Source organism: Chlorocebus sabaeus, chromosome 4, assembly GCF_047675955.1.
Source record: "Chlorocebus sabaeus isolate Y175 chromosome 4, mChlSab1.0.hap1, whole genome shotgun sequence".
NCBI lineage: Eukaryota > Metazoa > Chordata > Mammalia > Primates > Cercopithecidae > Chlorocebus > Chlorocebus sabaeus.
Genome location: NC_132907.1, coordinates 64,692,691 through 64,764,779, shown reverse-complemented (window position 1 = coordinate 64,764,779; position 72,089 = coordinate 64,692,691).

Sequence of the window (72,089 nt, the reverse complement as noted above, 5' to 3'; positions counted from 1 at the left end):
TACAGGTGCTATGTAGGATATATAGTTCGCAAATATTTTCTTCCAGCCAGTGTACAAACATGTCTTTACTTCCTCTTTATAGGATATTTTCAGAACAAAAATTCCAGTTTTTGTTTGTGTCTTAATTTTGAGGAGGAGCAGTTTATAAAATTTTAAATTATTGTTATTATTTTTTAAGCTTGTGAGCACAAAATGTGAGTTTTATTTAACTGCAAGTGATGCAACCTATGTAACACATTCTTTTCTCAGTCATGTTCTTCAACTGCTAACATTACAGACACAAACATTATAAAATGTGTCTGATTGGTAATTTATTAACTCTATCTGTCAAATGGTAATATTCTGTAGGCAGCCTTTGAAATGATTTTTTGAGAATTTATTTACAACCAGTGAACATAGATGGCTTTGTAAAACTGGCAAATAATTACAGGCTTCTTAAACTCACAACATACATATATTTTAATATTTAAATGGCTCATTTTCTTCAAAAGTAATTTTCTACTGCTTTTTCATAAAAATATAGAAAAGACAACATTTACAGTTTTGAAAACCTATATTTAACCCAAATCAAAAATTTTCTACAAACGATACCTCTTTTCAAAAGTTAAAAAGACATCACAGAATAATGTGAGGTTAAACCAAAGAGTCTTGCCACAATAAAAGCATTTTACTTTTAAGAAAGATGGTGTAGTATTTCCTCTTTAACCTTTCATTCTAGATTTCAGCTATGTATATCCTATGTAAAAGCATCAGATTAATCCTAGTCCTTCATATTTATGCAGAAGACTGTCATATATATGACCAGTTAACATATAAACTATAATACCATAATTGCAAAACTAGCAAAAGGCAATCTTTATGAGAGCTTATAAAAAGCTTTTAACAAAAGTCAACCAACATTGCCCTAATTTTCAGCAAAAATTACCTCTTCCTCCTACCTTTCCCCCTGATGTGAATGGTGCCTTTTATTGCAAGTTAATACACAAAGATATTTCTAGCACTTCTACTTAAGTTAGCCTCTTACATGGCTGCTTTCTTTCCTGATACACTGAGTTTATCAGAAGGCACCGAGGTTATACTCCTAAGTAGTTTCAGATTTTGTGTCCCTTTTTAGGTTCCTCTAGAATAATTTTCCTCAGAAAAGGGTAACTCGAGAAACTCAAGGAACCAGAAGAGAATGATGCAACAAAAACTTGAAACTTGTAGCATTCATTAACTGTAGATATAGTAACAGTCTCCTTGAACATATCACTTAGGACACTCAGAATAACTTTCTGATCATAAATGGAAAAATAGAGCACATTTATTAACTGTAGCGAAACTCCTAAACTTATAGTAACAACATATTAAATCTCACATCATAACGTACAGCCAAAAGCATTAGAAATTCACTGCCAGATATTCTGATGCATCATCCTGAAAATATGTCTGAAACATACTACTAACATATATAACAAAGTAACAAAGTATGGCATTTATTTCACAGAAAGAAAAGATAGATTCAGCACACAAACAGATTTGCAGATTTCAGCTTTAAGTTCTAGAGATACATATTTTTATTTTTCTATTTTTTATTTTTATTATACTTTAAGTTCTAGGGTACATGTGCACAATGTGCAGGCTTGTCACACATGTATACATGTGCCATGTTGGTGCGCTGCACCCATCAACTCGTCATTTACATTAGGCATATCTCCCAATGCCATCCCTCCCCCTTATCCCCTCCCCATAATAGGACCCAGTGTGTGACGCTTCCCTTCCTATGTCCAAGTGATTTCATTGTTCAATTCCCACCTATGAGTGAGAACATGTGGTATATGGTTTTCTGTTCTTACGATAGTTTGCTAAGAATGATGGTTTCCAGCTGCATCCATGTCCCTACAAAGGACACAAACTCATCCTTTTTTATGGCTGCACAGTATTCCATGGTGTATATGTGCCACATTTTCTTAATCCAGTCTGTCACTGATGGACATTTGGGTTGATTCCAAGTCTTTCTATTGTGAATATGCCGCAATAAACATACATGTGCATGTGTCTTTATAGCAGCATGATTTATAACCCTTTTGTCATATACCCAGTAATGGAATGGCTGGGTCAAATGGTATTTCTAGTTCTAGATTCTTGAGGAATCGCCACACTGTCTTCCACAATGGCTGAACTACTTTACAGTCCCACCAACTGTGTAAAAGTGTTCCTATTTCTCCACATCCTCTCCAGCACCTGTCATTTCCTGACTTTTTAATGATGGCTATTCTAACTGGTGTGAGATGGTATCTCATTGTGGTTTTGATTTGCATTTCTCTGATGGCCAGTGATGATGAGCATTTTTTCATGTGTCTGTTGGCTGCATAAATGTCTTCTTTTGAGAAGCATCTGTTCATATCCTTTGCCCACTTTTTGATGGTTTTTTTTTTTTAATTGTAAATGTGTTTGAGTTCTTTGTAGGTTCTGGATATTAGCCCTTTGTCAGATGAGTAGATTGCAAAAATTTTCTCCCATTCTGTAGGTTCCCTGTTCTCACTGATGGTAGTTTCTTTTGCTGTGCAGAAGCTCTTTAGTTTACTTATATCCCATTTGTCAATTTTGGCTTTTGTTGCCATTATTTTTGGTGTTTTAGTCATGAAGTCCTTGCCCATGCCTATGTCCTCAATGGTATTGCCTGGGTTTTCTTCTAGGGTTTTTATGGTTTTAGGTCTAACATTTGTCTCTAATCCATCTTGAATTAATTTTTGTAGAAGGTGTAAGGAAGGGATCCAGTTTCAGCTTTCTACTTATGGCTAGCCAGTTTTCCCAGCACCATTTATTAAATAGGGAATCCTTTCCCCATTTCTTGTTTTTCTCAGGTTTGTCAAATATCAGATGGTTGTAGATGTGTGGTATTATTTCTGAGGGCTCTATTCTGTTCCATTGGTCTATATATCTGTTTTGGTACCAGTGCCATATTGTTTTGGTTACTGTAGCCTTGTAGTATAGTTTGAAGTCAGGCAGCGTGATGCCTCCAGCCTTGTTTTTTTGGCCTAGGATTGTCTTGGCAATGCGGGCCTATTTTTGGTTCCATATGAACCTTAAAGTAGTTTTTTCCAATTCTGTGAAGAAAGTCATTGTTAGCTTAATGGATATGGCATTGAATCTACAAATTATCTTGGTCAGTAAGGCCATTTTCATGATATTGATTCTTCCTGTCCATGAGCAAGGAATGTTATTCCATCTGTTTGTGTACTCTTTTATTTCATTGAGCAGTGGTTTGTAGTTCTCCTTGAAGAGGTCCTTCACATCCCTTTTAAATTGGATTCCTAGGTATTTTATTCTCTTTGTTACAATTGCGAATGGGAGTTCACTCATGATTTGGCTCTCTGTTTGTCTGTTATTGTTGTATAGGAATGCTTGTCATTTTTGCACATTGATTTTGTATCCTGAGACTTTGCTTAAGTTGCTTATCAGCTTAAGGAGACTTTGGGCTGAGATGATGGGGTTTTCTAAATATACAATCATGTCATCTGCAAACAGGAACAATTTGACTTCCTCTTTTCCTAATTGAATACCCTTTATTTCTTTCTCTTCCCTGATTGTCCTGGCCAGAACTTCCAACATTATGTAGAATAGGAGTGGTGAGAGAGGGCATCCCTGTCTTCTGCCAGTTTTCAAGGCTAATGTTTGCAGTTTTTGCCCATTCAGTATGATATTGGCAGTGGGTTTGTCATAAATAGCTCTTATTATTCTGAGATATGTTTCATCAATGCCGAATTTATTGAGAGTTTTTAGCATGAAAGGCTGTTGAGGTTTTTCAAAGGCCTTTTCTTCATCTATTGAGATAATCATGTGGCTTTTGTCTTTGGTTCTGTTTATATGCTGGATTATGTTTATTGATTTGCATATGTTGAACCAGCCTTGCATCCCAGGGATGAAGCCCACTTGATCATGGTGGATAAGCTTTTTGATGTGCTGCTAGATTTGGTTTGCCAGTATTTTACTGAGGATTTTTGCATCAATGTTCATCATGGACATTGGTCTAAAATTCTCTTTTTTGTTGTTGTGTCTTTGCCAGACTTTGGTATCAGGATGATGTTGCCTCATAAAATGAGTTAGGGAGGATTCCCTCATTTTCTATTCATTGGAATAATTTCAGAAGGAATGGTACCAGCTCCTCCTTGCACCTCTGGTAGAATTTGGTTGTGAATCCGACTGTTCCTGGACTTTTTTTGCTTGATAGGCTATTAATTTTGGCTCAATTTCAGAGCCTGTTATTGGTCTATTCAGGGATTCAACTTCTTCCTGGGTTAGTCTTGGGAGAGTATCTTTATATTTTAAAGATAAAAAAGAAAGCCAAGAGTCACCCTTCAAATAAGTTAGTCTCTCTATATAATCCATTATTAATAGTATTTATGATCTTACAATGTAAAACATTTAGAAACTTTTGAATTCTAGAAATTTTCACCAGTTAACCTAGTCGGCCTTAACATATTCTAAATTCCCTTTTGAGAATCACATTAATGTTTTTAGTCCATCGGTACAATATGGATGGAGCAACTCTTTCTTTTTCTTCTTCTTTGTTGGTTCATCCTTGGAGCTGCTATCTGTGCTGGTGCTGCTGCTACTGGAAGAGCTGGAATCTGAGTCTGAATCAGAGGAGGAGGAAGAGGTTGTGGAGGAGACTGAGGATGAGGAACTAGAAGAGCTTTCATCAGTGTCACTGTCCTCTGACAAGGATGAGGTAGACGTTTCTTCACTCTCTGATGAAGAATCACTAGCTGAACTGTCACTGCTACTGCTACTGGAACTGATTACCCTTTTAGACCTTTTTTTTCTCAGTCTTTCTTTCTACATTGGTTGCTCCAATGCCAATAACACGAAGGGGAAGAAAGCTCCTTCATTGTAATAATAATCTGTTTTATTTTTCTTTTAGAAAGTTTTCTTTAGTTCTACTGTCCTTGAGGGCCTGTGTACATATTTTCTTTTTCATGTGAATTCATAAGTCCAGTGTCCAAATTCCAAGCATTTCTGACATCTTACATGTTGCTTATTTGCTTTATTATGCTTGTCTCTGGGCTATGAACTGATGCATGGGAGTCACCATCTTAGCAACAAAAAAAAAATAAAAAAATAAAAAAAAAATTTAATAATGCTTTTGCTGTCAACTCAGAACTTTTAACCTTTACTTGGATCTTAAGGAGGAGATTTTCTGATAAAATGTCAAGATTTCAGCTGAAACTTTAGAAGAGAATCACTCTAGAAATAAAAGCATCTAGAAACAGAAAAGCCACATAAAATCTGGACCATCTCAATCTAGGACTACATTAAAATGATGGATGTATATTCTAAGTGTGTGTGAGGAAATAATATCACAAAAGTCTGTAAGTTCTTTATACATGATGTCTGTCATCCATATAACAGGACAGGATGACTTAAGCAAAATGAAATAGAAGGAAAATAAAAACGGTATCACAAATGATACCGATATTGAGTGAGAAGAAATAAATGTTAAAATAACTATCATTGATTAATAAAATCAGTAAAAATAATAATAAAGGAGTATTTTCCCTACAGTACTAGAGTCTATAAAAAAGTAGAAATGGGCATAGACTTCTGGAAAGGTGCTGAACATCATTAATCATTAGAAAAATGCAAATGACTGAAATGGTAGAGTTCCCTTATTCCCCTTGCAAGGCATACAACAGGTGTGTGGCTTGCTTCTTTGGTGCCCTACTGCTCAAACCCCTATGGGGGCATGCAGGTGGACAGGTGCAGAGGCCATGGAGACTGTTTCTGGGCTCTGACCCCATGGCAGCATCTAGGACTACCGATGCACACTTTTAGCTATGCTGTCTGCAGATGGCTTGTGTTAATCAGCTCAATAGACCTTCTGCCTTATTTCAAGGATGGGGGGCCAGTGTGACAGCCTGAGTTTTTGCCCAGAATACCAGAAGAATCAGATCACAAGTGGGCCTGAAGGTTGAGTCAAAGTTTTATTGATTGGTGGAGGTGGCTCTCATTGAGATGGATGGGGAGTCGGAAGGGGGTATGGAGTGGGAAAATGGTCTTTCCCTGGAGTCAGACTGCCCAGTGGCCAGACTCTTCTCCAACCACCACCAGCCAAACTCCCCCTTGGCGTCCACATCATTTCACCATCACTGATCTGCTGGTGTCTGCCGATATGTTCCTCTTGACGTCCAGCCACTTGTGTCTGTGTCTGCTTAAGGTCTCAGGTTCATGTGAGCACAGGATCAGGGGTGTGGTGGCGAGATTGATGTTGGAAAATGTAACATTTTGGCATGAAAACAGGAGTGCCTGTTCTCATTTAGGTCCGTGGGCACAGGCCCAAGGGTGAAGCCCTTGCCAGTGACCCTGGCATGAGATTAATAGTTCTTTTGAGTCTTCTTTTTGATTTATTCAAGAATTATGATGATGAGGTAGAAAGGGAGTGTCAACTAGATTCACAGCAATTGTAGATAGGATATCTAAAGTGTAATTTAAATGGTCAAAGACTATTACTAATCTATAAAATACAATAGAGATGGTTGTACATGAAAAATGCCAATTCAAATTTTGCCAGATTTTGTTTATACTTCCTAATGCATAACTTCAGGAACCTCTATAAAGTTGTTGTTGTTCCAAGTATATTTAGAAGTTCTCATAAACTTCTCTCAAAGGATTAGACATAATTTTGTTCTACCAGGATGAAAACACTAGTTATACAGAGTTCAACCGAACAGCCTGCAGTGGCAGAGGGGATTGAGGAATTCTCAAAAAAAAAAAAAAAATGCTCAAGCTGCTGCATGTAGTAATAATAATATCAGTAAACAGTAATAATAGCTACAACAATATAATAGCAATAGCAAGAAGGAGAAGAAAAGAGGGGAGAAAGATATAGAAATGCATCTTCTGTATGAAGCATTCTGCTAAGCCTTTACATTCATTATCTCTTGCTATTCTATATAATAAACTTATGGGAGGAGAAATATTCACCTCTGTTGTTAATGGATCAAAATTGGAGACTTAGGAACATTTAGTTATTTGCTTGGGGTCCTACATGTAGTCAATTTCAGACTTGACATTTGAACTAGTGCTTATTTGCTATCATAACCCACTTATTTTGAACAGTTTTCCTTATTTTGTATCATGCACAATGAAGAAATTCCTAAAGTGTAGCTGTTTATTCACGCACTTTTAATGCCAATATTCATAGAGTTTTAGGGATAATAACTTTTTATGGCATGAAAACTACTACTGCTCCAACAATTAGTTTTCATCTGAAGCTACTTTTTAAACCATTTTTGTAAGTTCTACAAACTGTTGAGACCTCGTGACTCATAACAGAGATAGTCGATGTTTCTCTAATATTCTCTCTTTCATTATCATGCTTTTAGAATCATTCATTTAAGTTAGTTTTCTGGGAAGCAGATAGGAAGATGGAATTATTCATGCAAAAAATATTGAGGGGAAGAGCCTGTGAAGAATGAAGTGGAGAAAGATCATAGAACACTGAGAGAGGCTTCAACTGGGGATTCCGTATGACATTTAGGAAATGAGAAAGGGAGGGAAGGAAGAGCTTCAGAGTGCAATTCAGCAGTAAGAAAAACCTACCAGCATGATCAAAGACGTCTGTTAGAGGCCAGGTGCTGTGGCTCATGCCTGTAATCCCAGAACTTGGGAATGCCAAGGCAGGTGGATTACTTGAGGCTAAGAGTTCAAGACCAGCTTGGCCAACATGTTGAAACCCTGTCTTTACTAGAAATACAAAAAAAAAAAAAAACTAGGTATGGTGGCACACACCTGTAATCCCAACTACTCAGGAGGCTGAGGCAGGAGAATCACTTGAACTCAGGAGATGGAGGTTGGAGTGAGCTGAAATCTCACCACTGCCCTCCAGCCTGGGTGACAGGATGAGATGCCATCTCGAAAACAAACAAACAACAACAACAAAAAGACGTCTGATAGAGAAATTGGCAGGAATGCTGGGCAGGAATGACTGCCTAAAGTTGGTTTAACTACCCAGTTGTCTGTGAATCTAGGTATGCTTATACATTACTGAGATTAAGCTAATGAGATATGTTGTGAAATGATGTGCTCAATACTTATCCTTACCCTTTAACTTCCTCCTCCATTTTTACCTTGCACCACATTTACAGTAGCAAGCCACCTTGAGTGATGCTTGGGAGAGTGAATAAAGAGGATAGAAAGAGCCAGAGTCCCTGGATAACTTCCAGAAGTGTCATCACACCATTCCAGTTGGAGGCAAAAAAGAAATGTCTAAACTCATTTTTAAATGTTATTACAGGACTCTTTACACACACAGCTGTATTTCAAATTTAACTGATAAACCTAATCATATTTAGAGATGAACTATAATTTTGCTGAGCAGCAATGCTTAGGGTAGACCAGAAAAAGATATTTTTAAAAAGAAGTTAGTCTGTAAAAAAATACTGTGACAGTGCAAACATGTTTTAACATTGGCCCTGATGTTGCTCTTTTAATGGAAAGAAAAAGAAAGTTAAATACTTTGTCAAAATAAAACCAATAGGATTTGCTGACATGATGAAAGAGAAGGAAAATTAATGAAGGGTCTAAGATCTTGAAATTGTTGATTTGGTGACTGATGATACCATTAAACCAAACAGGAAGCATGGAGATGGATCAGGACTATTGGGAAGAAAATGATGAGTTTCGTTTTTGTCGAATTAGATTGAAATGCTGATGAAACATTTAAACTTGGTTGCCCCATGTAAGGGGGAGATTGAATCTGCTCAGCAAGTGAAACAGATTCTTTATGAGCATAATATCTTTTCCTATAAAACTTTCCTAAACCATTAGAGAAAGTTGTGCATATAAAATAAAGTCGTAATGTAGTATTTAGGCTTCCCATTTGTAATGGATGATGGTTTTTGGTTTGTTTTGTTTTTGTTTTACATTTACCACATATGGAAAATATCTTTGGGTAGTAAAATGACATTTTGTGTATTCTGTACATTTTCTGGTTTATCTATTATAAATCAAGTGTTCGAGTAAATGCATGACATTCTTTTTTCATATTATGTCTGTATCCAGAGATGCCTAATGCCTTTACACCTTCTTCTCATCTGCTTACATGTTAGAAATGTAGGAAAAATTTTAGGTAAGGCAAAAATTCTCTCTTTTCTCTTATTTATTCTTACTTTTAAAATAATCTATTATAAAACTTTTTAAAAATTAAAAGTAATTAATTTTCATCAAATACTATGAATGCCTTTGGTTTAAAAGTCAATTTGTATTTTATGTTACAAAAATAGCATTTACTCTTTTTTAATCTTGATTTTATATGACAGCTATGAGATGTGTGATGGTAAATCAGAGTTGTATGATGGTAAATCTCAATATGATTTCAGTTTACATTTATAAATTTAAAATTTTCCACTAGTTAAAGATGATGCTGAGCACCTGTACTCATTATTTAACCTCCTTCATTTTAGTTATTGTTATTTTTTAATCTTTGTAGTTTTCACTGTTGTGATTTTTACCCCAGGAGGAATTAAACAGAAGTAGATCCAGTCATATCTTTTGGTGATTGATCTAGGGATTTCCTGACAGCTCAGAACATATTTAGTAATTATGCCATTCAGACTTGAAAATTGCATTATCTCAAACAGCCTGGAATGAAAACAATTTATCCAACTTGCTGCAAGAAGTTCAACTTCACCATAAAGTGATCACTTTTCTTCCTAAATTGCATTATATACTAGTAAAAGTCCAGGGGCTCTTCATCTACAGTCTTTTTCTATTCTGTTCATTTTTATTATCTTTGGCCATTTAATAGCTGAAGGAGAAGGTAGACAATGTTTTGGGCCTGCATTGTTTATCTTGCTGTCAGTGCAATAGAGATTTAGATTGTGTAACTTGATACAAAAGTGCAAGACAAGTTAAACAATAGGATTTCAGAATGTCTTGACCAAAGTTATACCTTGCCTACACAATTAAGTTCTCCAAGATACATTTAATTATGAAGGAAAGGCTATGAAAAAAAAATACTACAATCCAAAGAAATTAGTTTCCAATCCTATTCTACTGAATCTTCAATAACCAAATCGACTTTATATATTTCCTCAGATCTTGGTAAAAGAGGAAACCAAACATTACAAATTGACATTGTTTTTCCATTTTTAATACTTATATGAGGTTAATTTGTGAGGATTCTATTTACATCTCACTGAATAAGTAAAAATAAAACAAATTAGGGCTAATAAAATATACACATTAGAGGCACATATTATTCTTTGTACTAGAGAAGACATTAAATGTTTAAAAGCAAATTCAGTTTAAAAAGTTTAAAGAACTTTTGAGAAACTTTATTTTAGTGCTTATCTAGGAATCTAAATAATGTAAATTTTTATGTAGGTGAATAAGATTAAGACATAACAAATTTAATATGTTGATACATTTTAACTTACCCAATTGCCTTAGATTATAAAAATTAAAGAGATTTCCATAATGTATTTATATTGTAATGAATTAATACTTCATTAAATGTTTCCTCTTTAAATTGTCAATAGAAACTTAGCAGCTTTTATTTTTTACATATATTATATATTCTCAAGCTGTCATTACTATTATCAAATTTGTTTGTGCTTGGGAGTGTAATATATGATACAAATAAGAGCTTTACCTAAGTTTAAAAATAATATGATTAACTATAAAAATATATTGACTAGTATCCATTAAAACAGGATATAAATCTAAAATGTGATATATATTTCATGAATAATAATATAAGCATAAAACAGACATTGCATAATAATATATAATGTTCAATAAACCTTTTGACTTCATGAATTCCAAATTTTTAAATATTTCTTGTATCTTCTCCTTCAGTCATGATTTATCTACAGCATATTTTTATATCCATAATGCCAAGGCACACAGATATCCCCTAGAGGACGCAAAGGAAAGGAAGTGGATTCTCTACTATAGCCTCCAGAAAGAAATACCAACTTGCTGATACTTTAAGTTTTGTCCAATGAGATCCATGTTAGACTTCTGACTCCCAGAATTGTAGGTTGATAAATATATGTTGTTCTAAGCACATTTTACAGTACATTACATTAGTTATATATGATAAAATGGAGACTGAAGGATAAAATAGGAGAAAATTTCAGGCAGAGGAATGAAGATATAAAGGGCCTCAATATATAAAAAGACTTGAACTGGATCAAATGTTTTCCAAATCTGCAACTATTTTAAAATATAAAATTTACTTTTAAAATTTCCAATGACAAAACAAGTTTTTGTGAATCTTTTAGGGTTTTTACTATGAAGACTCCCTGATACTTTATTCTCTTTTAAGGGTTCATTTATGTATTTACTCATTTATTCAAGAATGTAGGTATGCTACAAAAAAAGACATAGATATCACAAATTTGACTGATAAATGTTTCTTGTGTATCCTCCGCTAGACAATATTTTCAAAAACAGGTATTTCTATCCTTTCCTTTAAGATACATGCATTTGCGACTTCTCTATTTCTTTTTTTCTTTGTGATTTTTTTAATTGTTATTATTGCACTTTAAGTTCTGGAATATATGTGCAGAACGTGCAGGTTTGTTACATAGGTTTACACGTGCCATAGTGGTTTGCTGCACACATCAACTCATCATCTACATTAGGTATTTCTCTTAATGCTATCCCTCCCTTACCCCCGCATCCCCTGACAGGTGCCAGTGTATGATGTTCCCCTCCCCGTGCCCGTGTGTTCTCATTGTTCAACTCCCACTTTTGAGTGAGAACATGCAGTGTTTGGTTTTCTGTTCCTGTGTTAGCTTGCTGAGAATGATGGTTTCCAGCTTCATCCATGTCCCTGAAAAAAACATGAACTCATCCATTTTTTGACTGCATAGTATTCCATGGTATATATGTGGCACATTTTCTTTATCCCATTTTATCACTGATGGGCATTTGGATTGGTTCCAAGTCTTTGCTATTGTGAACAGTGCTGCAATGAACATACGTGTGCATGTGTCTTTATAGTACAATGATTTATAATTCTTTGAGTATATACCCAGTAATGGGATTGCTGGGTCAAATGGAATTTCTGGTTCTAGATCCTTGAGGAATTGCCACACTGTCTTCCATAATAGTTGAACGAGTTTACACTCCCACCAACAGTGCAAAAGTGTTCCAGTTTTTCCACATCCTCTCCAGCATCTGTTGTTTCTGACATTTTAATGATTGCCATTCTAACTGGTGTGAGATGGTATCTCATTGTGGTTTTTATTTGCGATTTCTCTAATGACCAGTGATGATGAGCTTTCTTCCATATGTTTGTTGACCACATAAACGTCTTCTTCTGAGAAGTCTCTGTTCATATCCTTCACCCACTTTTTTATTTTATTTTTTCAATTTGTTTCAGTTCCTTGTAGATTCTGAATATTAGCCCTTCTCAGATGGATAGATTGCAAACATTTTCTCCCATTATTAAGGTTGCCTGTTCACTCTGATGATAGTTTCTTTTGCTTTGCAGAAGCTCTTTAGTTTAATTAGATCCTGTCGGTCAATTTTGGCTTTTGTGGCCATTGCTTTTGGTGTTTTAGGTTTACGTCTTTAATCCATCTTGAGTTAATTTTTGTATAAGGTGTAAGAAAAGGGTCCAGTTACAGTTTTCTGCATATGGTTACCCAGTTTTCCAAACAACATTAATTAAATAAGGAATCGTTTTCCCTGTGCTTGTTATTGTCAGGTTTGTCAAAGATCAGATGGTTGTTGATGTGTGGCATTATTTCTGAGGCCTCTGTTTTGTTTCACTGGTCTATATTTTTGTTTTGGTACCAGTACCATGCTGTTTTAGTATAGTATAGTTTGAAGTCAGGTATGGTGATACCTCCAGCTTTGTTTATTGTTTGTTTGTTTGTTTGTTTTTGTCTAGGATTGTCTTGGCTATGTGGGCTCTTTTTTGGTTCCATATTAAATTTAAAGTAGTTCTTTCCTAATTCTGTGAAGAAAGTCAATGGTAGCTTGACAGTGATAGTATTGAATCTATAAATTACTTTGGGTAATATGGCCAGTTTCACAATGGTAATTCTTCCTATCCATGAACATGGAATGTTTTTCCATTTACTTGTATCCTCTCTTATTTCCTTGAGCAGTGGTTTGGAGTTCTCCTTGAAGAGGTCCTTCACATCCCTTGTAAGTTGTATTCCTAGGTATTTTATTCTCTTTGTAGCAATTGTGAATGGGAGTTCACACATGATTGGGCTCTCTGTTTGGCTATTATTGTTATATAGGAATGTTTGTGATTTTTGCACAATGATTTTGTATCCTGAGATTCTGCTAAAGTTGCTTATCAGCTTGAGGAGATTTTCAGCTGAGACAATGGGGTTTTCTAAATATACAATCATGTCATTTGCAAACAGAGACAATTTGACTTCCTCTCTTCCTATTTGAATACAACTTATTTCTTTTTCTTGCCTGATTGCCCTGGCCAGAACTTCCAATACTATGTTGAATAGGAGCGGTAAGAGACGGCATCCTTGTCTTGTACTGGTTTTCAAAAGTAATGCTTTCAGCTTTTGCCCATTCCATATGATATTGGCTGCAAAAGAAAGCGGGAAAGATCTAAAATCAACACTCTAACATCACAATTAAACTACAGAAGCAAGAGCAAAAAAATTTCAAAAGCTAGCAGAAGACAAGAAATAACAGATCAGAGCAGAACTGAAGGAGATAAAAGATGTGAAAAATGCTTCAAAATATCAATGAATCCAGGAGCCGGTTTTTTGAAAAGATTAACAAAATAGAAAGGCCGCTAGCCTGACTAATAAAGAAGAAAAGTGAGAAGAATCAAATAGACACAATAAAAAATGATAAAGGGGATATCACCACTGATCCCACGGAAATACAAGCTACCATCAGAGAATACTGTAAGCACTTCTATGCAAATAAACTAGAAAATCTAGAAGAAATGGATAAATTCATGGACACATATACCCTCCCAATACCAAACCAGGAAGAAGTTAAATCCTGGAATAGACCAATGACAAGTTCTGAAATTGAGGCAGCAATTAATGGCCTACCAACCAAAAATGCCCAGAACCAGACAGAATCACAACCGAATTCTACCAGAGGAACAAAAGGGAGCTGGTACCGTTCCTTCTGAAACTATTCCAATCGTTTTATGAGGCCAGCATCATCCTGATACTAAAATCTAGCAGAGAAACAACAAAAAAATGGAAATTTCAGGCCAATATCCCTGATGAACATGGATGCAAAAGTCCTCAATAAAATACTGTCAAACTGAATCCAGCAGCACATCAAAAAGCTTATCCACCACCATCAAGTCAGCTTCATCACTGGGATGCAAGGCTGGTTCATCATACGCAAATCAACAAGCATAATCCATCACATAAGCATAACCAATGATAAAAACCACGTGATTATCTCAATAGATGCAGAAAAGGCCTTCAGTAACATTCATCACCCCTTCGTGCTAAAATCTCTCAATAAATCAGGTATTGATGGAATGTATCTCAAAATAATAAGAGCTATTTATGACAAACTCATAGTAACTTATCTTTGATTCATAAAGTGGCAATTCCAAATATCTCTTTTAAAGTGTAGAATAAAGATGTCTTCCATGATGTGTCTGTGTAACCTAAATGTTACATCCCTGGGATAAATGACTTTACTTCTTCTGTTAGTTCCAAGATAATTGACAATGCTGTTAATTGTCAAAGTCATGCACAAATAAGTTTACTCTTCATTTTTGGGACATTGAGAGATGGAAAAGAAAAGACTAAGGCCTTGGAATATCATGAGATGGAAAGATAAACAGTAGTTTATAAAGGCCCTCCATCTCAAGATCAAGGAATCATTGTTACATGACAAATGACCTAAAGTTTGGTTTTATATGGCAAGGATTTTCAAGAACATCTCAAAACAGATATCTTGAGGTAACTCAGAAGCCTTTTAACATTGAGAAGCTGTGAAGAGGAATTGAAGGCAGTGGAGGACACTGAAGTGTTATATAATATTGGGATGAAAAGTTGAGAGTATGCTATCAGAAGATACAACATAAAAAGCTGAAACTGGAATATGGGATGGAAACATAGCACATAAGACTGATCTTTTACATTTTATACAGTGCAATAATAATGCCTAATTTCAAAATTATGTGAATGTATGACTTTCATTTACAAATTATTTTTAAAATTTTACTTTTAAGTATTTACATTTCTAGCTATTTTTATCTCTTGAAACTGAAACTTCAGAGGAAGGATATCATCAATATTGTCCAAAAGAAAATATACGAAAATATAATATTTTTCGTGTTTGATATATGTAAAGTTGATTTAAAATAACTGGTGTGGCTTTTTGTACACATATACTAACATATATTGATTGGACGGCATCGTCTTTAAAATAATTTCCTGACAACACCATTTTTCTATGTGACGGCGAAGATCATTTATGGCTTTTTCTTTCTCTCTACTTTTCCTTGGTGTCACACTTTGTTCTTGCTTCCCATTTCTTGTCCTTACATTGCATGAATTGGTTTCTGTTTATTCTTATATTCTCACTGATATATCAATAATGATATGGTCTTACCAAATAAACTTGACATAGACACAAAACAAAACAAAATATAACCGGCTGTTGTCATCATGTCTCTCTGCTGTGCACTTTTTAAGCTGAACTGCCTAGAAAAATTACTTGTAAACTTCCCCAACTGCTTTACAATAAAACAATTATCCTTATATAATAGAGAGAGAGCAAAGTTTCACACAGCACAAAATGTTGTTAGAGTTCATATCAAAACAGTGAATAATTAAGGTGCATATCTAATGTAAATTGTAAAATATACTTATACTATCAGTATCTTCATGTATCAATCTGTTTTTATACTGCTGATAAAGACATACCTGACACTAGGTTATTTATAAAGAAAAAAAAGTTTAATGGACTCACAGTTCCATGTGGTTGGGAATGCCTCACCCTCATGGTGGAAAGTAAAACTCACATTTTACATGGTGACAAACAAGAGAATGAGAACCAAGAGAAAGGGGTTTCCCCTTAAAAAAAAAAAAAAAAAAAAAACAAAAAAAACAAAAAAAAAAACCTTCTGTCTTGTGAGCCTTATTTACTACCAGGAGAACAGTATAAGGAAACTTCCCCCAAGGCTAAGTTATCTTACTGGGTTCCTCTCACAATATGTGGGTATTATGGGAGCTACTATTCAAGATGAAATTTGGATGAGGACACAGCCAAACCATATCACTCCATAACATCAGGAATACAGAATCAATTCAATTGAAATTAAACATGCCTAGTTTTCTATTTGTTTTTCAGAAGACTGTTAAAACCCAGATCTACTGTAGGGTTCTTGGAGGCAGTTAATGGCAAGTGAAGAAAAGCTCCCCTGACTGTAATTCAGTGTCACTAGTTTGTCTAATCTGGCAGTTGGACTCGGGAGCATGGTGTTTCACAGCAGGTGGGATTTTGAATGCTCAGTCAGCTAGTGACGGTGGGTAGAGCAGCAAAAGCAGCCCCTTGGAGGTACATTTAATGTGACACAAGATGTGGTTGCGAGACCTGTAATTGTTGTAGATGAAGGCTATAAAAGTCAATTCACAGAGTGAAACCAAAATGAGTCGGAATAATGGGCTGAAGCAGTCACATTGAAATGTATTTTCACTTTTCCAATTTTGTTTGTGTTTCTGAAATTATAATCCTACTCTCTCTATTACACATGTACTTTTATCTACCACTTTTCTTCCAAGGAGTTTAGAATGCCGTGTCATCAATCATCAAAATAGACTTAGAAGACACAAAAAGTTATTGCTATTCCTCTTTTTCAGATTAAAAAAAGAAAATTGAAGGGGCAGCTGAACACTTTTTTCCCCTAGATAACTCTAAGAAGTCACTGGCAAAATCAAGAGGGATTTCAAGGTCTTTTGTGACCCATATCCACAAGTATAAGATGAAAGTGTGAGATAATAACACAAACAGAATTCAAATAAGCTGTCAATGAAGTTCGAATTTCTCTTGCTCTTCTGCTGGGAATAAACAAAAAACAGATTTTGTTTATCAACATGTGTTCATTTTGTGTTTATATGAATAATGTTCTTAAAATAGAAGGTACTATAAATAAGTATATATGTTCATATATATACCTATATGTTTTTGCCATAATTATACTTTTAACTGTTTTTTTCTCATATATGCTGTTTTCTTCCACATATTTCCATTCTAAATCCTTTTTTGAATATTTGCTATACTATGTTCACAATTCAGTTGTAAAATTCTGTTATATCTCATATTCTATTTTACTGATTATAAAATTACAGGACAATTTTACAATATTTGGAAATATACAAAGGCTCAGTATGTGAGTCTACAGATACCACTGCCTTTGAAATGAAGTGACCCTTTTTCCTATTTATCTATGTATTTTCTCACAAAATGAAATTATTGGACTTCAGGATTCAGAGGAAAGGTATAAAGCTCTCATGAGTGTTACTGTCAGGTTTACTAAGAAAAGTGCTTCTTATTGCAAATTATAAATTACCTTTTCTCTTGAAGACATGAGAAAACTGGCATTATAAGGCAAACAACTAATCCTAAATCTGAAGAGAGACAGGCATTCGCTGGGAGAAAAAAGATTTCGTCATTTGCTTTCTTCAGGCAAATGCTGGAGAACCCCATATAAGCAGTAAAATGATTCAGCTAGAAGTGTTTAACAAACTGCCATAGGCCAAGTGTGGAATAGTGAACCAATGTGAAGACCCTCGTTTCTGCAGACATATGGGAGTTACACGTCTGCAGAAGCCAGGATCTTCACGCTGGTACACTGTTCAACACTTGTTATATTATTACACTCTAAACTTTTTTGCAGGTTTTCCCAGTATGAGTACCACCAGGTGCTCCCAGATTAGACAAGGAGCCATTCATTAGCCAGAAAGAAAACAATTTTGTTTAAACTTGTATATCTTGAAAGAGATAATGTGCTTTAGAAATGAAATGAATGAAGATGAAATATAATATTTTAATTTTACTTCTAGTTTCTCTAAAATAAAATATTTTTTTCATAAAAAGTTGTAGAAATATAGCATGTTCATAACATAAGAAAAATTGAAAGTTTTGACTGTAATGACACAAAGAAGAGGATGGATTTATTGGGAATATTATGTTACAAGTCTATTATTCTATAAATAAAACCATATAATATTATTTAAGGATAGATTCAGATTATTTCAAAATATGAGTTGAAAACCCAAGATGATCATTTAAAGAATTTTTTTAAAAAAGATGGATATATTGTCTTAGTTAAAGAGGGTAACAGCATGATGGTCAGTTTTCAAGAAGCCATAATAATCTTAATTATGTATGTAATATACACTAACACACCAAAACATATGAGGTAAAAATAAACAGATCTGAAGAGGGAAATATCCACAATTATAATTGGAAACTTTAATACTACTGTCCCAGAAATTGATAGGCCCATTAGGCAGAATATCAATACAGATATAGGTAACCTGAAAAACACTCTCAGCCAACTTGACATGATTGACATTTGCAGAACATTTTACCCAACAACAACTGCATATACATTCTTCTTCTGTGCACTTGTAGCATTTATAAAGAAAGATAATCTTATGGCTGCAACAAGCTTAAAATAATGCAAATCATATTGTGCATATTTTTAAAAGATAATATAATTAAACCTTGTTGACCCAAGTGACAGACCAAAGCAGGAGTATTAATCAAAGGAGGTTATTATGCTAAGCTTGAGGATGTGCACCCAGGAATAACATGAGCTTTCCGGATATGTGTCCTCAAGCTCAGCGTAATAAATTTCATTTGATGTAGATACCTGCCATGGTTTCCTATTTGGATTGACATTGTTGTCATCCCAGATGAGACCCCTGAGTGGCGTCTAGCTTTCCTGAAACACAGTAAATCTCTGCTCAGTGCTCAGTACCAACTGAGAAACTTTCTTTTTATTTATTTGTTTGTTTATTTATTTATTTATTTATTATACTTTATGTTCTGGAGTACATGTGCACAACATGCAGGTTTGTTACATGTGTATACATGTGCCATGTTGGTGTGCTGCACCCATTAACTCGTCATTTACATTAGGTATATCTCCTAATGCTATCCCTCTCCCCTCCACACACCCCACAACAGGCCCTGGTGTGTGATGTTCCCCTTCCTGTGTCTAAGTATTCTCATTGTTCAATTCCCACCTATGAGTAAGAATATGTGGTATTTGGTTTTCTGTTCTTGCGATAGTTTGCTGAGAATGATGGTTTCCAACTGCATCAATTCCAACTGCAAGCCCTACAAAGGACATGAACTCATCCTTTTTTATGGCTGCATAGTATTCCATGGTATATATGCGACACATAGACAGGGATGCCCTCTCTCACCACTCCTATTCAACATAGTGTTGGAAGTTCTGTCCAAGGCAATCAGGCAGGAGAGAGAGAAATAAAGAGTATTCAATTAGGAAAAGAGGAAGTCAAATTGTCCCTGTTTGCAGATGACATGATGGTATATTTAGGAAACCCCATCGTTTCAGCCCAAAATATCCTTAAGCTGATAAGCAACTTCAGCAAAGTCTCAGGATACAAAACCAACTGAAAGACTTTCTTCATTTGATCATGCTGTGTAACCTACCAAGGATCAAGGGCTTCTCCTTGCTAAGGTCTCCATCTCCCAATCTTTGGTTTAGATCTCAAATTTGATTGCCAAGAACACCCCATGGAAATTTGTTGGTTTCCAATAAAGAGAGAGAGAGTCCCCTATTTCTTTGAGGACAGTGAGCAATCTTCAGCTCATTAACTTCATCTCCAAGTAAGGAGGTGGGTTGGAGTATCATCCTAAATTTGTTTGCTGAAATCTTTTGCCAGTCCTAACTTCTTTTACTTCTGCAATTGCTTTTTCTTGTTTGGCTGTTTGGTTTTGGTTTTCCTTCTTCTGGATTTGATCAACTTTTAATGTCCTATAGTGTATGAATGTGGAATTTCCACTCCAAAGACAAGATGAACTTACTTCCAGGGCATTCTCAGGCAGTGGAGAATCTCATGAGGGTGTCTCAGAGAGGAAGCTCCTGCAATGTGTAGTAGCCCTAGCCAAGTTCCTTTCTTGGAAGAACAGATGAGTCTGTTTTCCATTATTTTATTCACTTTGCTAAAACATTATGACAATATTGTAGAATGTCAGCAGATAACTATTAGAAAAACAAAAATCACACATTATTAAATTCAAATTTCCAAAATGATTTGTGTGATAAATTAGGCATTCCTGTCAAATATCATATGACTAACTGAGCTATGACCAAAACTAGTGACCTGGACAACTTAGCTGACCAGTTGTCTTGTATAATGGTATGAAAGGGAAAACAAAAGACTGCTGAAGTTATGCACTTACAGTTGCAACAGCTGACCTCTCAAAACTTCAAGACTAATAAGACAATTAGGTCCAATGGCCCTGGGAGTTTTCTCCTGCAAGAAACCAGGGTATTTTGAAATAAATTGCAACAAACTGATATGGAAACAGGTTGATAAGCTCAAATTAAACTAGGGCTTCTCTGAGGAAATAAGTGGTTTTCATGTCTCCTAATACTCTGCTTTAACCACTTTGGAGAAATTAACAAAATAACAAATAATAGTTCTCGTCAGCCCTTATAGTCAAGGGAACTATTCTCTCAGGTATAAATCCCACCTTATCTGAAAAGCCTGTTCCTCAGAATAATGAAAGGTTAATACGGTGGGTCTACCTAATAAACCTATCGTTTGTTTTAAATCTAAACCTTTGCCCTACTGGTCCATTGAGTTTGGCCTTCCTCCTACAGGCTATGAATGTGATACCCTCAGCCAATCTGGTGTATTCCTGGTACGTCCCGAAGCCCCAGTTAACCTTCTGGGTCAATATTTCCTCATTATCCATAATACTCACATCTATTTTTCCCCAAAGGGGAAAATATTTTTAGAATTCAAACAATGGGATTGGGGGAAGCAAAGAAAAAAATATCACCCTGATAATATGTCACATGTTGGCATTAGTGGCATAAGGATGCCCTCATATGATTGGGAAAATAAATGGAAAAACAATAATGCAATAAAGAGAAGGAGACTATAAGAATCCTTTTAACTCTCTATTTTTTTCTGTTAACCCCAAATATTGAGCAGTTAGTTGAAGCTGCTCCTTCCTAGGCATGATCTACCCCAACTGTGAAGATAACCCACTCTGCCATTTTAATTCCTTCAAATGAAAAGAAAGCTACCAGGAAGTTATCAGGATACATGGTGGCAGACAATCCTAAGGATAATTGTTCTCAGATATGGGGAATATGCTAATAGAAATATGATAAAAAATCTGTCAGCCACAATAGGATAGGTCACTTAATATACTCCAAAGAGCACTGCAGTACAACAAAAGTCTCTGAATTCCTTGGATCAAACAGCGCTGAATAAAAGAGTTGCTGTAGACTTTCTCCTAACCAAACCAGGAAGTATCTGTGCAGTCGATCACACCATCAGCTTCACTCTCATCACCATTTCAGGTGAACTAGAGACTCATATTGACATAATTACCAAGTGAGTTAAGTGGTTACAAGAGGTACAAAATATTCAACTTCTTAATGTGCTACACTCTTGTCTTTCTATGGAAGTAGAATATTTCTTTTAGTCTGCAACTCAAACCTTTGTTATAATCATAGCCACTGTCCCACTTATTATCAATGAAATCGCTTATGTTATAAATAACCAACTGCTATATGTCATCTGCTAAGATCAAAATTATGGTCGCACAGTGTACAGAACAGAAAGATAGACTGAACCCATTAGCCTAGATACAGTTCCATTTTATACTTCTAGAAAGCCCAATTTGGCTCAGGCCTAGACTAATCTCATTATCATTCACCTTTTTGCCTCCAACATGAGACATGACTTTCCGGGAATGAGCCTTCTCAGAACCAAGGGCCAAAGAGGACTTTTAAGTGTGATCATCTATGTTTTTTAAAGAGAAATCTCAATCTGAAGGAGAAAATGTGAAAATAAGTGAACAGAAAAGCTGATCAGCACAGGCCCCTTCTAAATTCCTCTTCTGACCCAGGAATATATGTTCATGCTAAAACCCACAGAATATATAACACCAAAAGCAAACCCAAATGCAAGCTATGAACTTAAGATAATAATGACATGTCAGTGTAGGTTCACTGACTATAAAAATGTACTACTCAGGTGCACGATGTTGACAGTGGGAGAGGCTCTACATGTATGGAGGCAAGGAGTATATGGTAACTTTCTGTATTTTTTCATAAAATTTGTGTAAACATAAAATACTCTAAAAAATAAAAGTATTATATATAATATGTATAAAATAATATATACAATGAATACAAATATATAATATAACACACACATGCATGTGTGTGTTAGTGTGCATGTGTGTGTGTGGATCTGTGTGTATACACCATTTTATATATCCATTTATGTATGCATGGACACTTAGGCGGATCCCATATTTTGGCTATTGTGAATAATGGTGCAGTGAACATGGAAATACAGATATATTTTCAGCATACTGATTTTATTTCCTCTGGATATATAGCCAATAGTAGAATTCCTGGATTATATGGTAGCTATATTTTTAAGTTTTTGAGGAACACCCATATTATTTTTCATAATGACTGTATTAATTTACATGCCCATGAATAGTGCTCAAGTTTTCCCTTTTCTCCACATCCTCACCAAGACATGTTTCCTTTCATCTTTTTGATGATAGCCATTCTAACAGGTGTGAGATGATATCTCACTGTGGTTTTAATTTGCATTTTTCTGATACGTTGTTTGAAGCATTGGTTTATATACCCATTGGCTATTTGTATGTCTTCTTTAGAGTAATTTCTATTCAGATGCTTTGCAAATTTTGTAATGGGGTTTTTTGTTTTCTTTGCATCGAGTTGCTTGAGTTCCTTATATATTTTGGATATTAACCCCTTATCAGATATGTGGTTTGCAAATATTTTTTCTCATTCCATAGGGTGTATCTTCACTTTGTTAATTGTCAAAAAAAGACAATTCTGTAATTTGCGAAAACATGAATGAACTCGAAAGATATTATGTTAAGTGAAATCAACCAGGCACAGAAAGACAACTACTGCATGGTCTTATTTATATGTGGAATATTAAAAGGTGAACTCATAGACATAGAAAGTAAAATGGTGGTTACCAGGAGCTGGGACAAAGGGAGGAGTGGTGAGACGTTGGTTAAAGAATACGAGATTTTACTTAGAGTAATAAGTTCAAGAGATCTATTTACAACATGGCAACTACAGCTAATAACAATGTATTGCATTCTCAAAAGTTACTAATTGAGTAGATTTTAAGTATTTTCACCATTAAAAAAATGTTTGAGGTAAAGAATATGTTAATCAATTCTAGTCATTTCACAACATATACATATTTTGAGATATGTATTACACAATCAATATGTGTAATTTTTGTCTATTAAGATTTAATTAAAAATAAATTCTATTGACAGACATAAAGCCAGTAAAACAATATATTTATTATAGTACTTCAAAAATAGAATATTTAGATATAAATCTACAAATATTTGTGCAGAATCTGTATGTTGAGAACTACAAAACACTAAGGCAAAATATCAATGAAAGTCTAAGTAAATGGAGAGACATAGCATACTTGTAGGTAGGAAGATTCCATATTTTTAAGATGCTCAAGCTTCACTTCTCAACTGCACCTATAAATTCCATGCAATACAAATAAAAACTCCAGCAAGCTTTTTTTGTATCATCATTTACAACAAGTGGATTCTAATATATATACGGAAAGGCAAAGAAATTAGAATTTCCAAGACATTCCGAAAAAGTTTACCATAAAGTTGCATTAGACAGGTTGTTGCATTAGCTAAGGAATAGATATATTAGTTCATAGGATCAATATAGCCCAGAAAAAAAACACAGGAATACACTGAACTAATACTTGAAAAAAAAAGTATGAAGAAAATTGAAGGAAAACAAATATATTTGCAATAAATGTACTAGAACAACTGGATATCCATGTGGTGGAAACAAAAATAACTTGACTATATACCTCATACTTTACACAAAAATCAGCTGAAATGAATCATAGTTCTCAATGTATAAACTAAGACTATAAAACTTCTAGAACAAAACATTGAAAAAAATCTGTATGGGTTTGGCAACATATGACACTAACATCATACTTCCTAGAAGAAAAATTTGATAAATTGCATTTTATTAGAATAAAAACCTTTGTTATTTAAATAACATTAAGGAAGTAAAAAGGCAAGCCACAAAACAGAAGAAAATATGTGTTTTTCATATATTTGGAAAAATACATATCTAGGGTATACCAACAGTACTAAAAACTCAACAAAATTTAGCTGCTTATTTTAACTCTGTTTAAAATGAGCAGAATAGGCTGGATATGGTGATTCATGCCTGTAATCTCAGCACTTTGGGAGGTCAAGGCAGGATGTTTGCTTGAAGCCGAGAGTTTGAGACCAGCCTGGGTAATACAGAAAGACCCTGTGTTGTTTTGTTTTGTTTGTTTTGTTTAAAAAAAAAAAAAAACACACACACATGTAAGAAATAGTCAAGCATGGTAGTACATACCTGTAGTCCTAGCTTCTCAAGAGGCTGAGGCAAGAGAATTGCTTGAGCCCAGGAGTGCGAGGCTGCAGTGAGCTATGATCATGCCACTTTGCTCCAACTTGGGTGGCAGACGGAGATCTTGTCTGGAGGGAAAAAACGTAGAACACAATATGAACAGATGAGTCAATTCACCACATGAGATATTCAAATGACAAATAATCATGTCAAAATATGCTCAACACATTAGCCATTGGGGAAATGCGAAATAGATATAGAAAGAAAAGCTACTGCATACCTATTAGAGTGACCATAAAAAATTGGTTTATTGGTCAGAATTCTTCAGAGAAAAAGAACCAACAGGATGGGCAGATGAATGATAGATAGCTAGGTGATAGACAGATAGATAGATAGATAGATAGATAGATAGATAGATAGACAGATAGATACATAGATAGATAATAGATATGTAGATAGATACACAAGAGGGGATATATTAAGAGATTTGGTTCACGCAACTATGGCAGCTTTGAAGTCCCACAACAGATCATCTGAAATCTAGAGGCCCTGTGATGTCAGTAGCATGATTCAGTCCAAGCCTGAAGGCATCAGAACCAGAGAAGTTGAAGATGTAACTCTAAGACTGAGGCCCAGTGCTGCTAATATAAGTCCTGAAGTCAAAGAGGTGGAGAGCATGGAGTTCTACTGTCTAAGGGTGTGAGTAAAAGTATGTTCTCGCTCCAGGAAGGAGAAAGACAATTGCTTTTCTTCTGCCTTTTTTGTTCTCTAAGGACTGGTAGCTGATTGGGTGATTCCCTTCCACATTGAGAGCAGATCTCCTCACTCCCTCCACCCACTCACACCAATCTCCTCCGGAAACACCCTCACAGACAAATGCAGAATTGATTCTTTACTAGTTCTCTGGATATTTCTTAATCCAGTCAGGTTGATACCTAAAATGAGTCACATAGATGACAATATGAAATGAATTGCAGAGTAAAAGAAACTCTCACCCATTTCTTATGGAAATTAAGTTTCCACTTTGGAAAACAGTGTGTTACTTTCCTACAAAGGTAAACAGAAAACTGCCACACTTTAAAATACTTACCAAAATCAGTTGAAAACATATTTACAACCAAACCTATAATAAATATGTATGACAGTTTTATTCACAATAACCCAAAAGAGAGTATAACAAAGAGGCACATTCTCATGACTACAGCATAGCCAGAACATATCTCTATACAACAATTTTAAAATATTAGTAGAGTATGTTGGTCCATGTCTGTAGTTCCAGCTATTTCGGAGGTTGAAACAGTGAAGCAGGAGGATTCCTTGAGCGCAGGAGCTTGAGGCTGCATTGGGCTATAATTGCACCACTACACTCCAGCCTGAGTGAAAGAGCTACATGCTGTCTAAAATTTAAAAAAAAGTTTAAAAAATTAATTAGTTAATTAATTATTTAATCAGAATATCAGCAGATCCCGGAATGGATTGCAGATGGTGACAACTAATTACACCTCTCTTAGAAATGCATGATATCAACCTCATGGAAAGAGGTGGGGAAAAGAAAATGATTGTAGTAACTTTGTAAACAGTGTTTTGACTGGATTGTTAAAGGCTAAAGCCAGAGGGACAGTATACAAACATTGTCATGTAGATGAAAATGTGTTTCTCACTGTGGTATGGTATAGCTATTCTAAAACTTCTGTATGTGTACACTAGGCTTGAACAAAACAGCAAACATTGTCTACATTGCAGATAATGAGAGTCAGAGTCTTCAGTGCTGGAGAAAGAAGTTATAATTAAGCAAGGAGGGGAAGGGCTAGAATGAGATCTTAGCTGCAAAATTAGAGAAATGAGCACTAACACATGCATATATATACACACACACTCATATAAATAGAAATGTAAATAAACTCAGATACGCATGTATACATAGGTAAGTAGACATAAAATATGCTTTCTAGTTTGGACAACTGACAGGTTCTAGAAATAGCGACACCTAGTAGCAATCAGCGTATCTAGTACCCAGAGCTTAGTTATTAAATACCATTTTCCAATGAAAGAAGCCATGGTTCCCTAAAAATTAGCTGAATCTAACACTGGGGCAAGATAAACATAAATTTAGTTTGAAACATATTATAGTGACAAATAGAAAAATGTTCTCGAGCAAGCAATGAAATAAGTAATAAAAAATTAACAAGAGGCAAAGAAAAAATGAGAGCTGGTGAAAGAAACAGTCACCAAGCAGAATGAGCTCCCAATAGCCAAAGCTGGAACAATCCAATCAAAAAAAATAAATAGCAATAAGGTCAGATTATAGCTCCCAAAATAAAATATATCTGTGAGTCCATACTGATATAAATAAATAATTGTATTAATAAATTATGGGGGAAATAGTTTTTCTTTACAGAAAATATTTGATGAGAAAAACTGAAAATTGACAGTACACCACAGTCATACTGCTGCTGGCATGATAAATGAATAGTCCAAAAGTTGGAGAATCTTTAAGGAGAAACAACATATTTTCATAGTCTCAAAATATAGTTTTCAAGGTATTTTTTAATTGTCATGGTTGTTTTGACATATATCAACAAACTATTTGATACTGGTTTCACCAGGATAACCCACACTGTTGAGGAGCATTGAACTTTGTCACTTGTTTTTAATAAGTAGAAAGGTAAAAATAGTAACTCCGCAGTGGAGAAATCTGATAGACATCACCTTAACCAAGTGTTGAAGACAACGTAACCAATAATGTTATGTTGACACCATGTAACCCCTGATATGATGCAATGAGAAAGGAGGTAATCTTTGCGGTATTCTTCCCAAAAAAGCCATACCTCCCTAAAACACTTACCCAGTGCTATTCAGAAGTGTCAAGGTGTGAACAAAGAAAAAATCTCAAGAAATTGTAACATATTGCAGAAGACTACGAAACACAAGGGCTACAAGTGATGTTGTCTTCTCAACTGAACCTAAGAGCAACTTCTCAATTGAACCATAGTAGAAAAAAACGGTAAAATCAAAATTGTGGGAGTTTTGTGTAGAGTACGTGAAAAATAATTTATTAGTTTTGGTAACTGTACCATCACTATATAAACTGTGAGAAAGGCATATGGGAACACTCTTAGCTATTTATTCAACTATTCTCTAAATCTAAAATTATCTCAATAAACACATTTAAAAAAATAAAATTATTGTGTTCTTTCTCCTTTATAGCTTGCCTTCTTCATTATTATCATATTGCTACCACTTTCTATGACATTAAATATTCTTCTACAAAATGAATTTTTAGAAGCATTGAATTATCCATCATATAAAGTTAATATAACATAATAAACAATTTCTATATTGTTAAAAACACAAGTTTACTTTTATGCTTTTATAAATAATGTTATGGAGATTGTAATAATATTTCAGTTCCCATTGTATGTAAACTTACCATTAAAATATCTTATAATGCTGCTTTGTAACATTTTGACATCTTATGTTCTGCAGACCAAAACAAAAAATAAAATAAAATAAAATATCAAACTTACATATATATTAATAGAGCTCAATACTTAATTTTAGCAAGCTAACAAAAAAACCTGAACTATTAGCAGAGAAAAACACATTAAGCAATAAAGCATCTGAAGTAAAGGGGAAAATTCTCAAAGTAAAGATTGTATAGTTATAAAATAAACAAATACATGTTCTGAGTTTCTTTCAATAATGAATTATTCAAAAGAGTAATAAAAATGCTAGCCACTGCCACCACCAGCAAATATGCACATTGTCCAGGGGTTTGGGAACTAATTTACCTTGCCAGCTGCCACTGGAGTCCACATCCACTATTCAGAGGATGGATAACAGAACTGCACAACCTACTGCCACCACTACAAATGCCCATGTACATTGGCCAGTGCCTGAAGATTGAGGTGCCCCACCTACCACAGCCAGCACCCGCAAGCACCATCCATGGGTCTAAGAACAGATTAGCACTCCTCAATGCTGCCGCTATCAGCACTTGTGCATGTCAGTTCAGGGTCTCAAGGGGAAGTCTACTGTAGCCTCCACTAACAACCATTGCCAAAGCCACTGTGGAACTCATATACATCACTAGTAATGACTACAGTTGAATAAATCATAAAAAAACTGAACTACTGCAACTATCCACATCAAAGTCAAAGTGCCATACAATTTAACATTACAGAAACATCCATAGAAAGACATCTTTCTCCAAGTCAATACATAAAATTGGAAGAAGCGATTATTATTATGTGCAGATAACAACATAAGGAAAAAAATAAAAGAAAAGAAAAAGCAAGGAAGTATGACATTCCAGAGAGGAAAAAAAAAAAAAAAAACAACTATCTGGTAATAAATCCACAGCAAAAGAAAATGTATTAAGTGCCTGAAGAAGAAGTCAAACGAATGATGTTAAATAAACTCAGTGAGCTACAAGAGAACACATATAAACCATGCCAATAAATAAAGGAAAACAATTATGGTATGAAAGAAGTTCAACAAAGAGGAAGACATCATATAAAGAACCAAACGGAAATTCTGGAAGTGAATAATTTAATCATATAAATAAAAAATGCAACTGAAAGTTTCAAAAGTATACTAGATCAAGGGGAAGAAATAATTTCTGAACTTGAAAACAGGGCTTTAGAAATAACCCAATCAGATCAGAACAAAAACAAAAGAAAGAAATAAAATATGAAAAATGAAGCAAAAACAATTTAGAACACCTATGTTATATATAGGAAATCACAAAGAGACCAAATATTTGAATTTTGGGAGTTCTGAGTGAAGAAATGAAAAAGTTATAGAAAACTTACTTAACAAAATAACAACTTAAAACTTTCCAAATCTCATAAGACATATTGTCATTAAGATACATTAAACCCAGAAAATATCCAAATAAAGTCAGTCCATAAAAGTCTTCTCTGAAGTACCAAAAATGCCTTTTCCAATGAACATTACAGGTATCAAAGACAAAGGGAGAATTCTAAAAATAGCATCACATAAAATGGACTCTTTATCAGACTAATAGTGGATTTCTCAGCAAGAACCTCACAGCTCAGGAGACAATGGGATGATGTTTTCAAAGTTCTGAAAGAAAAACAGTGTCAACCAACGCTACTGTACTCAGCAAACCTATGCTTAATAAATGAAGAAGAAACAAAGTATTCATAAGAAAGAAAACAGGCAATTCATCAAACTAGACTGGTTCTACAAGAGATGTTTAATAAGGGGGTCATCATCTGAAAGCAAAAAAACAGTATCTGCAATTATGAAAAAACATGAAAATATAAAATTTACTGGAAAAGAAGATAACATGACTGAGAAAAAAAGGGAGTCACACATTGCTACTACAAAAGTTCTGCAAATTCTGTCGCTAAACAATAAAAAGAAATAAATCATATACCAAACAATACAAAAATGATGAATTAAATGACAGGAGTAAGTCCATCCCTATGAATAACAACCTTGAATGTAAATGCTTTAAATATTCCAATTTAAAGATGCATGTTGGTTTAATGGATTAAAAATCAAGACCCCAAAATATGCTGCCTACAAAAAACTCACTTCTCCTGTAAAGATGCACATAAACTGAAAGTGAAGGGATAAAATTTAGGAATCCACACAAACAGAGACTAAAATTGTGCAGGAATGACCATGCTTATAAACAAAAAAAAAATAATAAACTTTAAACAAAAACATGAAAAGAGACAAAGATGGTCTTTATATAATGATAAAGAGATAAATTCACCAAGCAAATGTGAATATATATGCATTCAACACTAGAAGACCAAATATATAAAGAAAACATGTCTAGAGATAATGAGAGTGATAAACTTCAATACAGTAATAGTAGGGCACTTTAACACCCCACTTTCAGCATTAGACAGATCATATAAACAGAAAGTCAACAAAGGAACATAGGACTTAAACTGTGTCACAAAAACAATGGACCTAACAAATAGTTACATAACATTTTATCCAATAGTTGCAGAGTACATTTCTCATCAGGACATAGAACATGCTCTGGGATACATCATATATTATGAAACAAAACAAGCCAACATATTTATAAAAAGTCAAAATCATACCCAAACTATTTTTCACAATAACGAAATAAATTTAGAATTAATAATAAGTGGAATTTTGGAAACTGTATAATTACATACAGACTCCTGAACAACCAACCACTGGGTCCATGAATAAATTAAGAAGATAATTTAAAATTTTTTTTTGAACCAAATGAAAATGGAAACACAAAATCTCAAAATCTATGACCATAGATGAAAAATCCTCAACACAATACTACTAAACCAAATTAAGCAGCATATCCAAAAGATAACACACTCTGATCAAGTGGGATTTATCCCATAAATATGAGGATTGTTCAAGATAAGCAAATTAATAAATTTAATACATGACATCAGCAGAATGAAGCACAAATACCATACGATCATCTCAGCTATATGAAAATAAAAAGATTCTGCACAGTAAAAGAAACTATTAATAGAGTTGAGACAACTGTAGAATGGGAGAAAATATTTGCAAACTATTCATCTCAAATAGAATTAGTATCAAGAAAATAAGAGAAAACTAAATAAGTCAAAAGCAATCATTCATTCAATAAACAAAAGAATCCCATTAAAAAGTGAGCAAAGATTTAATTAGATATTTCTCAAAAGGAAACATAAAAATAACCAACAGGCATATAAAAAGGCTCAACATCACTGCTCGTTAGGAAAATACAAATCAATAACACACTGATATAACACCTTAACTGAGTTAAAATAGCTATTATCAAAAAGTTCAAAAAATAACGAATGCTGGAAAGACTGAGAAGAAAGAGAACTATACATTGTGGTGAGAATATAAATGAATACAGTCATTTTGAAAAGCAGTTTAGAAGTTTCTCAAAAAACTAAATATAGAACTATCATACTATCCAGCAATACCACTATTGGGTATTTTTCCAAAGAAAAGGAAACCAATATATCAAAGGGATACCTACACCTAATGTTAATTGCAGCATTATTCACAGTAGACAAGATATGTAATCAACCTCTGTCCATCAAGAAGTGAACAAGTGAATAAAATGTGCTACATATGTGTAATGGAAAAACATTCCACCATAAAAAAAACAACAAATTAAATGCAGTAATTTGCAGTAGCATGGATAGAACTGGAAGTCATTACATTTACTGAAATAAGCTAGGCACATACTGTTGGGTAAGTATCACTTGTTCTCACTTATGTGTAGGAAGTGAAAAATTTAATCTTATGGAAATAGAGAGTAGAATTATGATTATCAGAGGCTGGGAATGGTGGGAATGGGGTGGGGAGAAGAGAATAAGAGTGGTTGTTTAATGGGTACAAACATACAATTAGATAGAAATAAGTTCTAGTGTTCAGCACCACAGTAAAGTGACTATAGTTAATAGTAATTCATTGTATACTTCTAAATAATTAAATGAGAGAAATTGAAATATTTCTAACACAAATAAATAAATGTTTGAGTTGATAGATATCCTAAATACCCTGACTTAATCATTATATACTGTATACATGTATCGAAATGTCACATGTACTCTATAAATACGTACAATTACAATGTATCAATAAACAATTTAAAAAAGAATACAGGAAACTTGCCTCAAATAAAAAATAAAATATGAAGAATAAATAATGAGGACAGAAACAAATAGGTGAGTCAAATGATTACTATCTGCATTTCATTTGCATTATATTTCAGCAAAGTAAACAAAATAAAAATGTTGATCATAAACCAATATTAATAAATAAATATAAATTATTGTAACTATAGTAGGCTTTAAAAAAGTACTCCCAGAAAATATTCATGTCTTGATCTTTGGAACCTGCGAATGTTCCCTTGTTTTTGTTTACAGGTGGATATTTACAGATGTGATTAACCTAAAGACATTGAGATGAGTCTTATTCTGAATTATCTAGATGAATACTAAATGACATCAGAGGTACTAGTACAAGAAAGGGAAAGGGAAATGTAACACACAGGAAGAAGACCATGTGAAGACGAAGAGAGACATTTGAAAATGCTGGCCTTGAAGATTAGAGTGATGAGGCCAAAACTAATTTGCATCAAAAACAAAAATTGACATGTGGGATCTAATCTAACTTAAGAGCTTTGCAAATCAAAAGAAACTATCAACAGAGCAAACAGACAACTTACAGAATTGGAGAAAATAGTTGTAAATTTTACATCTGACAAAAGTCTAATATTCATCATGTATAAGGAACTTAAAAAAATTACAAGAAAAAAGCAAACAATTCCATTAAAGAGTAGCCAAACAATATAAAGGAGACATAAAAGGAGACATAATTTAAAGGAGACATAAAAGTGGCCAAAAAATACGAAAAAATGTTCAGCATTAGTAATCATCAGATAAATGCAAATCAAAACCACAATGACATACCACCTCATACCAGTCAGCATGGTTATTATTAAAAAGTCAAATAAATAAATAAATAAAAACAATGGATGTTGGCAAGACTACAGAGAACAGGGAATGCTTATACACTTTTAGCGAAAATGTAAGTTGGCCCAGCTACTGTGGAAAGAAGTTAGGCGATTTCTCAAAGAACCTAAAACAGAACTAACTACCATTCAAGCCAGCAATCCCAGTACTGAGTATATATCCAAAAGAAAATAAATTGTACCAAAAGACACATGCATGTGTATATTCATCATAGCACTATTCATAATAGTGAAGACATGAAATCAACCTCGATGCCCATCAATGGAGGACTGAATTAAGAAAATGTGGTACATATACAGCATGAAATACTGTGTAACCATAAAGAAGAACAAAATCATGTTCTTTACAGCAATATGGATGCAGCTGGAGGTCAGTATGCTAAGTGAATCAATGTAGATAAAGAAAATTAAATACCACTTGTTGTCACTTAGAAGTGTGAATTAAACATCGCGTACTCATGAACATAAAGATGGCAGCAATAAACACTAGGTACAAACAGAATAGGGAGGGAAGGAAAGAGGAAATTGTGGAAAAAAAATAAAGTGATTACTATTCTTAGTAGGTGGGTGATGGGATTATTTGTACTCCAAACCTCAGCATCACACAATATACCCAGGTAACAAACTTGCATGTGTACCCCTTGAATCTAAGATAAAATCTAAAATGAAAAAATAAAAATAAATTAAATATGCAGGGAAATACTAGAAACTGGAAAAGGCAAGGAATGAATTCTTTGCTAGAACTTCTGGCTAAGAATAATTTCATATTTCTGCTTATCAGAATTTAAGAGAATAAATTTCAACTGTTTTAATCCACCAAATTTTGTTACAGCATCTACAGGGAACTACACAGTTACATATTTTAAACAGTAAAAATATAGTTTGTAAGAATTAATTGAAATGAACAGTAAAATCTAGTTAACTAAAAATTAAACATTTATTTTCAGTTCTGAGCATATAAATTTTTGAAGAATATATTTATTGAATAAATATATCAATAACTAAAAATATAAACAGAAGGAAAATATAAAAGCAGGTAATTCTAGATTACAAAAAACATCATTGTAACCATAAAATGTGTATATGTTTGAGTCCTTTACTTAAAAAATTTAAAATGTATTAATAAGAAAAATAAAGATATAGATATCATATAGACACAGGGTAATACCAGTAAGTATAAATATATTATATCAAGAAAGAAACTCCAAACAAAATAGAAATAGCAGGTAGAAATGGGTAGATACTAAAATAGAAAAACAGCAATCACACAGTAAAGAAGGATAATTCATTCAGATCTTTAAGGAGAGGATTACTTACAATGGGCTAAATTTTTTGGAGATGGAAATGTTGTGGTTGTGTTATATTAATTAAAACTCTTTTGGTCTATGTGTAACTGTATTCATGGTTTTTTTGGTTTTTTTTTTTTTTTTTTTTGCCAGAAATTGTCCAGAAAAAAAAATTCATACCAATCGTTCCTATAACAAGTAACTCAAAATCCTAAATATAACTTTGCCCAATATTTGTCAGCATATCAAAATATTAGCACTTACGGTCAATGAAATACTCATTAGAGAAAGGAATGGTTTATTTTGCTTTGCTTAATATTAGTTTGGTAAAATACCATACCATATAGCATACTGTTCCTGATATTTTATCTATATAGAGCATCAAAAAATAATATTGGTCATTCCTACCATAATAATTCACTTATGAGTCATTTGGGATGTTATTTTTTGAAACATCAGTGCAAGAGCCCTGTGAGGGTACTGATGATAGCATCTCTTAGGAAGACAGGCTGAAATGGGACATTTATATTTTAGGATATTAATGAAAGGAAAAAAATAGATTTTGAAAGAAACTCTAAAGGGCACTATGTTCTTTCTATAATAAGTTCAAACGGAAACAATAAGTATGAAAAACACCAGGACTATTAGAGGAACATTCCAAAGATTACATGTGAAGTAAAGTGAAGATATTAAGGAAACCCCATCCTACAACCTCCCCCGCACACACCTCTCCTCTTTATTTATTTATTTATTTATTTATTTATTTATTTTTTATTTTTTTAAAATTTTTATTATTAGGCAGCAGTGACCTGGCTCTATTACTCCTGCAAAGCTCGGTCATTCACTAGCTTGGAGTATTCTGGAGGAAGTGTGGCTTCAGTATGAATGTCTTAATGAATGCAAAGTGTGACAGATAAAAACACAAAGTCACCTTTCCTATGCTGTTGCAGATTGTCTTAAAGAGAGAACTAAGTGTTATACATCATAAGGTCATGGTCTTCCTCCGAGCAAAAGTGAACACTATTTCTCTTATGAACTACAGAAATGGAGGGAGAATGTGTTCCAGTTCACAGGACTCTAGGGAAATGTTTAATTGATCACAGCCCCTGTACCAGGGGGCTTCTAGACCTCTATATGCAGAAAAATGATTGTGAGGGAAATCTGATTAAGTGCACCATGGAGATTCATAGTCTTTTACTCAGTTTTTAGATATAAGCCAATTTTTAAACCTATTATTTCCATGATTGAGACTACTTCCTTCTGAGAAGTGACCCTGTAGTTTGGCTAAAAATATACTCAAAAGCTTCCTTCAAGCCTTTTCCAGAAAAACTCTATGGCCATTTTTCCAGTACTATGCACTGAGGAAAAGGAGATTCACAGATCATCTGAGAGTTTTTGATTACTGATTCTCAGCTTCTGCATCTCTCTGAAACTTTAATTGAATGCCATAAACCCCAAACTATTTCTGTATATATTTCCCTGGTACTAGAATGTATAGCAGTACTTAACACACAATTCCAGTGCTTGCTTCTAGTCATTAGTTCTCACATTGTTTTACTAACCAGAAAACCAGGCATTCTTACAGTAAGACAAGGCAAGTGGAAGCCAGTGGAAATACTCCACCACTCACTGGCCAGAACCAAACCAAAACAATATCAAATCCAAGGAGATGGTGAAGACAAATGGTATCATTAGTGTCTTGAAAAATACAGGAGTTGAGATTATATCCTATTCCCTTTAATTCACATTTCTGGTGGCAAACACCAGGTTCATCAAGTTGCAGAATAACTACATTGATGTCAATATGGGGTATTGCTGCTGATGGCAGCTGCTGGTTGTATATGTGATATCTTACTTGAGCAAATAAAGCCAATCACTATAAGGTGGTATGAAGCAATTTGCTTCCAACTTTTTCAATCCTGATGAGTTAAGATAATCAAGAGCAGGGGAGCAGTATAAATTTGTTTTCCAGTATATCATGGTCTAGAGGAATTTGATTGTCTTAATTTCACATAGAACATCCCAATAGCCCATCACATTGACAAAATCATGCAGTTAGATATGGAAGATATAAAATAACAAACAATATAGATGGATCAGTAAAATGCATTTAGGTCTGAGGATGGGAGCTAAACCCCAAAAATATTGAGGTACCTAGCAATTCTATTTTTAGATTCTTTGGTCTGATGTGCATTAAATATCCCACTTAAATTCATAAACAATTTGCTTCTCCTTGCACAATACTTGTGGGTAACATATATGATTTTGGAAGCAACATATGTCATATCTGAGGGTGCTGATCAGCCTATTAATGAATAACTCAAAGTATTGCTAGTTTTGATGTGGTTGAGACCAAAGAAGGTGTCTCAGCAGCAAAGGGCTGACATTCAAGCTTCTCTGTCATTTAAACCTATGGCACAATTGACCCTATTATTTCTGAAATAGTTTTGGAAGATAGGTATACTGCATTGAGTCTCTGGTAAGGCTAATAGAGAACAATTCTGACATTATTTGAAAAGTAACTTTGACCTTCAATGACTCCTGATGGAGAATTAATATCTGATCAGGAGATACCAAGTGACCATGTAATACAAATTTCCTTTTGAGTGTTATGTGGTACAACAAATTATACATTTCCACATATATAGCAGTATACCCTTCTTTTTATTTTTGTTTTGTTTTGTTTTGTTTTTTGAGACAGAGTCTGGCTCTGTCATCCAGGCTGGAGTGCATTGGCGCCATCTCGGCTCACTGCAAGCTCCGCCTCCTGGATTCACGCCATTCTCCTGTCAACCTCCCGAGTAGTTGGGATTACAGGCGCCCACCACGACGCCCGGCTAATCTTTCGTATTTTCGTAGAGATGGGGTTTCATCGTGTTAGCTAGGGTGGTCTCGATCTTCTGACCTCATGTCATGATCCACCCGCCTTGGCCTCCCAGAGTGCTGGGGATTACAGGCGTGAGCCACCACGCCCAGCCACAGCATACCCTTCTTAAATGAATAGGGTATGTATTAGTTTAGGCTTAAGCTCATGTGGAAGGCACACATCTATTACCATAAAATTGGCTCATATTCCCATGATACATATTTATCCTGCCTCACCACCTTTCTGTCAACTCACAATTTTCATACCATGGAAGTTACACATCACCAGATTAAAGGAGGAAAAAGTGCAAGTGTGACGCAGATGATTCTGTGTGGGATGCTGGCCGCAGCTGTTAACAGATCATCACTGCACTAAAGCCTCTCTCATAGACAAACCTAAAATGCAGTGGTGAAGAGAAATCTTCCTAACTGGAATAACTTGGGTAATGCTTAGGATTCTCTGTTTTGTGTAAATGTTGACATAACCTGAATTGTAAGTTAATTCATGGGTAGTGGGTAATGCATTGGTCAAACTATCAGAAATTTTGGAAGTTTGTGATTAGAAGGTTGAAGCAAGACAGTCTGTCAGAGAGATATGTGAATGAGTCTATCAGGAAGGGCACAGAATTTGATGTCCGTAGCATGAATTAATGACCTTGACAAGACTATCAATCCATATATAAGAAAATTGGTCTTTTGAATTTCAGTAAACCTCTCTTCCAAGTCACACTAATGATTGCTCAATGGGTCTATGTACAAAACTTCTGCGATGGAAGGATGGACTATGCATAGTTTTATGTGGCCGACTTTCCTTCACCAAAGCAGATCCTCCAATGCTACTATTGTCCAACCTTCCAACACCAAAGCCCAAAACTATAATCCAAAACTATAACCCAAGACACCATGGTCTTCCATTAGTGGTCAGCTTCTTGGTGGAAGGTCGATTACATCGATTCTTACTATCATGGAGAGGACAGCCATGTATTCTATGTACTGTATTGGCAGTAGCCAGGTATGACAAACCAAAACCTATGGGACAACCAAGATATGAATCCCGTGGGAATCAAATTTATGTAATTGTTTCAGCCAATCAAATAACAAGGGATAAGGAGACTCAGAATGGTTACATAAAAAAGAAGGGTATTAACATCAACTTGGGGAGTATTATCAGCTACAGAAACAAGAACCTACATTTTATAAGAATTGTTTCTTTATTTGATGCTTATATTATATCCAGAATTGGTGGGTTCTTGGTCTCACTAACCTCAAGAATGAAGCCGTGGACCATCGTGGCAAGTGTTACAGTTCTTAAAGATGATGTGTCCAGAATTTCTTCCTTCTGGCGGGGTCGTCGTCTGGCTGGCTTCAGGAGTGAAGCTGCAGACCTTCCCGGTGAGTGTTACAGCTCTTAAAGGTGGTGCCTCTGCAGTTGTCCCTTTTTCCCAGTGGGTTCGTGGTCTCCCTGGCTCCCGGAGTGAAGCTGCAGACCTTCGCGTTGAGAGTTACAGCTCATAAAGGCAGGATGGACCCAAAGAGTAAGCAGCAGCAATATTTATTGCAAAGAGTGAAAGAACAAAGCCCCTACTGTGTGGAACGGGCCCAGGGGGTTGCCACTGCTGGCTGGGGCAGCCTGCCTGCGTTTATTCCCTTATCTGACCCCACCCACATCCTGCTGATTGGTTCATTTTACAGACAGCTGATTGGTCTATTTTACAGAGAGCTCATTGGTCCGTTTTGACAGAGTGTTGATTGGTGCGTTTACAATCCTTGAGCTAGACGCAGAGTGCTAGACAGAAAAGTTCTCCAAGTCCCCACTAGGTTAGCTAGATACAGAGTACCAATTGGTGTATTCACAAACCTGGAGCTAGACAGAGTACTGATTGGTGTATTTACAAACCCTGAGCTAGACACAGAGTGCTGATTAGCTATACATAAATGTTCTCCAAGTCCCCACTAGGCTCAGGAGCACAACTGGCTTCACCTAGTGGATCTTGCACCTGGAGCTGCAGCCAGAGCTGCCTGCCAGTCCCAAGCGGTGCCTGCACTCCTCAGCCCTTCGGCAGTTGATGGGACTGGGCGCCACGGAGCAGGCGGCGGCACCCCTCGGGGAGGCTTGGACGGCAGGAGCCCACCGGGGAGTGGGGAGGGGGAGGCTCAGACATGGCGGCCTGCATGTCCTGAGCCCTGCTCTACTGGGAGGCGGCTGAGGCCCGGTGAGAATTCAAGCGTGGTGCACGTGGGCGGGCAGTGCTGGGGGACCCTGCCGAACTGCCTCAGCTGCTGGCCTCGGTGCTAAGCCCCTCACTGCCCAGGGCCTGCCACTGTGGCCGCCCGGCGCCCGCCGCCCCACGCCCCCAGCGGGGGATCTCACACTGGCCCGCGAGCGCCAAGCGCAGCCCTGTTTCCCGCCCATGCCTCTCCCTCCACACCTCTCCCCAAGCAGAGGGAGATGGCTCCTGCCTCAGCCAGGTCAGAGAGGGGCTTCCACGGTTCCGTGGCAGGCTGCAGGGCTCCTCAAGCGCCGCCACAGTGGACGCAGAGGCCCAGGAGGCACTGAGAGTGATGGCTGCTAGCACACTGTCACCTCTCAATATGATGAAGGCTGGTGGATGTTAATATTTATCTAAAGGTTTCAAGTTTTACTACTGAATTGATATGGCCTGTGGCAGTATAATAGTGAAAGTTTCTCCTGCATTGAATGTATGTTCCTGATTATATCATCATTCTCTCTCCCCCAGAAGAAATTATTTCTCCTCCACAGTACTTGATGACTGTATTTTGTTACAGTATTTCAGATAAATTTGTGAAGGTGCCTAACTGCTTTGCTAACATATAAAATTATTAAGAAAATAGATATTTCTTACTCTAAAATGGTATTCACCTACAACACTCATCATAGTGCTTTGAGCAGTTTCACCTTTAATAAAGTTTTAATAAAATTGTAATTTGTGATCACCTCATTTCCAAATAAACCTGACATAAATAGAAAAGGTCCAGTGAAGGACAATGAAAAGGATTGTAATCATGGGTAATACTACAGGAAGGTGCTCCGAATGAGGGGGAGATTAAAAAGACTAGACTGAATTGCTCCAAAGAAATGAAAGGGAAAAGGTGGTAAAATACAGGCATATTAAGTCAAGAAGTGAATAAAATAGCTACACAGAAATTTTACTTTTGTACCCTTCCTAACAATTCAAGGACAGTGGATAAAACCAGAGTGCTTAAAATACAAAAATAAAGGTCTTCCTTGGAATAAATCGACAAAAAATAGTTTCAGTGTTTCTATCTGGTCCATTGCTAACCGAAAAACTAAATCAACTCTGTGCTTCCATTTTTCAATTTTTTTTGTATAAAAGAATGTTAAATATTAAAAGAACTTTAGAGATTATTGTATTCTAAAAATTTTCCATTTAAAAAAAAATTCATGCTCAGACAGCTTTGTTACTCATATGCTTTTATAACTCTAATTAGTTGGAGTCCTCTTTCCAGCGTTCTTATGTCAGAGGTATTTTTAGTATTCTATGGGTAACTTCAGAGCAGTCATTATATATTGTAATTCACATAGTTAGTGTACATGTATATGTAAATATATGAATACACTATTAGTATGCATAGTATATTCTATATCCACACAAATATATTAGATAAAAAAAAGTTTAACGTGGGCTTAGGTTTATATTTTAACACTTTTTACTGATTATCTTTTTATTTCAAGGTATTAAGTAAATACACTAATTGTTTTTTATCAATTCAAATACAAAATTATTGATATAAACTCATATATTAATTTATATATATTTTAAATATATTTAATGTAGAATACCCATAGAAAATATATTGTTACTAAAAAAGTAAATATTTTTTATTCTCAAATAAGCAATGAAATGAACAATGAATGGGCACCATGCAGTCCTTCTAAAGGTTTTCATATCCATTAATTTTTGACATTTTCTCACATTTTCTTAGTATTAAATTTAAATTGTTATCATTATTAAGCATGCTTCAGCACCTTGATTTCCCAAGTTAATGGTTTTTATAGAAAACTTTCTATTATTTCCACATCATAAATGAAGAATATATTTACAGTAAAATCTGAACTGAAGGAAATTACAAAATGGCCTACATTAAAACATAGTACATAGCCTCGGAGACTATATTAAAAATCTAGTGTAGGCAGACCTATAATTGATTTTCCTAAATGTCTCTTATTGTTCTTTTGACTTTCAAGTTTTCTAGTTCCTGATTTACTCCAGGTCTGTTTCATGACCCTCTCAAGTGAAGATCAGTTTTTTGCTACACCCGAGTCAAGGTAGTTTCCTTCACATGCTCCTATTAAGAACACCACATACTTAGCCTTCCATACCAGTATCACAATGCATAATAAGTTCTTATTACTTACTTACCATTTGCATGCTATGTGATAATTACATTAGTTCAGGATTAATATCTGTGAAAGTTTGTATAACTAAATGCCTGTCATAAAAAGCTATGCAATAAACATTTATTGAATAACTAGAAAATTGAGAAATAAATGCTTAATTGTTGCTGCTTTTATAAACTATTCTGTTATAGTACTTTCAGGGTAATTAACCCTTGGATTATGTCCCCATATCTTAGAATCTACATAGTGGTAGAGTAGTTGTCTTATTGACTCTAACTATTCTTTCCTTCCCTATAAGAGTATTACTCAATCTTGATCACTGCAAGATGTGTCTTGCAGTGACTCCTGTGAAGCACGTGCTTCCTGCCCAACTGACACAGGTCTTGATCGTGTAATTTCTTTTGCCTAGTGGTATGTTAGCAGAAGTTACATTGTGCCATTTCCTTGAAAAAGCCATAAAATACATCACCTGCTTTTACCATCTCTCTTGCTGTTTTTTCTCTATCATGAGACCAAATAGCTCAAATAATGGCTGCTCCTTTGGATTTTATTCAGGAATAAGAAGATGGTAAAGCAGAGCTGAGCAGAGATTTCGTACCTGAAGCCAATAGGGGACAAGATGTACATATAAGAACAGTACATATTATACCCAATAAATCATCGCCAAGATCAATGTCAAGACGCTTTCCCTTTATGTTTATATCTACAACTCAGTGAGTTAATTATTCTATGTAAGGTAAGATCAGGGTTCACTTTCATTATTTTGCAAGCAGATATTTCAATTTTCCCAGCACTACTTATTAACCAGACTTTTTCTTCATTGCATGTTATTTGTACCTATGTCAAAGATCAGTTGAATGTACAAGCATGGTATTATTTCTGAGATCTCCGCTCTCTTCCATTGGTCTGTATGTTGTTTTTATGCCAGTACTATATAATTTTGATTACTGTAGCGATGAAATATATTTTAAAATCCAGACATGTGATTTCTCCAGGTTTTCTCTTGTTTTGTTTCATTTTGTATTTAATTTAGATATAACAATTGTACATATTTTGAGGGAACAGTGTTATATTTCAATACACATATACAATGTGTAATGATCAAACTAAGGTAATTAGCATATCCATAACCTCAAACACTAATCATTTCTTTGTGCTGACAGCATTCAATATCTTCTCTTCTAGTTACTTTGAAATATATAATTGTTAACTATAGTCACATTGTTATGCAACAGAACACTAGAATTCATTCCTCCTATATTACTGCAACTTTGTACATTTTGGTCAACATTTCCCCATCCACCCTACCCTCAATCCTTCAAAGCTTCCAGTAAAATAACTATGCTATTTTCCACTTCAATGAGATCAACTTTTTAAAATTTTACATCTTAGTAAGATCATGTGGTATTTGTCTTTGTGTGTGTGGTTTATTTCCATTAACATAATGTCCTCCGAGCTCATCCAAGTTGCCACAAATGATAAAATTTTAGTCATTTTTCATTGCAGAATAGTATTTCATAGTACAAATATACTGCATTTTCTTTATCCATTCATTTTTTGATGGACAATTAGGTTGATCCCATATTTTGACTACTGAAAATAGTGCCATATAATAAATGTAGACGTGCAGATATTTCTTTGGTATGCTGATTTTATTTATTTAGATATATACCAAGTAGTGGAATTGCTGGATCATATGGTAGTTATATTTTTAATATTTAGGAAACCTAAATACTATTTTCCATGGTGGATTTACGAAATTTCATTTTATTTATGTGTTAAGGGAAAAGAGATATAGAAACTTAAAAATAAAAACTTCAAAATATGTATGAGACAATAAAGTGTAGGATTTTTTTCTTTACATTCTTTTTCTTTCATTTATGATCAAAGTTAAGGTTTTATACACTTACAATTACTTGTCATAAGATATTTTGTAAGCTTCACAATAACATAAAGCAAAAACCTATAATAATACACTAAAAATTAAAAAAAGAAATGAGGAATCAAAACAAACTACTTGACAAAGCCATTTAACCACAAAGGAAGACAGTAAGAGTTGAAGAAAAGAAGAAACAACTTACAAAGCAACTAGAAAGCAAACAACAACATGGCAGAAGTAAGTCATTACCTGTCAATAACTACCTTTAATGTAACTGGATTAAATTTTCCAATTCAGAGAAATAGAGTAGCTTAATGGATGAAAAATAATATCCAACAAGAAACACTTCACTCATAAAGGCACACATAGACTAAAACTATAGGGATGAAAGATAATATTCCATGTAAATGGAAACCAAGAAAGAGTAAGAGTCGCTAGATTTACATAAGATAAAATAGATTTTAAGCCAAAAACTATAACAAGAGACAAAAGTCATTACATAATGATAAAGAAGTCAATACAGCAAGTATCTTCAGCAGTGACTCTGTGCGCCTCGTGATAATACGTACCCCCAGGAGGCAGACAAGTGTGAAAAATCAGACCTTGGTGATGACCTTGAGCAGTAGGATATAAATAACTCCCACATGCTTAGCGTTCCAATAATGGAACACTGGGCATATTAAAAAGATAAAATCAACAACCCTTTATCTAGACTAAGGGAAAAAAAAGGAGAGACAACTAAAATAAACAAAATAAGAAATAAAAAGAGACATTACAACTGACACCACAGAAATACAATGGCTTATTAGAGATTATTATAAACAAATGTAAACCAACAATTGAAAAGCCTATAATAAGAGGACAAATTCCTAAACAGCATTGTTCTTATTACTTATAATTGTTTTGGTTATTTAAAATAACAGGCAAAAAAACAAAAAATAGGTAAGTGGAACTGCATCAAACTAAAAACTTTTGCACAACAAAGAAAACAATGAAAAGGCAACCTGTGGAATGGAATAAAATATTTGCAAGCCACATATTTGATAGAACGTCAATATCTAAAATATGCGTGAACTCCTAAAACTCAACAGCTAAATAAATAAATAATAACACAATTAAAAATTCAACCTGACTTTTAAAAAATGGGCAAAGGAACTGAAGAGCTATTTCTACAAAGAAGACATATGAATTGAAAATAGATATATAAAAAGATGTTCTGCATCACTAGTCATCAAGGAAATTCAAATCAAACCACAATAAGATATCACCTCACACCTGTTAGAATGGCTCTTACATAAAAAGCAGATAAAAAGTATTGGTAAGGGTGTGGAGAAAAAGGAAACTTTGTACACTATTAATGGGAATATAAAATGGTATAGCCACTGTAGAAAATGTGTGTAATTTACTTTAAAAATTAAACTAGAACTACCATATGATCCAAAAATCCCACTTTGGGGTACATATTTTTAAAAATTAAAATTACCATCTCAATAAATATCTGTACTCCATGCTGATTTCGGTATTATTTACGATAGTAAAAATATAAAACAAACTAAAGCTCCATCAACAGACAAATGGATAAAGAAATTGGTGTATAAATACAATAGAATATCCAACTGCTGTATCTGCAGTGAAATAATAGAGAAAATTCTTTCACTTGCAATAATGTGGATGAATCTGGAGGACACTATGCTAAGTAAAATATGTCAGAAGAAATACATAATACCACTTATATAAAGAATCTAAAATAGGTCAAACTCGTAAAAGTGGAGAGTAGAATGATAGCTGCCAGGGGCTGGGGGTAGGAGGAAACAGGGAGATATTAGTCAAAAGGTACAAAATTTCAGTCAAGCAAGATGAATAAGTCCTAGAGATCTATAGTACAGCATAGCGCCTATGGCTAACAATACTGTATTGTATACTGAACAATTTTCTAGGAGACATATCTTATATTAAGTGTTCTTGTTATAAATAATAATAATAAAGAAGGCAAGAGGAAACTTCAGGAAGCAATGGATATATTTATGACATAGATTGTGTTGATGGTTTCATAGATGTAGACTTATTTCCAAACTCATCAGGTTGTGTACGTTTAATATGCACTACCTTTTGTCAATCACACATAAAGTGTTTTTAAAAAAGTAACAAATGTTCTATAAGCCCCTGATTTTTTGCCCTTAAAAATGTTACTTCATTATGTTTAATCATGATGTTACTGCTGCAGTCTTTTTTATTGTTTATTATTATATAAACTCTGACTTAAATACAGAATTTAGTACCAAACATTGGATGTCGCTATTACAAAAATATTCAAAAGATCAATTAACTGCTAAAAAAGCCTGAGAATATTTTTTTCAGTTTAGTTTCAAAAATATCATATTAAGAAAGCTGCTCTGCCATGAAGGTGATACTCTCTCCAGTATATGCCTTGACGGGGCCAAGAAAAATTGGGGGAAGGAAAGGTCATAATAGCACTAATAAAAAAATTCTAAAATCAGTAGGCCAGGAAGCTGTGCAAGGGAGGCACACTAAGGGACAACTTTCAATATAAGGAAAACACGTGATGTTTGGCCAGTAGGATTTCAGAATTGCTATGGACCTGTGACTGCTGGGCACTTCCCATTCTTCCCGCTTTGCAATCCAAACTGTTACTAGGGCTTATTCTGTTCCAGTTTTATATATTCTCTATGGTTTTGTGTGTGGTGGGTATCATGGTGGGATACTCATTGTTTTAGCATACAAGTCTCTGAATCAAAAGACATTATATACAGACCTAAAGTAGAAATATCAAGAAATTCTATATCTTGAGTTGATGCTACAATAGACTGAAATTTTTGTTGTCATTGTTCTTATATTTGTTTTTTTGAGACAAGATCTTGCTCTGTCACCCAGGCTGGAGTGCAGTGGCACGATCTCGGCTCACTGCAACTTCCACTTCCTGAGTTCAAGTGATTCTCATGCCTCAGTCAAGTAGCCAGGATTACAGGCGTTCACCACCATGCCTGGCAAATTTTTTTGGATTTTTAGAAGAGATAGTGTTTCACCATGATGGCCAGGCTGGTCTCGATCACTTGACCTCAAGCAATCCACTCACTTCAGCCTCCCAAAGTGCTGGGATTACGGGGGTGAGCCACCGTGCCAGGCCGGATGGAAATACTGAGTACTCCTTGGAAAAAATGGTAGTGTGTTTCATGTACAAAAAGCAAAAAAGTAAATATTTTTGAACAGTAATACAAATTAGTATTACTTTCCATTATGATTTCTCATTATTTATGCTTGCTTCTTGTAAGGTCTTACACACATTCATATACATATATGCATATGTAATAAATAAATTGTATATTATTTATTGTATATTTATATATATTTTATATAAACCTACTGTCATGTTACTTGCTGTTCCTTCTGTGAAAGGAGTTATAATTTGTTGCTATCAAGATTGGTGAAATGAATTAAGGTAATGAAATGTGAGCCAAAGTAACAATCAGCCAGATATGAGCTGAAACTTTAGAATGCATCCTGTTTTTCTGTTATTAATCTTGCTCTGTCATGAAACCAGCATGTTTCAAGTAGAAGCTGTTCATTTAAGTTGGGTACTGGAATAGAAAACACATAAAGCAGAGTGTTCAAAGGCTGATAGAGCTTAACAGAACTGCAGCAGCCAAAGCTGACTTGTAGCCACCAAAATACTATGTGTAAATGAAAAGTAAATGTCTGCTGTTGCAAGCTACGAAGTTTTCTGTGCTTTAAGCTACCATGGCAAAATGGAGTGGTATGAAACAGCACCATTTATTGGTGAAACTGATACTCCATCCTCCAGGAATAAAAATAATACTTACTGAGTAGCCCCAGTGTTTCAGCAATTGCATTAAACTCTGTGGCTATACAGATTTTTTAAAGACATTATTTTTTATTGTTCATAATAAAATGGATATTGCTGTGGTAGACAAACACAACAGAATGTGATAAATGCCATAATATATAATGTGTTTAACATTTGTGTGGAGTCAGAGGATCACCTAACTCCACCTAGGACACAGAATTTTGGAAAGGATTTGCAGAACAAGTAATACTTAATGTGAATTGTGAAAATATGCGAGAGCTCACGGAAAGGAAGAATTGCAGGACAAATTGAAGGATTACACTCTTAGGGAAACATAGAAACAAAAGTTAAAGATGCAACAAAGGTGGAGTTTGTAAATCAACTCTAAGAGATTGAAGTTTTAGTAGGCACTGTACAAAAAAGCCAGTCAGTGCCAAATTAAAATGGACCTTTCTCATTGCACTAATGAGCTTGCACTTTGCCCAGTAGGATGAATAATAGGTGGATGAAAATGGATTATAAATTCAGAGAGACAGATAAAAAATGAGTTGTAAAAGTTGCTGTAAGAAATTGAACTAATATCCTGTCATTAGGCAATTAGAGAGATAAGTCTCCTGCTTGCTTGGAGGAGAAGGACCAGTGGAAATTCAGTTTCATTCTGATGACCAAATACTAGTGTTAGTTGAAGAGCAAAGTTGACATTGAGGATATCGCATCTGCTCTGCATGGGTAACCCGAAACCAACCACACTTCTCTACCTCTTGATGAGAAAGAAAAGCTAGAAATTTGCACAACTGAGCCAAAGTCAAGGTCTGGGGAGATGGAGTAACCCTGCAGCCGCTCTAAGCCGCATTCTTTCCCAGGGTAACTCTGGGCCTCTGTCCATATCCTGTGATCAGGGTAAGGAGAATATAACCAGTCATTACTAGGAGAGAAGCTGGGTATAGGGAGGTTGGGGGAAGAGAAGGAGGGGAAGAAGCTTTGGATACTGATATCATTTCTATTTTTATTACTTTGTCCAAATACTCAATAATTTGGACCTCTTAATCTTTGAAGTCCTCAGCATTCATTCTAAATGTATTTGCCCCAATCAGGAGACAGAAGAAAAACAAATTGTTCCTTGTTCAAGAAGTATGGGTCTATCGAGGAAGGCTTGTGCTACTTTAGTTATAGGAAAGAAACATTGTAGTTTAAGGTTTCTGCAAATAAGTTTGAGGAGAAGAGGTGTGACATCTGTAAAAACTGGAGATAAACATTCTGCCAACGGCTGTAGCAGTGAAATGGGCAGTGTATCAAACAAAAGGAAAGCCTTGAGCCATTCTTAAGCAGACTGGTGTATTCAAAACTCATGTGTATTTATTTGACTTCCTATTTCACAGAAATGTCAAAGGGAGTATAAAGTACCAATCAGAGTAACAATAAAGGGATCAAGTGTCATCTCAAGAAGAACATGGAACATCAAAAACAGGCCAGAAGCGTTTTCTTTCAGCCCTTCACACATAAGCAGAACTTTCCCAGACACTAGACTTGTTTAAACTAAGAGGAACATGGACGTTCTCATGTTTCTCTTCTGCCATTGTAAGGGGGGAAAGCATCTATTTTTATACAGGCTGACAAGTCCAGGTTTATCAATAATGACAGTCATAACATTACAAACAATGTAGAAGTTTTTGCCAGAGGAATTTATGACTGCTCCAACTTTCAAATAAAAATAAAAGAAATAAAAATCACATTCCCTGTTTTCATAGGAGAAAAAATTATTTATTATTTCTTTCACTGGAAGAAAAGGAATTTTTAAATTTTTCTAACATCTTGTTGTTTATAGCAACTAGAAAGAGAACTAAAAGAGAAGATCTTGAAATAAGAGAGACAGAGAAGAAAGAAAAGGAAGGACTTGAGAATTCTAAGACAATAAGGTTACCCTAGGAGGAAAATGACTGACAGAATAATTAGAAAATAATAAAAAGAACCCAGTAAGTAAGCAGAGCTTTGATGAGGAGACATCTAATTCATTTTGGGAACAGGAGGTCTGGGCTCCCCCAAAGAGAGTAGTGATAAAGGCAGGGACAGATCAATAAAAGATTTGAGACCTGGGGAATGGTTAGCATTTTGATTTGTGGGACAATTTCACTCAGAAAGTTTATGAGATAAAATCAATATTATTTGCATAAACTGTCATATGTGGAAGATGAGTTGGTCCCGTGACTAAAACTGATGTTAAAAACCACCAAGTTTCTGAGAATATAATTGCAGGATCTTCATAGATGACGACCAGAACTTCAAAATAAGAACCAAGCAAATATTTAATTTTATACATTTTATAGAAGGGTGTGTATAAAACCTACTTATTTGATCCAGGTTTGTATATATAAGAAGAGTATGGAATATTTTAAAATTATATTTTATCCTCATAAATCAAATGAGAGTAGAGAAGGTACAGAAAAAAAAATCCATAAAAGAGTCTGATAAAATGATGAGCAAGTCTGTTGTAACTAGTGTTTGGTTTGTGTGTGTGTGTGTGTGTGTGCATTTCTCATTTTCTGCTTCACATCCAGTACCCTGTGAGAGTGAATGCTTTCCAAACAGAGGCCTTTCTTTGGTTTTGCATGTCAATTACTTTCTATAGTAGCTACTTGTTCTTTTACCTTCCACAGTAATATTTGTGATTCATGAGCCTGGAGGTTGAGACAGAAAGTGCCTGTCTGCATGCCATAAATTAACGCTATCTGTATCGAATTCATTGCCCTGCTTTCACACACTCAAAAGGAATAATACTAATAAAAAAAAATTGCTGTCGTCTGTGTCCTCTGCTGGCTGAGGTTGATGTGTAACAGCAGGTGCTTCAGAAAGAAATGCTGTTGGCACTTGTAAAGGTTGGCCAGATACAGCTATGTCCTTTTTGCTTAGGGAAACAACATTGTTTCTTTTGATGTTGGATTGTCAGAAGGGATTTTCGCAGAATAGTTCAGGCAAACTAAGGGGCACAACATGAAAATGATTTCAGAAGTCAAGTTTGACTATAGAATTTGAGAACATCACCAGTCAACAATCACACAAAGAATAACCTCTCTTTGGTCTGTCTTAGAAAAAACCTGCTAATCACAAAAATCTCCATTTGTGAGAGGTATCATTGGATAAATTTATACAGCCCTAAGGCTCTGCATATAATGTATAAATAAAAGCATGTCTATCAACATTATATTGAAATATCTAGGATTAAATGATAAGGTTATGCTTAATCAGATGGTCATTTAAAAATGATAATGTCATCTGCAAAACAATTCTAGCAAGCATAGTAAAATCTTATATTTCTTTAGATTCTTGCAGATTTCAAGGTGCTTTCATTATTTTATTTGATCCTCAAAAAAAAAAAAAAACCATGACAAAAAATATTAGACATCCGGTTTTCCCTATGAACAATCTGAGAATCAGAGGCAAAGTGTTCTAGCCAAGTCACATATTTGGTAAGGAGAAGAGTTGACACTGGTATCATAATTTTAGTGCAGCCCTGGGACAGTTTTCCTTACATTAATGTGTCCAAATATTTTGAGATATTTCCAAGAAAATGTGGAGTTATGGTAGGTGGGAGAGAAAGCTGATACCTGTTGTATTCATAGGTTTGACCATGTCTACACTCATTCTTACATCTTCTATTGTGACATAGAAGCTCTTTACCTGGCTACATGTCAACACCATTTTATCCCCAGCACAGGAAGAAGTCTCTGGTGCATTAAAGTTTTCCAATACACATTTGCTAAAATTCCCTGGCTGAATAGAGGTATAAACAATAAGATTTATTTAAAGTTATTGCTTCCTGAAAATGGTAAAAACTCAGTAAATCCTAGGGGACTACAGAATCAGTTTCCATTTCCCAGTGCCCATTTCCACACCACTCCCCTACTGCATAGTAATCCATGAAAATCAAAAGTAACATGTTCAGAGTCAAATCATTTGTTTGGGGCAGGCCTTTCTGTGATCTGAAAACCACTGACTCAGTAACTTTAGCTATCAAATGCTCAAACACAATGTCTCTAGCTTTCATTTGATTCTCATGAGACCACTGGTCTCAAAAGAAAAAAAAAAAAAGTTTGTATCTTCTTGATTCACAAACAAGGCTAAAAGTTATAATATAAATTATATAATATAAATTAAAGTTTTTGATCTGAGTAACAACCACGGTTCCTCATCTGTATTCCAATTTTGTTTTTGTTATACAATAAGATGGTTAATATTTTAGTAGTTTTCTATAAATCTTTAGTAATAATTTCTTTTTTATTTGCAAATCACAAACAACATTTCCATTTTATTATTAAGGCTAGGTACCTAACAATATACAACCTTAATAAGTTCAGACAAGAATGGATTATATTAAGTGTTTATACATATGGTCTCAGATACATTTTATGCAATTTACAGTGCTTATTTTCCTGAAAGCTTAATTTTTCATTGTCTTATAGTATATAGTAGGTGCGGTTACACTACTGGTGTGTCTACAGCACATTAATTCCACGTTCCATCACAACTGAATAATATAAATGTGTAAAATGATATTCAAATGATAAGATATTCTCAATATCACACACAAGAATATCTAAAAACATCTTGTTTGCAAATAATCACAAAAAAGCATTGTGCAAAAAATGATAAAATGATTTTTCCTGTTTCTACTTATGTTTGCTGTTTTCTCTTACCGGCATAATCTTCCTTGTCTTTCTCTTTCATGAATTTCCAATCAAGCACTAAGACTCATTTTAAATGTCATTTCTCCCAGCAAGTATTTCTTGATTGTTCTAGACAAAGCTAATCATTCCCTTAGTCCTTGTGAGCATCAGCTCACGGTGTTTCAAGCATCCTTACAGCAGTCACTGGTGTGATTTATGTTAAGGGGAAAATCTGCATCCTACTTATCTTTTCGTACTTTTCACCTAACATATCTGCAGACACTCAGTCAATGCTAACTGAATACTTGTTGAATAAATATAAGAAAAATGTGAAATAATTCATCCTTTTTAAGCATGAATTATGTACCAGGTAGTATGCGAGGCAGCAAGCCTGTACAGATATTGCTCTTAACAGTTGTCAGGTTGTTGTCAGGATTCTTATTAGTCGGAATCCTCAACTTATGCCTCTACGTGTCTTAGAATCTATATCTGAACACTTGAAAGAATAGTTGGAAAATATTGTTTATTGAGGCCAAACACCATACATGTTACCTCCTTAATCCCATATATGCCAGCTAGAGGATCTCTACATATGCTGACTTTTCTTTTTTGCATGCTCTCTCTCCCTAATTATCAGCAATGTGACCCAATATAGCCGCAATGTTCTCCATTTGCATCTTCCCTTACCACTGTCTCTTTCCTCAGCCACCCTAATCAATAACTTTCCTCAAAAAAAGGTTCTGATCAGCAAGTACAAAGGGCATCTTTTACTCTATTTTCTTCAACATCTCTACTGCTTAGTACTGCTGCTTACCTCTACTACTTTATTTTATAAGAATAAACTGTTGTTTTGTTGTGTTTACTTAGCTAACCTTTTCTGATCACTTATTATGGACTGGATAAGTCGTTTCAGGCTGTATACATTCTTGTAATTTAATCTAACAAAATGTAATTAAGAAAATGTGTCTTTATTCTAAAACCTATGTCTATATTTTATAAAGGGAGAAACTGAGTCTCAAGTACGTTAAATAATTTGCTCAAACAACTGGTTATTGGTGGAATTAGGATTCCAACGTAAATCTGCAACCTGATCCCAAACACTCTATATTTTTAAACCACTGCATCATATTGACCCAGCATCTCAGACTACTTCTCTGTCTCTGAATGGGCTGTTCCTTCTTTGTGATTTTCAATTTGGTGAGTCCTTGTTCTTAGTTTTGTTATTACAGTAATGCTTTATATGTGTTCCCCATATTCTTATGACATTATCATTCACATTTAGGCTGAATGGTGAATTTTAGGACATCCATCCAGCTCCTGCTACCTTCTCTGAGTATTGTCTGTCACCTGAAGTCCCTGATGAAAGGTGAACATGACCTTTAACTATTTGTAAATGGCTTTACCTCCTAGCTACATATGATTTGATAAGAGATAAACACCTGACCTAGTCCTTGCAATGCAGTAGCTTCAAGAAAGTTGTTTCCATCATGTAAATAATTCATACATAAGAGACAGAGTCATGAGTCCATGCTGCGTAAGAGACAGAGAGTAACCCTAGCTCTTGAATTGTCACATCTCGGGTCATGTCATTTAGTAGGGTTAGGTTCTATATAGTCATTGACTCTATATAGCCAAATCAAGCCTATTAATTCCTCCTTATTTTTTTCAGCTAGTTTTAGTAGCCATTGTCTTTTGAAGAAAACCACCACTATAAGAGAGAGAGAAAGAGAGAACTTACTTGCGAGTATCAAAAACTTGAAAGTGAGAAAACGTGGAGCAGCGTGAAGTTTCCCTGATCCTAAGACATAAATCTATCACCACCAACTAACAGAGTACAAATCAACTGATTAACCTGCCTTCTGAAATGTTCAGGACTCTAGACCTTGTGTTACATTAAGTTAATGTTTTAGGGGAAGGAAAGACAATAGCCTAATTTATTAGGGGAAAAATCTAGTCTCAGGTTTCTAAGCTAATACAAATATAAAAATGTGGACCTCACACTTTGCTGAAAAAAAGACACTGTGGTTTGCTGTGATACTGTGCCAGAAATCAATCATTTCTCATTCTAAACTAGGGGATGTATTATTCTTGACCCATATTTAAAGGGCTACTGATAAATATTTACAAGGTATTGTTGTTACTCTAAAAGGATAAGGTGACAACTATATACATTCTATTGGCAAGTAGGATCATTCTGGCAGGTTAAATAAGGGCATATGATAGAGGTAGAAACACAACTACCTGGATTCTTCTAGTGCATCCTGTCTAGAAGCTTCCTGTAGATATATCCCTTTGTAAAGCTTAATTAGTGCTGCTAAGCCCCAGGGGATCCTGGGAAACAAGCTAAAACACAGAACAGTAGAAAAAGTCTCTGCATCCCATTCTTAAAGAACACTATATAACACTACCTCCCTCAGACAAAAAAGAGGCATGGTGCAGGGGGCACTTGGTTGCTAATTAATGAAGCTTTTCTTTTTAGTTATCCTAAAACAGTTACTTGTCATCTCCAAGCTAGACTGTGACTCATAGACAGATCTAATTGAAAAAAAAAAAAAAAAAGCACTGGAAATGGTAGAGAGTCCTGCCCAAGAAGGGAAGTTAAGACAAAACACAGCATATGCACGTGAGCGCCTGTAGACGTGCGTGCGTGCACACACACACAAACACATACACACACACACAGACACGAACACAGAGGTTTAGCACACATGGGCACATATTTTCATTGAACCAGGCAAAGCAGAACCTCTCAGCTCCTTAGGCAAACAAAACCCTGAAGACGATTTTAATGATGTGGGTATTCACAATTGTACAGCCCTCTCCAGTACCCTCTCCAGAATTCCTCTGTTTTAGAGGAATTTGGAAGCACCAGAGACCAGGAGAGCAGTCCTGCTAAATGACCCATGAGACAATCAAATTGTCTAATCAAGATTACCTTCCATAGCAGGATGCAGAGTTTTCTCTGAACTGGTGCCAAGACTTGTCGCTGACTTCAGAGATCTCTCCTTAGCCCTATCAATTTCTAGTTTCACAATTTTGAGAAAATTTGTGACTGATATTCAGCAACTTTAAAATAAGGGTACCAATAGCACTATGCTCATGAGCTGTTTGTAAAGATGAAAAGAGTGAACACATGTATGGTTTTCTGAAGAGCCGCAGCTACATTGTGAGCACATACAGAAAAAGTTGGCTCTCACAAATGAGGAAAGAAAGCACAGGAGTATGAAATATCATGCACACAAGTATTCTACTAGTAACGTTGGGAATAAAAAGCAGGTGATCTGATTCCAGAAATTATTTTATTGACAGCTTTTCATCACCACATAATTGTATTGTGTCTTTGTTCAAATTGTATATCTGTTGCATTGGGGATGATTATTTCTGTATTTAGCTCAAAGCTTGCAGTATAATGAGAAGCACCTGATCTGTCTCAAGGACCAGAGGAGGAAAAACGACAGCTGGAAATAATGCCACTTTGCAACTGTGATGCATTATGTGTTGTAGCAGTATATTATCTTCCACTGAGATTGAGTAAGTGCATTTGTACTTCAAATTGTAACTGCTGGATCATGTTAGGAAGAGGCGAATTTAAATTTGAATCAAGAGAAAAATATTTTCTAGACAAAGAATGAAATTTGGTAGAAAGATTTGGAAGTGTCTGCCCATCCCATTCTATTTTCTTGTTTTAAAAAAAGGAAGAGAGGTTTATTACCCAGGTATATCAATTTTCAACATACAAATGAGACAGAAACCTGGCTCACAAAGATATAAATAAAGTTATTCAAAGAAATAAATGAAGACAAGAGTCATTGTTTCATGGTCTCAAAGAGAAAAAGATTCATATTCAAGATTTTTCTTTTTAAAGTTGGCTATATTTCTTATTCTTGGATCCACTGTAAGCACTTAGAGTGTCCAGTAAATTCCTTGCTTGTTTTATTCCTTCTAAGTATTTGTCCACCCTTCACTCTCAAAATTGTCATCTTTGCTCAACATGAAGTGCCACATTTATCCTTCTCCCCTTCTCACTTCCACATCCATCTTCAGATTACGTGAGCAACTGTAACTCAACATGAACAAACCTGAAGTCATCACGGTTTATGCTAACAGTTATCAAACAAGTCCTAGACTTAGACGGGTGGGTTGCTTACTGGCTCTACCATTTTTTGTTTCTTAACATCTCTGTTTCTCATTTTATAACTCTGAGATGAAGACTAACCACACTTATTTCAGCTGCTTATTTCATGAGGTTTAAATGAGATAATGCAAACAGCAGTGATGTTGTGCATGGTAGGACCAGAATAAATGCCAGCTATTAGCTGTCATTTACCTCCCTCCTGAATTATGTTCATAGGCAGCCAGTCATTCCAGGTATTCAACTCCTAAAAAGTATCCTTGACACATTCTTCATTCTCATGCCATTATATTCAAACAAGCACTAAGTTCTGCTATTTTTAATACCCAAATGCTGTCAAATCTGTCCCATTATTTTTACCATACTTCTTTAGTTTGGATGTCACCTTGATGTAATTTCCCTTTGCATATTTAGAAAAATTTTAATGCAGTAGCACTTACATGGCATATATTTGTATACCTTCTCTTTCTAAAGAAATGTTTAATATTTCCTTAGTGTATCAGCAAAACCTCTTGTTTTGAGGGCTATAAGTAACTTGAACTTTTTGTTCTTTACATAGAGGGAAGTTCTTGAAATACTGGTAAAAAAAAAAAAAAAAAGAAGAAGAAGAAACTAAAAATTAAAAAAAAAAAAAGACACAGTGTTGCATGTCAGCCTAAAAGTATTATGCAGTTTGATTTCTCTTAAGTGATAACAAAATGGTCAAAGTAGTCTCCTTGAGGTTTCACCAGTTTATACTCCTATTAACACTGGATGATGGCACATTTGTATCCACAATGCACATTGTAATGGATCCAATATAATATTATTAGCACTAATATGCATATTCCTGATTGAAAACTTGTTGGAATGTTTTTATAAGTTTTGAAAATTTTTTTGTGAAATGACCATTTTTTCTTGGTTTATTGTTTTTATTATCAATTTGTATAATTGCTTGTATATGTTTGAATACCTTGGGACATATGTTGTTATGAACTGAATGTTTGTATTTCAAAAAAAAATCATATATTCAAATCCTAACTGGAAAGATGATGTTATTAGGACGTAAAGCCTTTGGGAGACAATTAGATCATGAAGGTGGAGCCCTCAGGAATGGGATTAGTGCCTTTATTGAAAGAGATACTAGAGCTTCCCATCTCTCTGCTCTTTGTATGTAAGAATACAGTAGGATACCTGTCTGCAAACCAGGAAGAGGGACTTCACAAAATACTGGATCTGTCTATGCCCTCATCTTCCTAACCTATAGAACTGTGAGAAATGCTAGCTGTTCAAGCCACTCATTGCATAATATTTTTAGAGGAGTCATATCTGTTGCAAGAGCTATATCTTACTGTCTTTATCTTTGTTACTTTTTATGACAAGATATTTTACACTTATTTTTGGCTTGCAAAGTTTCGTTTCTATTTCTTTTCTATTTATATAGTCATGATTTTAAACTGAATTTTTAAAATTATCTCATTTTAATTTTTCTTTTTTTGTGGGGGAAGGGATGGAGTTTCACTCTTGTTGCACAGGCTGGAGTGTAGTGGCATGATCTTGGCTCACTGTAACCTCTGCCTCCTGGGCTGAAGCGATTCTCCTGCCTCAGACTCCTGCGTAGCTGGGATCACAGGCGCTCGCCACTATGCCCGACGAATTTTTGTGTTTTTAGTAGAGATGAGGTTTTGCCATGTTGGCCAGGCTGGTCTCAAACTCTTGACCTCGGCCTCCCAAAGTGCTGGGATTACAGGAGTGAGCCACTGCCACCAGCCTTAAAAATTATTATTTAAGAAGGTCTTCTTCACTTTAAGATATTTCTAAGTTATATATGAACACACACACACACCCCTAATATACGTGTGTGTGTGTGTGTATGAAATAAGATATACAGAATATACTTAGTTATTTAATTCATTTTAAATTGACTTTGGTATGTTGTGAAATTTGAACCTTGCATTATCATATGTATGTATATAAATGTTATATATATACATATATATATATGGGCTTATTTCTACTGCTTTATGAGTATTGCTGTTTTAATTATTACAATTTTATGGTACATTTTGATGTCCGGAAGAATAAGCTCCTTCATTACTCCATGTTTCAAATTTTATTGGCTGTCATTGAGTATTTTTTAAATGCACCGTCTTAAAATTTTTCTTTAGCATTTTTATTGAAAGTATATATAATTTATAGATCAATTTAGGAAGAAATGACATGTTGAAGCTATTAAATCTTCTTTCAGCAACATGGCATCTTTCTCTCTTTCTTAGTACCTAGAAAGTTAAACGATAGATTGATAGAATTATAGATAGGTACCAGAAAATATGTATGGCTTTCATTGTACTGGTTATGTACATTTTATACAAGCTTCACAAAAGATAAATCTATTGAAATTTTACATTGCTGTGGACAAAATTGTCTCTCCCCAAACCTGTTGTATTGAAGCCCTTACTTTCAATGTGGCTGTATTTAAAGATAGGGCCTTTAAGGAGACAATCAGGGCCTTTAAATGAGGCCATAAGGATGGTGCCTTATTCAATAAGAGGCTCCAATGAGCTCTTATTCACTCTCTGTTTCTTCTCTTTCCCCATACACACACACACAAAGAGATCACATGAGCACCCAGAGAGAAGGCAGCCACCTTGCATGCTAGGAGAAGACACCTTACAATGAAACCTATTTTGCCTGCACCTTAATCTGGGACTCCCCAGGCTCCAGAATTGTGAGAAATACATTCCTGTTTTTTAAGCCATCCAGTCTGCAGTATTTTGTAACGACTGCCGGAGCAGACTAAGGCATCAATACATATTTTTCATTGCCTTACCACACATCATTTAACAGTCCTTCATTTGTTTCTTGACATATTCTTTATTTCTTTCTCTTTCTTCAACTTTTATTTTAGAATTGGGGATGCATGTGAAGATTCGTCGCAAAGGAATATTGCTTGATGCTTACTGCCCCTTCTTTAACTTCAGTAATTCTGAACTGCTAAGTTCTCTCTCCTTGATTCCTTTTAAAGGAGTTTTCTAGAACTAAAATGCACTTTATCTTTGTTGACATATCATCCTTACATCTTCCAAGACTTTCTCTATTATCTTACAAAATGTATTCCTTTCTCCAGACTACACTGCACATTTTACCATTTTATATTATAATGGTATCTTTGAGTTTTCTTTGCAAATTGTGAGTTGCATACATTTCTTCAGGGTGTGGTCTGTGCTCTATTCATCTTTACATTATTTTTATCCAAAGCAATCAGTTATATGGAAGTGGTTAAATTAATTAACTAATGCATTCATACTTTAATAAGTACATCACTTCCACCCAAGGTAACAGAGCACCAAATATTAAAAAAAAAAAAAAAGAGCTACAGAATATTCAAGAAAGAAGCTACAGAATATTTAAATGACTGTATAGTATTGAAGACCAATCCCACCTATCATCCTGTTTCTTAAACTCGTATATATTCTTTTTACATGATGTTAAGAAAACAACAACAACAGCAAAAATAAAATCACTTCTGGATATCAAGTGGCATTAAGAAGTTATATAGGAAAGAAAGTTTTACAGGGTTAAAGTATTAATTCAAATGATCAGAAAAAGACACTAATGATAAACTATCTAATGCTGACAACAACAAAAAATATACACAAAAAATTGTTTATTGAAGGATAATACATATATAAACAGTAAGTTTTCAGTTCTATGAAATATCAAAAAGTGACTGACCCGTGTATTTAATAACTAAATCAAGAAATAGAAGAATACCTCTTTTGCCTCTCAACTCCTGGTCTCTCTTTCTTGACGTTAACCACTACCCTGACTTAAAGCAAATTAGAACAGTTTACTTTTATTTTTTTGAAGTAACATTATACGCAATTATATACCATTGTGTTTTCATTACCTGGTGCGATGGTTAATATTAGGTGTCAGCTTGATTGGATTGAAGGATGCCTAGATAGCTGGTGAAGTGCTATTTCTGGGTGTGTCTGTGAGGGTGTTGCCAGAAGATATTAACATTTAGGTCAGTGGACTGGGAGAGGAAGACCCAACCTCGATGTGGGTGGGCACCGTCCAATTGGCTGCCAGCTCTGCTAGAACAAGGCAGGCAGAAGGTGGGATAAGCTGGCTTCTGGTTTTCACCTTTCTCCCAGGCTGGATGCTTCCTGCTCTTGGACATCAGACTCCAGGTTCTTTGACCTTCGGGCTCTTCGACTTAAACCCGTGGTTTGCTGCAGGCTCTTGGACCTTTGGCCATGGATTGAAGGCTGCACTGTTGCTTCCCTACTTTTGAAGCCTTTGGACTCTGACGGAGCCACTGCTGGCTTCCTTCCAACTCAGCTTGCAGACGACCTATCATGGGACTTTACTTTGTTTTCTTGTGAGTCAATTCTCCTTAATAAACTCCCTTTCACATATACATATATCCTATTATTTCTGTCCCTCTGGAGAACCCTGACTAATACACTTGGTTTCTATTCTGTTGATCGGCATTGTTTTAGGAAGTTATCTATGCTTTTTTGTCAGGCCATATTATTTACTTTTACTCAGTGTCACTTTTCATTTTATGATCCTGTTATTATTAATTGTTCTACTTCACTGACAATAGACAGTGAGTTGTTTCCAGTTTCAGATTATAATAATGCTTTATGAACATTATTGTACATGTGTATGTGTGTGCAAATGAGTGTGCCCATACATGCATTATGTTAAGTATATACCTAGGAGAGATGTTTCTAGCTATACCTAGAAAATGTGTGTTTTCAGCTTTAAAAGATAAAGAAAAAGCATTTTTTCAAAGCAATCGTTCCAGTTTATACTTCTACCAGCAATGCCAGCAACGTTTGGTGATTCCAGTTGATCCAAATCCTCCCTAATATTTGTTATAGTCTATCTTTTAAATTTTGCCTTTTTTAGTGCTATCTTACTGCTGATATTTTCACTAATATTAATCAGGACCAATCAAAATATGTTAATTTTCTTATATGACTAAGGTCACATGGAGAAAGGAGAAGTAAGTAATTCTCTTTTTTATTATGCCTAAATGACCATTTGTCTCTTTTTTCTATCAAAACAAATAATATTTCTAAATCCTTAAAATATTTATGTAAAAGAAATAAAGAAAATATTATATATTTGACATCACTTAATACAGCTATTGTACTTTGAATAAAGAAGAACTGATTTTGACAGAACAAATTTTTATTCATAGCTTTGAGAGGATTTTTTTAATATGAGGAATTATAGATTTAGAGTTCCTGACTTACCTGTTCTTGGAATATTTTTAGAGTTATGTTTGTATTCCCAGCTTTCTTCCCTCTCTTATCTGGATAGTAATAGTGTTTTTGAAAGAAGCATGCACTGACAACAACATTGTAACTGGTTTACTTGAATATTAGAGGTATATTTGATGGACAATTGAGTCATTTCACATCAGTAGACATTTACTGCATTTATCAGAACTCAACCAACACTCACAGAAACAAAATATAGTAATAAATAATAATTAATCTAAGCTGTGTCTGTTTCATGTGTCTTTGCATTACAAGTTTGATGATAACACTGTGAAAAAGAAAAATACAATAACATATAAAACCTGTCACTGACTTCTGCAGTTGCTTGATAAACACACGAGTAGGGGAATCAGTGTGTGTCTGTTCATATATATTTAATGATAAAATGTGATATAAAATAGTCATATTATTTTGTGTTATATTGTACTCAGCCCACAATTTTTTTAGCCATTAATATTAATTTCAATAAAACTACAAGTTAGAATTCTGAAGTAAATTTATATTTTTCTAGTAAAACGAGTTTTCTATTTCCAAGTTTCTCTGTCAGTTAACATTCAGACACCAATATCCACTAATCTTCTGATTGTAGCCAATGACTCTTTATTTTGCTTTGGTATTCTACAAATAGAGTTCAATTTTTTCATTCTTCTCTAACAGCAATAATTCCTGAATAGTTACCTTACATGTAACACACCCAAACATCAATAACGTTTAAGTGAACCTCTCTGAACAATGTTAGTTGTCTGGTCTATCTAATCAGTACACCTAGTATTTTTTAACTGGAAAAGTATTAGAGCACATATACAAATATGTGTTTGAAATCATCTGTTAAATTTAAAGTACAGAATAAGATTGTAAATGCATATACTTAATAACCGGGTGAAGAAAAGAATTTCTCATATACCCTAGAAGCACACTGTTTTTCTCATTAGCATCACCATTCCTTTCTCTATAAAATTAATCACTCTCTCTTTTTTTATTTATTATCTTCCTCTTTTGCTTTATAATGTTTTCTTTATGTGTGGTTACCACACAGCATACATGTAAATGAGTGTATATATGTGTGTGTAGAATAACATAAATGGGCAATGAGGGAGGTGTTATTAAAAACTGAAAAGATGAACATCCTTGTAATGCAGTGGTAAATTATTTGGTGAAAATAATTTGGAAAACAGATAATATGCATCTAAGTATCTAGCATAAGTAACAGAGTTTGGAAATAAGCCTGTTAGCGGTATGGTATGTCTTGGTTTTAACTAGTTACATTTGGCCAAATTTTATAAGAAAGGGGTGAATGCAGAAAAAAATATGGTTCAGTTTTCGTGAAGACATGAAAGAGAATAAAGAAAGTGCAATGATTCGAGGACATTCATGTTCGGAATAAGCAACTAAGGAAAAATACAGGGCAGAAAAGCCTTTGAACAATAAATGTCATTAGAATTCAGCTTTGAAATATAAATTAAATCCAGTGTATAATTTTAACCCTTGTTAAGACCTCTGGCCAAACTCAAATGGTGCCTAATAAATCATTTTATTTCCAAAATAACAAATTAACAAATTAGCATGAGCCTGCCCCTTTTATTTCACATCTTGATAAACACATGGTAATTTCTGACCTTTTTTCAATTCTCTGAGTATAAAAATGAATGCTATTATAGTTTTGATTTTCATTTCCATGGTTGCCAGTAAAGGTGACCATTCATTTGTAAATTAATGGACTTTTTTTTTTTTTTTCATTTTGGTGAAATTTATGTTAGCGTCTTTAGTCCTTTTTTTGTTTCTTAATGATGTATAACATTTTGTTTACATTCAGGTTACTTGTGTATTGTCAGATCATGTGGGCTAAAATAACTTCTATATTCTATTACATATTTCTTTTCAACACTTATTACGGTGCCCAATTCTGGATTTAGAACCAAAGTTTTAGAGTTTAGTATCATTGAATTGTTTAACTTTTCTTCAGAGAAATAATCAATTGTCTCACCATAGTTTATTGAAAAATTATGACTTCCCCAGTGATATGCAACAGCATATCGTGAGTAATGAATCAAATATCTTTTCTAACCGGCTACAGTGTATCTTCCATTCCACATTCTTTCCCATAATGTGACCTTGACACTTGCTCATTAAGAAATAGTCTATTTCTCCTCCCTCCTGGGGCTTGGTTGGCCCTGTGGGCTATTTCTGTAACAAAATGTGGTGGAATAATATGCGGTTGAATGTCTGAAGTTAGGCCTTAAGAGATCTACAGTTTCTTCCTTCATTTGGCAATATCCCTTCTTGGGACCCAAATTCATACTTGATTAAGAAAGCCTGAGCAACTATGTAGTAAGATCCACATGGGAATATTAGGTTGCTGCTAAAGTAATTGTGTTTTTTGCCATTAATAAACCACCTGCTTTGCTGACTGTCTCAGCTGAGATACCAGTAACCAGAGACCATTAACTCCAAGCCACGTGAATGAGGATATCTTAGAGTTTCCAGACTTTCATGGATATTCATCTGTATCATGTGAACTAGAACAAGGTCAACCTGTTATAGATATTGGTTGAAACTGCCAAATATTGGAGTGGTTTGAATACAGCAATAAATAACTGAAACAGACTCTAGTCAAATGTAACTACACTGCACAGTATTTTCTCAGTTTGTATCTGCATCGTTGATTCTGCACTATGTTCAAGTCTCTAATTCCCGTTTCAACGTCATATTGAATTATTTCTTCAATATTAATATTGAAATCTTACTAGATTTTTAGATGTTCTTATACTTCTACTCTAGAAATAAATATTCTTGTAAATAAATTGTCAGATTATCAAGACTCTCAAAACAATTGAAATTTGTATAAAGATTTCATGTTAATGCTGTATTGTAAATTTACAGATAGAGTTTCAGAAGTTTGATTTATCTTCATGTTTAATCATCATTGAGGTTTCTAAATAGAATTGTGGCCCGGAGTGGTGACTCACACCTGTAATCCCAGCACATTGGGAGGCCAAGGCAGGCAGATCACAATGTCAGGAGTTCGAGACCAGCCTGACCCACATGGTGAAACCCGATCTCTACTAAAAATATAAAAATTAGCCAGGCATGGTGGCAGGTGCCTGTAATCCCAGCTACTCAGGAGGCTGAGGCAAGGGAATTGCTTGAACCTGGGAGGTAGAGGTTGTAATGAGCCGAGATTGTGCCATTGCAGTCCAGCCTAGGTGACAGAGCGAGACTCCATCTCAAATAAATAAATAAATAAATAGATAGATAAATAAATAAATAAATAGAATTGTATAACTATTTTCATACATACATTAACAATCTTTTATTTAGATTTATTCCTAGATATTTTATATTATCAAGATTAGATTAGTCTAAGTATGTTTTGTGTTTCCATTTTCAAACTGTTGCTAAAGTATAGAAATGGAATTGATATTTTGTATGTATACAAAATTTACACTTGTAATACTTTCTAATTTATTATTTTATTTCTATTTTCTTGAATTTAAATATTTCATAAATGCATTAGCAATATTTTATTTTGATTTATTCCTAGATACTTTGTACTATCAAGGTTAATTTAAGTATGTTTTGTGTTTTCATTTTCAAACTGTTGCTAAAATATAGAAATGGACTTGATACCTTGTATATATACAAAATTTACACTTGTAAGACTTTCTTACTATTATTTTATTTCTATTTTCTTGAGTTTTAAATTATAATTATACATGTAAATAATTTTTCTGTCTTAATTAAATTACTAGAACCACCACTACAGTATTTAAAATATTGGTTGACTGGGTATGGTGACTCAACCCTGTAATCTCAGGACTTTGGGAGGCTGAGACAGGAGGATTGCTTGAGCTCAAGAGTCTGACATTAGCCTGGACAACATGGCAAGACCCTGTCTATAAAAAAAAATAAAGAAAGAAAGAAACAAAAATTACCCAGGCACAGGGTCCCATAACTGTACTCCCAGCTATTCGAGAGGCTGACATGAGAGGATCCCTTGAGTGCAGGATTTTGAGGCTGCAGTGAGCTATGACAGCCTGCGCAATAAAGTGAGATCCCGATTTCTGAAATAAAGAGGAACTGGTGATAGTGGGCACCCTTATTTATTTAGTTCATTTGTTAACAGGAATGGTTTGAATGTTTCATTATAAAGTGTTTTTACTGCAGATCTGTAAATACTTCTGTCATGGTATTGTATTAGAAGTTTCAGAAAATAACTGAGAAATTAAATGGAAACAACTGAAATCTTAGTATGAAATAAAATTACATACCATTTGCACTGCATTAATATAAATTTAATAAAATATAAATAGATATTTTAAAATCCATTTAATAAAATTAAGGTTTTCAAGGTAGTAAAAATATATGTGCTTTATGTCTATTTCCAAAATTGTATTAAAATTACAAAAAATAAATAAATATGGATATTGATAAAATGGAATGAAAATATACTAGAGGACAGAATGTTATCTGCAATTCAAAAAGTTTTGTAAGTGACTAAAGAACGTAAGTTAGCCAGTTTTATACAATAGACAAGCCTAAGAAAAGAAAGCCATATCCGCAGATAAGCAAATGCATGTAAACAGACTCCATGGCATTCATTTTTGTAAATAATTGTTGTTATTTTGATTAATTATGGCATTAATTATTGTTACCATATTATTATTGAGATGAGTCAAGCTAGTCTGCTCCTTACTTTTTCCCTGCTACAGATGAAAAGGTCTTGAAGAAAGAGAATCTTTTCCAAGTATTTGTAGCCAGAACAAAACTAGAAAACTTGTCTTCAAAAATTATATATTGACAATCTTTTTGATATGAGCTGAGAATCCTAGTGTATGAGAAAATGGCAAAAATCTGTCGTTTTGCATGAAGAAGAGGAGCGCACACACACACACACACACACACACACACACACACACACACACAGTAATAAAGGCCACATTTTTCCAAAGATAAATTCATTCAATTTTTTGCATCAAGAAAAGCCACAATTATTTGATATATATTTTAAGAGTTTCCCAAGCCTAGCAACTTGTTCTTTATTCACAAATTGATAGGGATTCCCAACCCATCTGTGCACTAGAATCATCTAGATAACCCTACAAGACAGCAATACTTGGGACCTACTGCTAGAAATTCTGATTCACATTGTCAGATGGAGACCTGAAAATCAATATTTTGAAATAGTTTTGCAGGTGATTTTAAGATATGACCAAGGCTCAGAATCATTGCAAAGTCACTATTTGGAGGACTTTCCTGTTTTATCTGTGAACTTTGTGTTATATTTGCTTGTGGGGTTGTGTTGCCCCATGAAGAAACACACGTCCTTTTATTTGGTTTAGTGATAGTGACTCTGCTCAAGAAAATAAAACTAGGGCCCCAGATACTTGATAAATGCCTTCCTCTTCTTACTACTATTACAAGGTGCCCTCTCTTAGTGGAAATGAACAAAACCACACAGCTCTTAATGTATTGAGTTTGTAAGATTGTGTGGAATATAATATTCTTGCTGAGCTTAAGGGCCTGGGGATTTACTTTACGAACTAAATCAGAAGATGCCCTGCCATGGGACCTGTTTTGAGCAGCATGGAAAATTACAAAGTTTAGGGATTATTGCCTCTTTTTGTTCATCAATCAACCACAAAATGTTTATCATGAAGCTGCATCACCTCTTGTCTGAAATCTTGTAAGTGGGAAAACAGTGGATTTGAATGGATCAGACACTTGTAAGCAGCTGGAATCTGATTTTCAAATCTACAAGTAAGGTAAATTCCAGCTCATACATTAAATTATTTAATATGTTACTGACATTTTATAAGCATCATTAATCTGTATCTTTCTGCAGATAGCTTTCTATTTCAGGAAATAATTGGTGTGGGGCAAAGTGACTACAGAATATGCATTGTAAAATACGTTGTGTTGCTATCAAATTAAATTATTTCTTCACTAGTATTATAGGACAATGACACAAAACTCTCAACAACAACATCTAAAAAAGGAAGGATGAAGACACATGCTGCCAAAAAATTAAAATTTAAGGAAAAGAGACATTTCATAAAAGTAAAGAACATCTATAAAGCTGGACTCAATTTTTTAAATATTTAGATGCTATTTAGGAAAATATTAGTGAGGATATGCATAATTGAATTACTTTGAATAGACTTCTGAAAATTCATTGATATATGTTATATAATTCTAATAATTAAAAATTAAATATCCAAGTGTGAATATAAAACATTACTAATAATATGCAGCAGTAGCTATAGGAGTCACTGAGTAGCTAGTAGATTGTTTTTAATATCAATTGAATACTTCCCTGTGATATGTACTATAAACTTTAAAGATGATGGCTTTCATCTTTCATACTTACATCCATAGCACTCGGCTTATGTTGAACCTCAGCAAAGCTTCAATTAAATTTCCACACATACTTTCTCCTCTCTCGATCTTAAACACATTGTGAATATGTCTTTATCCTTGTTGGGCAGGGACAAAATGTAGTGCCGCATTATCCAATAAATGCTTACTGAATGATTGTGTGAAAGTAGTCAGTGAACAAATCTGTGTGTTTTTGTGTGTGTGTGATCTGCATTGCCTAAATTTTGTATAAACTATTATATAATCTTTAATTTTAAAATGTAAATATGGACATGCTCCCTAGGAAAATACACAGAAAAGCTCAGGTTGTTTATAGCTCTGAATCTAATTCTATTGATATACATTTCCAAATTCATTAATACAGTAAAGTAAATTAAAACTATTATGAAGCAACATTAATATCTTATTTTACACAAGCAATACATTCATGCACATTGATTTTCATGTCACTGTAATGTTTTCTAACTGTTTTGATTTTCAAGTCATACAAGGTTTATTTGCCTTTACCAGGGCTTTATTTATTTTCAACACTAAAATTAATCACATTAAACCTTAACAAGTCTTCTTACCCTCTCCTTTTAAAAATTATTATCTGATAGTATCAGACAGAACTTTGTCTTTTTTGTGAATTTTCATTTTGTTTAGTATGTTTTATTGGACATTTACATGTAATTCTAACATTAAGAGACACTATTGGGTGCTGCCTTGACATTTGATAAAATGTGAACGGGTGTGGAATGGACCATCACAATTCGCCTCCCACTCTGCTCCTTCAGTTAGATAAAATTCATTAGTCAAACAGCCCTCCTTTTTGAGGGAACCAGGCTGGTTCCTACTTATACATAAGTAGTATGTTTCATTTCCTGGCAGACAGTGGAATTGTTCAAACAAGTCAGTTACATTCTTCTATGGATTCCAGGGATCACCTCATCCTCTTTTTGCTACAGAGAATGCCTTATAAAGTTTCTGGTTATTCCTTTTCTTCCCAATTGCAACTGCCATGTGACCCTGCATGGTGTGCTCTAGTCTCTCAATCCGCGAGTAGAGGTGACTGGAAAAATACTGTGGATCTTATCTGTCCAGTGTAGGATGTTGAATACTCAGCCATCCTTAAAATCCTTGGCTAGAAAGTCTTCTTTCAATAATAAGATGAATAGAAGGTAATTAAAACATAATTTATTTTATAATATATAAAGGCTGATCCTTGCTATGTGACTTTTACCATCATTCTGTCCTCAGCATGTAGCAAGTAAATTAGCATTAGTATTTTTAAATAACCTAGTTAATACCTGCAAATTTAATGAGGTTACTTCTATAAAGAAATTCCTCAATGTAAAGAAGTAGATTCTTAGAAATAAAAAGAACAAAGCTGGAGGCATCACATTACCTGACTTCAAACTATACTACAAGGCTACAGTAATCAAAACAGCTTGGAAATGCTACAAAAACAAACACATGGAACAATGGAACAGGTTAGAGAACCCAGAAATAAAGGTGCATGTCTACAGCCATCTGATCTTTGGCTAAGTCAACAAAATCAAGAAATGGGAAAATAACTCCTGTATTAGTCTGTTTTCATGCTTCTGACAAAGACACCTCTGAGACTGGGTAATTTATATGGAAAAAGGGGTTTAATGATCTTACAGTTCCATATGACTAGGGAGGTCTAACAATTATGGCAGAAGTCAAGGAGGAGCAAGTTACATCTTACATGAATGGCAGCAAGCAAAGAGAGAGCTTGGGCAGGGAATCTCCTGTTTTTAAAACCATTATATTTTGTGAGACTCATCACTATCTTGAGAATAACATGGGAAAGACCCACCTCTATGATTCAATTACATTTCATCGGGTCCCTTCCTCAACACGTGGAAATTATGGGAGCTACAAGATGAGATTCGGGTGGGGATACAGAGTCAAACTATACCATTACATCTCTGGCCCCTCCCAAATCTCATATCTTCACATTTCAAAACCAATCATGACTTCCCAACAGTCCCCCAAAGTCTCAACACATTTCAGCCTTAATTCAAAAGTTCCCAGTCCAAAGTATCATCTGAGACAAGGCAAGTCCCTTCTGCCTACGAGTCTGTAAAATAAAAAATAAGTTAGTTATTTCCTATATACAGTAGGGTTACAGGCATTGGGTAAATACAGATGTTCCAAATGGGAGAAACTGGCAAAAAACAAATGGTTCTACAGGTCCCATGCAAGACCAGAATGCAGCAGGGAAGTCAAATCTTAAAGCTCCAAAATGATCTACTTTGACTCCAAGTCTCACATCCAAGTCATGCTGATTCAAGAGGTGGGCTACAACAGTCTTGGGCAGCTCCACCCCAGTGGCTTTGCAAGGTATAGCCCCCTTCCTGGCTGCTTTCAAGAGTGGAAATTGAGTGTCTGTGGCTTTTCCAGGCACATGGTGCAAGCTGTCAGTGGATCTACCTTTCTGGGGTCTAGAAGACAGTGGCCCTCTTCTCACAGCTCCACTAGGCAGTGTTCCAGTAGGGATTCTGTGAGGGGGCTCCAACCCCACATTTCTCTTCCATATCACCCTAGCAGAGGTTCTTTATAAGAGCCCATCCCTGTAGCAAACATCTGCCTGGGCATCCAGGTGTTTCCATACATTCTCTGAAATCTAGATAGAGGTTCCCAAACCTCAATTCTTGACTTCTGTGCACCTACAGGCTTAACATCACATGGAAACTGCCAAGGCTTAGGACTTCCACCCTCTGAAGCAACAGCCTGAGTTGTACTTTGACCCCTTTTAGCCCTGACTGGAGTGCTGGGATGCAGGGTGACTAGTACCTAGGCTGCACACAGCACAGACACCCTGGGCCTGACCCAGGAAACTATCTTTCCCTCCTAAATCTTTGGGTCTGTTATGCAGCAAAAGTCTCTGACATGCCCTGGAGACATTTTTCCTATGGTCTTGGGGATTAACAATTGACTCCTCATTACAGATGCAAATTTCTGCAGCCAGCTTGAATTTCTCCTCAGAAAGTAAAATTTTCTTTTCTATCATATTGTTAAGCTACAATTTTTCCAAACTTTTATGCTCTGTTTCCCTTTTAAAACTGGATGCCTTTAACAGCACCCGAGTCACCTCTTGAATGCTTTGTTGCTTAGAAATTTTTTCCACCAGATACCCTAAATCATCTCTCTTAAGTCCAAAGTTCCACAAATCTCTCAGGCAGGGGAATAATGCTGCCACTCTCTTTGCTAAAGCACAAGAGTAACCTTTGCTTCAGTTCCCAACAAGTTCCTCATCTCTATCTGTGACCACGTCAGCCTGAATGTCATTATCCATATCATTATCAGCATTTTGGTCAAAGCCATTCAATAAGTCACTAGGGAGTCCAAACTTTGTCACATTTTCCCGCCTTCTTCTGAGCCTTCCAAACTGGGTCCCTCCCAGAATACATGGGAATTATGGGAGCTATAAGATGAGATTTTGGTGGGGATGCAGATCCAAACCATATCAACTCCTAGTCAATAAATATTGCTGGTATAACTGGCATATGCAAAACACTGAAACTGCACCCCTTCCTCTTACCATATACAAAAATCAACTCAAGATGAATTAAAGACTTAAAGGTAAACCCTAAAACTCTAAAAAACCTAGAAGAAAACCCAGGAAATACAATTCTAGACATAAGAATGGACAAACATTTCACAATGAGTAATCCAAAAGCAATTGCAATAACAACCACCAAAAAACAAACTGATGAGACCTAATAAAACTAAAAGGGTTTTGCACAGCAAATTTTGCCGAGCAGTAATAACCCATTAACAGAGCACACAGACAACCTATAGAATGAGAGAAAATATTTGCAAATTATGCATCCAACAAATCTATAAGAATGGGAGAAAATATTTCCAAATTATTCACCCAGCAAGTCTATAAGAAACAAACAAATTAGGAAGCAATAAACAAGCAATCCTATTATCAAATGGGCAAAGGACATGAACAGACCCATCCCAAATGGAGACACACACAAATCCAACAACCATATGAAAAAATGTTTAACATCACTAATCATTAGAGAAATGTAAATCAAAACCACAATAAGATATTGTCTCACACCATTCAGAATGTCTGTTATTAAAAAATTTAAAAATGACAGATGCTGTCAAGATTGCAGAAAAATGGGAACACTTATACACTACAGGTGGAAATGTAAATTAGTTCAACCACTGTGAAAACCAGTTTGAATATATCTCAGAGAACTACCATTTGACCTAGCAATTCCATTATTGAATATATACCTAAAGGAACA